Source organism: Medicago truncatula, chromosome 6 (genome assembly GCF_003473485.1).
Source record: "Medicago truncatula cultivar Jemalong A17 chromosome 6, MtrunA17r5.0-ANR, whole genome shotgun sequence".
NCBI classification, from domain to species: Eukaryota; Viridiplantae; Streptophyta; class Magnoliopsida; order Fabales; family Fabaceae; genus Medicago; species Medicago truncatula.
In genome coordinates this window covers 16,813,228-16,864,777 of record NC_053047.1, presented here as the reverse complement: position 1 = coordinate 16,864,777, position 51,550 = coordinate 16,813,228, and the positions used below count along the sequence as shown (strand labels likewise).

The following is a 51,550-nucleotide window of genomic DNA, read 5'->3' as shown; positions in this document are numbered from 1 at the left end:
AATGCAACTATCATCATTCAGGTCATGTGCAAATTTTTTACCTCTGACAAAGGAAACTTCTAATGTGACATATAACAATCTTTTACCAATATGATTTGTTCTCAATACTACATTTGATTATTACGAAAAGAAGTAGAAGTGACAATCTCATAATGGAATGAGCATATGAAAGTAAACAATGAATTATTAAACTAACCATATAATTAAATTTTTGAACTAACCATATACACACTTATTGGTGATGCAGTTTACCACATGAATGCCCTAAATCTTCTGCTCTAATCAATTCAATAACAGTAGATACTAAAATTAAGGGCAACAACCCATATATATGTATCCCACAAGATTGGTTTAGAATATCATTTTTTGTATTATAACAATGACGGTATATTATCATGCATATTAATGCTTAATCAATGAAGGTCTAGTTCTTCATTAACCGTATTGAATAACATTTGGTTGAGCATTGAATGTAGTTTTTTTAACTTGTGCATGCACCATTTGATATATACTTAAATAAAAATGATTATGGGTAATCATTTTTTAATAGTTTTCTAATGTTAGGAAAGCCATAACACGCAAACACAAAGGCAATGCTTCAATTTTAGGACAGACCATTGAAAGTTGCCAAAAGACTTCATCATTAATAAGGATTTCAAAGGAATATGATGAAAGTACCATTCATTAATTTGTTTAACCTTTGCATGTACCACTTCAAATGCAGTGAAGGAAAAATGATTTCTTATTATCATTTTTTAATGTTTTCCCAATGCTTAGAAAGCCATATCTTGCAAAATAAAAAGGACATTGATTCAATTTTAGGAAAGACAGTTTAAAGTTGGCACAACAATTCTACATTAATAAGGACTTGACAAGACTTTCATGAAATTAGTTGACATTTGCATCAGCAAAATTACACATTAGAAACTAACATGACATAACCATTACACATAGGTAACATATTACCACTGATATGATATCATTCTTAAAAATAATAATATAACATAGCATCTAGAAGTCATGACAAAAAGTTGAAACAAAATGCACATGAATCACCTTCTTAAAATAATATTCATATCATAATAATATAAAACAACTACAACGACACCAAAACATAACACATGCAACTGAAGAAAAGTCATCAGGAGGACCAATCACTTTTTTCAGAACAACTCTAAAAGACGGTAAGCAACACCAGCTTCATCTACAGCTGGTCAAGGTTGAACAGTTGTCTTTAGAACCAACATTGGAGGAGCGCAAAGGTAAATAACCCTGTTGTTAGCTTCTCTGGTAACACCCAACTTGATAACCTGCCCTGAAGTAAATTTGCGTGGCTCAGCCAGAGCTTTCCACTGGCCAGTAAAAATGCAAGACAGACCATCGTCATGGCAGAAATCTATGAGTAACTTCCATGTGTATCCAAGGTAGTCAACCACGGTCACCTCATTGCGTTCAGCTGGTAACAGAACTTGACAAAATCCTAGCCAGTCCAAATTATGTGAACATTGAAGAAACATAAGTAAATGTAAACAACACCGCATTAATACCAAATACTAAAAAAACTATATCTAAAGTTACCAATCTTCCAGAAGTGACATCAACTTAAGTCAACTCTTTCGCAAGTAGATGAGTGAACTTTGTGGGAAGATAATCTGCATTTGATCCATACCGAAAGAATGAATTTCGGTAGTCTTGTGCATTATGTTCTTGTAGTAAAATTCGCTGAGGAGTGATGAATTGAGGATACATCAGTTCTTGTCCATGCATGTTGCGAACCTCAAATAGGAAAATGTGACTATTGACATACACCAAGGTCATTTATGCATCTTCCAATATCTTGTAAAAACTCCCAAGAACTTCCCATACTTTTGCAAAATAGACTTTTCCATTTTTCTTTTCTACAACCATCTCAATCTCATTCATATTTGGAACACGAATCATGACGAAAGGTGACACTTCTAATCCAAACAAACTTGAAAAGTAAGCAGGAAGTCTCCCCTTTTTCTACAATATATTTTGATGAGACAAAAGGAACAAAAATTAATTACATCTCATAGCAGAAAACTAATAGCATGCACTTCAAAGAAATAACAACTCACACTGCATGCATCAAATTCCATGTGAAACGTCCTCAAGTTAACCAAATCCCTTTTCACAACAGCATCAATTGCATGACCAACATTTCCTTGGACTGTGTTCACAACAGAAACAACTACTAGATGAGATGCACATCCTAAATAATTAACACAATAATTTTTCTTTTTCAAAACAAAACATTGACAGAAACTTGTTGATTAACATACCTTTAACTGAAACGAATCTAGAAGCATAAGAATTGTCATTGGAATACATGTTGAATTTCTCCACTTGCGCCATTAATACCTCACTTGAAGGTGTGATGGTTCTACTAAGAGCTTTTGATCTGAGTAAATGAAATGGTGTAGTTGAGTCGTCTTTCCTATGACAACCTATATAGAAGAAATGGATTCACATGGGAAGGTCATCATGATCCTTAATATTAATTAACGTGCCACACCAAACTTCTAATTTCATTTGTCCAACATGGTGCTAATTGAATGGAACATGCAACATTTCAAAATAGAGGGAAATATGGTAAATGCTGCATAAAATTTCATAATGCAGATTTTTCCTGCCGCTGAATTTGCAGTACAAATTGAAAGAGTTACAAAGGATTGTATTAGGGAAAACCTGCAGGTTTGCTATTGCTTTAATAATATATAGATGTCCTTCAATTCGACCACATTTGTATTAGTTAAACGATTAAGCTAAAATCCTAAAGTTCTACTCTTTAGATCATCAAAGTTCTACTCTTTAATTCATTTTTTTAATTGTTGTTTTTTAATCTTTTTATAAAAGTAAGAGCACCAATAAATTTTAAAATTATAATCGATTTTTTATATAATATCTTTAATCATTTATCATTTCAATTGTATGAGTAAAATTTTCCTACAAAGACGATAATTAAAAAGGAACATAAGAGTGTTAATTTTTACCATCCTAGTAGTTTGTTTGGTTTTGTCCTTATACACACACATAGGTGTACCAGTATGATGGTCATGCTAAAACATGATATGATAACTCTATATCATATTCATATATTTCGTTTGATACACTTGACAAGATACTTTCAACCTATTATTAATTCTATCCTGATTTGTCTTTGTATTCATGAGTATAAGTTGGGTTAGAAATATCTTATCATGATTAGAAACTCATTTCTTATCTTTTCATCTCTCTCTCACACACACACACACACTCACACACATTCATCTTCTACCTACAACATCTTCGCCTCTCTCTCCCTCTCTTTCTCTCTCTCTCTCTCTCCCTCCCTCCCTCTCTCTTTCATCTTTGTCATTTGCATGCAATCTCTTGGCCTTAATTTTTGTTTTAGAAATAAATTGTTCTTCTCTCTAAAAAAAACTGACAATCAATGTCAATATGTGTGGTCCTCGTATGAAAGGCTGGATTTAAGGCAATATGCAACACGACTTGATTTCACATATAAGTGCACTGGTCGTGCTTCTTCAAAATGAAGTTTCTTGAGTGACTACTTCAACTAAAATGAGATCACATGTTACTAGTCTCATGGGCCTATGTTATTCCTTAACGCTTGATCTTGCAACTACTTTTTCTTTTTTACTATCAATTGAGTTAAAAACACAATAAAGAAGGGCATGAATATTTCTTCAAGAGAAAATTTCAGTGAACACTACAATGGTGATGATTCTATACCGTAAGACGAAGAAAAAGTATATTTACAGATAAGAGGAATTTTGGATGTAATTGAATATAAAAATAGTTGTCATTTAATTATTTATCTTATTCGTTATCATATGTGCATCAAACACTTGATATGTTAAGTGTTTATCTTATCCGTATCATATTTTAGGCTAAATTACATCGGAGGTCCTTTAAGCTATTTAATTGTAACAAATTGGTCCTTTATGGTTTTTCCGTATCACTTAGATCCTATAAGCTAATTAATTGTAACAAGCTAGTCCTTTAAGTATTTGTCGTAACACTTAGGTCTTTTAAGTTATTTAATTGAAACTTTTAGGCCCCAAATAACTTACATTTCTAAGATCTAAAATCCCTCAAATTGTTACGGTTAAATAACTTAAAGGATCAAATTGGTACGAAAAAACTTAAATGACCAACTTGTTACAATTAATTAACTTAAATGATCTAATTGGTACAAAAGAAAATACTTCAATGATCAATTTGTTACAATTAAATAACTTAAAGGACTTCTTATATAATTTAGTTCGTATTTTATCTCTATCTAATTTCCTATCATATCATGTCTCAGTCATATTCCGGTCATTAAACAAATATTTTATTTAAGTTTCGCCACTATTCTCTTTGATACTTTTTTTTTTGACAAAAATAAAATGATATTCATTTATTCAAATTGAGAGATTACATCATTCAACACCGCTAAAAACGTAAAAGATGAATCTGCGAACAAACTCACAACAATCAAGTTAATAGCATATGACGGCATAATGCCTACAAAAATATATGATAAAATTAAAGTCACCGGAATATCCATTGCCTCCGGATCTGCAACGTTGACGTCCAAATCTTTGATTGAATAATCGATTTTTCAATATGAATAAAATGAACACCGCAAGAAGACGGGAAAGCAAACAACGCCGCACAAGACGACGAACAACAAACCACCACACTTAGATGATGAAATCACAAAGAAAAAAACAAAGATCTATGTGAAAGTCACTTATTTAGATTGAAATAGAGAGAAAAAGATGAAGATGGGTGATTTTAGGTTAAGAATTGACTCAAAACCACCCCAAATGAAGAAACGGGATGAGAAAACCTAGAGAGAGAAAATTAAGGCCGGCTTGTTGGAGAGGGAGAGGAAGAGTATTCTCTTTGATACTTAAAATGAAGTTTATGCTATTTTCAAGCAATATTACAAGAGTTTAAATTCTATGAATAATACTTCTTTTTCGAAACTATGAATAATACTTCTTATACCTATTTAGTTATTTTACAAAACACAAAATTCATGTAATTCGTATAAGTGTCCAAACATGCATTTAGTAATGTTGGTGTCAAATAAGAAATTAATTGATGTTTTTTGTTGTTAAAACGTTGTCCAAGCAAAAGAGATCATTTTAAAAAGATGAATACAACGGTATTCATTTAGTCATGTAGTTTGATTGACTATGTATCATTTATCCAATGATTTAATGTCACACCATATTTTGAAATTAAGTTCTTCTAAAATAAAATTGAAATGTTAAACTAATTTTACCTAAAGGATACTAAACTCTAAAGTATCATATAATTTACTTTTTGAAAATGATAAGGACAATAGTTTTTTTCCCCCTCAAATATAACAAAGGCTACAACATTTTACCATAAAAATAAACTATATGTTGATATGCTCCGTTCTGATTGTGAACATAAATTTGTTGGATAAGATAATATAGTCCCTTCGATCATTTATATAAGAAACAATTAATCTTTTGTGTATAACTAACCAATTGATGAATTTGATCTATATAGTAAATCAAATATATCAATTATTCAATTAATCTTTTTTTTTTTTGACAAGTCAAAATGGAATATAATATAAACACTAAAAGATGTCTACCTAGCACAAGACATGTTAAAAAGAGACACTCAGAGATAATACAAACTCATCAGCACCAAAAGCCAATAACCAACAAAACTGAAAAGAGAGATTTGCACAAATAAACTCATACAGCAAAGAGGGTGACACCATCAGTCATTATAGCCAAAAGCAACGGTAAACAAGTTTGCCTTCAATCGCATAAAAGATTGGATTTTTACTTTGTCTAACAACTTGTGCACCTCCAATGTCGTATTTTTAAAAACTCGATTATTCATTTCCTTCTAGATAGTCCAGACACACGCTAGCCAAATTAGCTTTAAGAAAGAATGAGATGACCGCGGTAACCCAACACACTAGCCAAACTGAAGAAAGTGATCACGTAAGACAATAGTATCAACCGTCGAAATGTCGAACCACCTCCAAACAAGAGGCAATAAAGCGTCGAAGACGCCACAACCCAAAAAAAAGATGATTCAGCATCTGCCCCGAACCACACCGTCCAACACAAGTATTGTCTCCTTCATGAAGCACTCTTCTCCGCACAAGATTATCTTTTGTTGGTAACCTATTGCGAAGAAGACGCCAAACAGATACGAAAACCTTTAACAAAACCTGTATGTGCCATACATTGTTGACTAAGCCCCTATCAATTGGTTCTTCAGAAGTTGTAAAGAAATGGTAAGCCCCGCTGTGGGAGCCTTGGAGAAAAAAAGAAAGTAAATCAAAAGAGAGGGCACGGCAGATTTCAGAAGATTCAGGCTGATGAAAAAAAAATGCTTTTCCACTATAATAAAAACTAGATATGGAGAATCTCAGATCGAAAATAGATCAATGGAAGCAAATGCTTTGATGATGGAGGCTTTAGCCGGAATCCATAGAGGTTGGGTTGTTTGACAATGGGATATCTAATAAAACACTAACAACTAACGTCATGTCAATTTTGTTTGAGGATGGTGAAATGTTTAAAACGAAGCAATTTTTTTTAGGGGTAAAATGAAGCAAACATTGATTGGATGTAGTGTGAACCTTATATCCAACGAAAGTCTATATCGAAACATAATCCTTTTTTTTCTTTTTTGAGGGAGAAAACATAATCCATGTAAAATACGTTTAGTCAAGTTTAATTATACAAACTTTTTAAATCTAAATTTAGTCACTCATTTAGCAATTTTAAGTAAAAGTGGCCACCTATGCTTAATCCTTAAATCATCAAATTATAACTATTTATACCTTCACAATTTTCTTTAAAAAAAAAAAACTTGTAGAAAACATAATAAAATGTGTGTGGGCCCCTCCCTAGAAAAAAGCTGTGTGGGCCCAATATCGTTTCAAGTGACGTGGAAATAGTTTGGCGCAAAAATGGAGGTAAGCGGAAGACAGAGAATGCAAGTGAACCGAACCATCAAACATACATAAAAAGAGAGACGATGAATGATGCATTGCTACTATTTTTTTCTTTCAACTTCGTATTTTTTATTTTTATAAAAAAAATGTTTGTAACATTTCATTAATAATAAGAGGTTCAATACAATTGGGTATATGAAAATAAATAATGAGACTAGCTAGTAATGTGACATCTCCTGCAAGAATACGAGCAACCTCATTTACTTGTCGCCTAACAAACTACACCCTAGAGTTGGTAAAGAAAGAATTGAATAGAGACCAACATGATGAGATAATGTATCGAAATTCAAATGTGTCGTCTCGATTAACATGCAAGACATCAGAAGTAAGCTTGGAATCCGTTTCAAAACCGACGTTGTCAAATTGCTCATCACTTAGCCACTACAAGGCGGAATGAAGACCCAACGCTTCACCAACGTCAACAAAATAAATTTGGAAGAAAAAGTGGGGCTTAAATCAAGATTGAATATATGAGTTTTTTTTTTATTAGAATATGATGTCTTTTTGCTTGTAAAATATAATGAAAATTCATTTGAATATTTTTTTGTTAGGGGCCTAAAACAAGAGTTTTGGTGGCCTTACCCTTAGGCCGACCCTGGCTATGATATAGACTTCAAGACTCATTGAACATTTACAAATGTACTTCCTTATTGACCAACAACGAACTCTTACAGCTCATAAGAGAGTTGAATCGACGTCATTGTGGAATATGAATCAACCAACTTCTTATCAACATCATGTGAATTTCACTTTTTTTAAAAACTACTCCATTCATCTCATAATAATTGCAACTCTCTCTTTCTCTCTCTCTCAAAGTAATCATCATTTTAAAATAAGAATACAACGTTTATTATTCATTTTCACCATTATACTATTATTTATTAAATTTATTTTTCATTTTAACTATTCATCCGACTATAATTAATAAGGGTATTTTGATAAACAACATTAACATTAATTTAACTAATCATTTTCTTTCGGGTAATGTTAACCTGTGGCCATGAGCACCAGTTAACATAACCCTTTTATTTAATAACTATGCAAAATTTAGAAACATAATTAAACTGTCATGATGAGCTTAGATCATATGTAAAAATATTGCATAATATATGTAGATGTCGAGATTCGAATCCGATACACTTCACTTATTTACGTTAAAAACAATTTGTGACATAAATTAATTTTTTTAAGAAAATATTAGGCTAAAGTGCACTTTTCACCCCTTAAATTTTAAAAAGTTGCGATTTTGACCCCTTATGATTTTTTTTTACAAAAGTGACCCCTATGTTTAGGGAAATATATTCTTTTGACCGCCTAACATAAGGGAAATATGATATTTTGACCGCTTATCTTCTAAAAAAGTTGCGATTATAACCCATTTTTTAGAACATGTCGTCTTCTCAGCAATTTTGGGACGAAAGGGACCAAAATTATCATTTTTTAAATAGGAGACCAAAATAGCAACTTTTTAAAATTTAGGAGTCGAAAATTGCAGTTTAGCAAAAATATTATAAAACATAAAACATTTACTTAATAAATAAAATGGAAAGGATTAAAAAAGTACTATTCATTGTCGATTTCCATTTCCATGTTGAGTAATCAATCACACAAACAAAACCACACCACATGAGTCATGACACACACAAAAAACAACACACTCCTCTCTCTCTCTCTCTAATATTCATTCATACATACTTTCCATTCTCTCTCTCTCTCTCTCTCCATGATTGCATCTCACCGTAAAACCACTCCACCACCATCAACCCCCTAACTCCGGTCACCGGAAAAACCATCTCCATCATGGGTAGCCTCAACAACAACAGCATCGATACTGTTAACGCTGCTGCCACCGCCATCGTTTCCGCTGAATCACGTGTCCAACCCACTTCCTCTCCGGTTCGTCTCTCTCTCTCTCTAGAAATATTCGTTTTTTTATTTCCTTGTACGTGTTACACAGTTTCCTCGTTTTCGTTTCGATTTTCGATACTCTTTTTGGTTTTCGAGGATAACAACGTGCCAAAAAGAGAAAATCATGGGATCTTGTGTTTTGTGTAATATGTTTTTTTTTTAATATTTTTTTTTCATTTTCAGTTTTTTTATTATTTTTTATTTTATTTTTAACCCTCCGATTCTGAGAGAATGGTCGGGTTGAACAAAGTAAAGTCTGATAAAGAATTGTTGATCTCGAACTCGAAGTCAGTTCATGAGTTGAAAATTATGAAAGTTTGTTTCTTTGTTGACTTGCGTTGAAAGATTGAATCACTTTTTTCTTTTTATGTTTTTTAGTTATTTTTTTAATATTTCTTAAACTGTTTTGATTTGGTTTACATAAAGTGTGAAAAGAAGGAAAATTATGAATTTGGATCTTGAGTGTACTTTTTTTCTATAATTAGTGAAAGACTATGATTGCAATTTGCAAATGAAAAAGATAGAGAAGCAACCATGAATTATTATAATTATTAATTTTTTAAAAAGTGATGTTTTTTTTTTTGTGCATTCCATGAAGTTTGATTTTTTCACTTATGTATGATGAGTTTAATTCTATTATTAGTAAATACTAATTTTAGTGTTGAATTCAATTTTTTTTTTTAATGTGAAGTTTTTTTTTTTTGTGTGATGCAATTCAAAGTCATGTTATTTTCATGATAATACATAGTTTAATTGAGAGAGGATTTATTTTGGAGAAGATTTTGAGTTGAAATTTTGATGCATAATGATTTTATGAATTTTGTTTCATTGCTTTGATGATAATTTGGATGTAATTTTAAGCATAGTACACAGTTCTAATGAAGATTAAAAATTGTGATTATAATGACTTTGGACTCTCTTTAATTATATCTTCACATGTCTCTTAGAGTTAGTCCAATAAACTGCAATCTTTCCATGATTGGGATCTATGTTCTGTGTTTATTATGCGTGTTTTTTGCCGGGAAACGATAAACAGTATGCAACCCTTTTGCGAAAAACGACAATTGGATTTCAACAGTATTATGTTCTTATTTTAATTGAATTTGTTTCTTTTAAATTTAAACCGTTGTCGCCATGTTTTCATGCAAATTCATACTGCAAAGCTTCCGTAAGCATTAGTGAATCTCTTTTGTCGGGTCTGAAAACAGATCATTTCGTAAGTTTACGAGAATTAATGTCTGAAATATGAAGCTTAGTTTTCATCTCATCATTATATAATATGATATCTTCGATGTAAGTAGCTAAAATATCAAATCAAACATTTGAGAGACTTGGCAAACTTCAGTGTTGTCAATCATGGATCGCAGAAAATAGCAGTTTATTCAAATTGTGCTATGCCACATTGTTATAGCCACTATTTCGTAGCACTTTGTACTAAATCCATATCGTAGAATCATAGCGGTTTGTTAAAATTCCGCTACACTATAGCGCTGCTATTGCAAACTTAAGCCTTTCTTCTACTTTCCTATAAAATGGATAGGTCGATGAATCTAATTTTCTAAAACACCCTTTCCTCATTACATACTATAGGAAATCTCAGAAGGTTACAAGTACACGAGGAGCTTTCGAGTAACTCACTGTGTGCTTATTCTGGAAGATAAAATTCTAACGAGTATTCCTTTTCTGTAATATTTTTTGTATCCTGAAATGATCGACTCACTTTAGATATGTGTGATAAAATTACCAAATTGATAATGGAGTAATATGTCAAATTATTTGATGCTTCATTTAGAGAGATTTTGTAATATTTGGCTGTTTTCATTTAATTATTACCAATACATGAACTTCACTCTTAAGTATATCATTCTTCTTTCTCTGTAATTACGTTGTAGAATTTCGATTCTGTTTCATCTTTTTCTTACAATTGCTTCTTTGCTAACTGCAGAAAAAACGCTGGGGAAGCTGCTTTAGCTTGCCATCTTGCTTTGGATCTCATAATAAAACTAGCAAGCGAATTGGCCATGCTGTCCTTGTTCCTGAACCTGTTGCACCGACAGTTCCAGTCGCTAATGCCGCACCAAATCCTTCAACTGCCATTGTAATTCCTTTCATCGCTCCTCCGTCTTCTCCTGCATCTTTTCTCCAATCGGATCCGCCATCATCTACTCATTCACCGGCGGCTGGATTACTTTCGCTCAGCTCTCTCTCTGCCAATGCTTACTCTACCAGTGGTCCTGCATCAATGTTTACCATTGGCCCATATGCCTATGAGACGCAGTTGGTTTCACCGCCGGTATTTTCAAATTTCACGACCGAACCATCAACTGCTAATTTTACTCCTCCGCCTGAATCTGTACTGATGACAACACCGTCGTCTCCTGAGGTTCCATTTGCTCAATTGTTGGCATCTTCCCTGGACCGAGCTCGTAAAAGTAACCACAAGTTTGCATTATACAATTATGAGTATCAGCCTTATCAACAATATCCCGGAAGCCCTGGTGCTCAACTTGTATCACCTGGATCTGTTATTTCAACTTCTGGCACCTCTACTCCTTTCCCCGATAGACGATCGTCACTTGAATTGCGCAAAGGGGAAGCACCAAAGATCTTGGGTTTCGAACACTTCTCTACTCGAAAATGGATGTCACGGATAGGATCCGGATCCTTGACACCAGATGGTACAGGACAAGGTTCGAGACTTGGTTCAGGATCTTTGACACCTGATGGTGTTTCACATACTTCGCGATTAGGTTCCGGGTGTGCTACACCTGATGGTTTAGGGCAGGACTCGAGGTTAGGTTCAGGCTCTTTGACTCCTGATGGTGTTGGCCCAACCACTCGAGACAGCATCGACGTGCAAAACCAGATTCCTGTGGGTGTATCTGTTGCAAACTCAGATCATGGATCTCAAACTAATGCTACACTAGTTGATCACAGAGTTTCGTTTGAATTAACCGGTGAAGATGTTGCACGATGTCTTGCAAATAAAACAGGAGCATTACTTCGAAACATGTCGAGTTCTTCACAGGGTATACTAGCAAAAGACCCTATTGACAGAGAAAAGATACTAAAAGAAACCAATAGTTGTTGTGATGTGTGTTCAGGAAAGGCAATAGGAGGAGAACATTGCTGTCCGAAGCGTAACTCTGTTAGTTCTTCCAAAGAATTCAATTTCGACAACAGAAAAGGCGACGTTTCTGGTACATCTGCGAATGGTTCCTCATGGTGGACTAACAAGAAAGTTGATGGAAAGGAAAGTAAATCGGTGAATAGTTGGGCGTTCTTCCCGATGTTACAACCGGATATCAGCTAAGGATTTAGTTTCATGCAACATGACTTAACCTCTGATGGTTTAAAGGAAAAGATTTTTTTTCATTTTACTGCAGAATATTTTGCATATAATGCATAACTTAAGACATTATTTTGAATGGTATATGGATATATAGTCTCTTAGGGGAGCATAGTTTGTAGGTAGGGACATATATAAATGGATTTAAAATTCTATGGAAACAATTACTCCTTGCATTTCATTTCATATTTTTAAGTATATAGAAATAGGAAAGTACAGGTATTTGTTGTTGTGTATTTTTGTATCATTTCATGTGCAATAATGACAAAAAAAATGTATCTTTTTTGTTTGAGCAGTTGGATTATACAGAACCTGCATATTTGATGGGGTCACTAGTTACAAATAGTGCTTCTATGTGGGTTCCTTATACAGCTCTATTGCTACATGCTTACCTGTTTTTAAGCCTTTTAATTAATAGTCTCAAAGGAGGAGTGCTAGCATCTCATCTGCCACTGACTGATGTATGGTCCCTTTTAGATCTGGGTTGTGTGCGGTCACAAGCAGTCAGTCTCGTGACTGCACGCAGTAAGCCACATCTGGATCAATTGGAAAGTCCAGATATCAAGCTTGATATTTTAGGATTTAAAAAATATGATCAAAATCAGCTTTGAAATTTGGATTGCGTACAGTTTAGTACGCAACCCGAATATGTTCTTTTTATACCAATGTGCAATTAAAAAGGCAGCAAAGAAGTTTTCCTGGTTCAATTCGGCATTTTTAAGTGAATCATAGATTTAGTCCTTTCATCGTTGGCGTCATACAACTTGATTTATGATTTTTTTTTTTAAATGGTATATGTAATTAAAAAATTTGTCCATACCGTCAAATTTGTCTCTAACATTGTCTCAAATCGACTAAGTGCTTGTTTGGTCTTGCGACTTACAACCAAATGTAAGGTGAAAAACTACATCAACGTAAAAGCTGAATTTTGTTGCTTCTGATTATCACAGTCGAACATACATTGGGACGTGAGAAAGGGGTGCTAAACGTGCATCCAAACACATGCTAATATGATTGGAACTCTTTCAATGTTGGAAATAATTTCAAATTTTTGTTAATTTTAGGGGCTAAGTCTTTCTAACCCTACAATTATAGGAGAGACTAGATTGGATATCAAGTAATTTAATTTTTCATATCTTATGAAAGGATTGTATGATTGACACAAGGGAGAGGTGTGAGGGGGGACCAAAATATAGTAGTGGCTATATGCACTATGTTAGGGGTTTGTCTGAGTTGTTTCTTCTTGTCTTGTCTCTCAAGTTAACCAATAAGTTCCCTATTGGACAAAATGTTTCACTTTCATTTCAATGCCTTTAATGATAGGTAGGTACATACATGTTTCATTCAACAACCTGCAGGATTAAACTTTTCCATTGACATTGTCTTTTAATAGTTCTGTGTATGTTCACAAACATTGATAAAACTGTATGGTTGCAGTTAAAATTTGAGAAGGTTTTATGACCCTTTTCCTAGGTTCAAAAATTACCCTTTTACATCTTTTTCAATGGCTTTTTGAGAGTATTATTTTAATAAGTTTGAGTATTATGAAGTGTGTAAAAAAATAGTTATCCTATAACATGAACCTACTACTTTTTTTTCAGCATACGTAGAACATGTGTGTGAGTAATATTTTTCTTTTTGGGCTCTTCCCTATCCGCATATTGAACATGAGGTTAGTTGCCTTCATAAAGGGTCCATGAAAGGTATACTTCATACCTATTTTTTTTTTCTTGACAAAAATAAAAAATAAAAATTCTATCTCCACAAAATTTTAATGTTTCCAAAATACTATAATTCATTTTTATCTTCTTATCCCTCTCTCACGTCTCACTCTTTAAGGATCACATTGATTATAATACTTGTTCCGTTATACTAACAAATGTATTAGTGTGTCAACAAGTAGCCATATTTATAAAAGAGTTCATCTCTACAATGATTGTTTAGTTTCAACTTTACTACTACAATTATGATTGGATTATTTATTATAAAGTTGGGAGTTTACTCTTGGCAAAGTGTTTGTTTTAATTTCAAGAGAGAGAAAGAAATGATCACGTCATGTCAGATTTTCTTCAATGAACTCTTTGGATAATTACAATCTATGATTACTTTTATTTATTATTTAATTTTAATACTTTTGAACAAAATAGGGCCAAGAGTTAATGCTCCCTAATGTCTTAGATGAGCCCATAATCCTTAATTGTTTAAGAACATCAAAGTAAGTAACAATTATCATTAGCCTATGTCTAAATCTAATCAATAACTGAACGCCTAAAATAGGCTAAGCCAACAAAGTTAGAGTTGATAATCATTGTGACCTAAATCGATTTATGGACATTCGTAAATGCATAAAAATTATTAAGAGCAATATTAATGAAATAAAATAACAAAGTAATCAATTGAAATTCATTGAATCATTTAAAGTTGGTTTAAATGTGTCATTGATTCCTGCACTTTCATCAGATTTTGACATTGGTCCCTGCACTTTTTTTTGTTTGGCATTGGTCCCTGCACTTTGTAAAAATATTGGTATTGGTTCCTCTGTTAACTTTCTGTTAAAAAAAAAACACAAAACCAACGGAGTGCCACGTGGCCCCCCAATCATTTCACGCCACGTGGCAGCAATATCAATATTTTTACAAAGTGCAGGGACCAATACCAATATTTTTACAAGGTGCAGGGACCAATACCAATAGTTTTGTGTTTTTTTTTAACAGAAAGTTAATAGAGGGACCAATACCAATATTTTTACAAAGTGCAGGGACCAATTCCAAACAAAAAAAAGTGTAGGGACCAATGCCAAAATCTGATGAAAGTGCAAAGACTAAATGCATATTTAAACCTTTAAAGTTACATAATCAAACAATTTCATGGTAGTTCCTCTTTCATGACCTAACCTAGAGAGGATTAGTTACTCATAAGATCTAAACATACCTAATTAGATATGAATAAGTAAGCATGAGAAAAGGATCACCGATTGATGATTCCTTGGCTTCCAATGGCTCCGGTCACTCGATTCCTTTTAAAATGGCGTTTATTCCTTCACCTGCTTGTTAAGAGGTGTTTTTTTTTTTTTCCTCTAACCTAGGGGTCCAATAATTATAAGTGCTTGTGTTCCCTAAGTTTTAGGAAAAGTTGACTCACAATGCAAGCCACATACTCAGAACATGAGAGCTAGATAGATAGAGGCGAATACTTTACTTAAATACTCTTATGATGCATGGCTCAAATACTGCGATGCGAGATAGATAGAGGCGAATACCTTACTCAATGGTCCTCCTCTCGCAATTTGGGGCTCATAGTCCACGAGGCAAGATAGATAGAGGCGAATACCTTACTTAATGATCCTCCTCTCACGATGTGGGGCTCATAGTCCACAATGCGAGATTCATAACAGCTGACTCCTTAATCCATTTCATCTCATCAGAACGTCTGTAACGACAATGCCAACCATCTTCAATGATATACTTGTAAAAAGCACAAAATGATCACATAATTGTCTGGTTCATGTGGATTTATGTGTTTCTGAAGGGTTTTTCCCTTCTATTTCCCTTTATGACTTTTTGAACGATTTCTTTACAAAACTCGATTATAACAAACATAAAATACCTACTTTTATTCTAAACTGCCACTAAAAGATGAGTAAAAATTATATATGATTTCTTGTTATCAAGTCGACAACCTTTGAGGGCCCTGATTGATCGTCGTTCTGAGTCTGCCTACACCAACCCCCGCTTAAGAGGAGGATTAGCTGAATCACGCTCTTTGCTTACACAACAATGCTAGGTCGGCATGCCGAGTCTCAGCATACTAACATCCTAAGCCAAATCTACTCAACAACCAACATATAAACAATGATTAATTGAACATTCTTTGAAGCATTTAATTGAACACCTGGAACACAAATTAACCATACAATTTCCTTTGTTGTGTTTCAATTCATAAACAAGCAGATTGCACTAATACTTAATTTAAACTAAATTCACATTAGAAATAATCTTCTAATTAATCAACAATTACCCAAATAACTAAGGATGTTTTACAATTATATTAACTGAATATTCAAAAACCCTATAATATAAAAGGCAAAGGAACGTGGCTTTGAGATTTTAAACACTTTCTTGTTGCTTGAGTTTGAAGAATTTTGATGGATTTTAATTTGTTGGAGTAGAGAGGAAAAATGTAGGTTTGAAAGAAAATGATGGTTTTAGTTTCTATATGTATTCACAATGGAACTAATTTTTGTTCTACTTATGATACTTTTTTTTTGTTTTTTTTAAGGAAGTTTTTTGTACTTTGAAAAACAATTTTGGATGGTAAATTTTTTTTCACTCGAAAATATAATTTTGAAAGGTAAAAAAATGATATTTATAATTCAAAAATTTGAAACACAAATGTCTTTCAGGAACTAATTTTTGTTCTACTTATGATACTAGTTCTACGACCATGATTAAAGCCACATGAGATTTATGCTAATACATCTAAAAGTTTCACAATACTTTACAATCGAGGTTAAAAACAATAACTACAATGCTCAACCAAATGAAATGACTTTTACAAATGAAAAAACTGCGATGACTTACTTACCATCCAAAAAAGAAAATATATAAAAAATATAGTACTGTGGACTTAAGGTATGAAAATGATTAGTCCATCACTTTAAAATACTATTGCAGTATTTATTATTCTTTTATTATTGAATTTCATTCAATTTATTTATAATTAATAATAATTTTTTTTTTAAAATAATACTAATTTTATCATTGAAATCAACACAATTAATTGTTTTTTAAAAATTGTGCACGCCGTAAACGATTAGAGACATGGCGAGTAAGAGATGGTCTTCAAAAAATGAGAACATGCACAACATGTTTTGTTTATTTTGTTTGGTCAAGTAGTTTAGTGGCTGGAACTCACACATTTAAATATAGAGAAGTAAGGTGTCTGGGGTTCAAACCCCAGCCCCTGCATAAATTATACAATATCTCTACCAATTGAACTAAGCTCACGGGGACAACATGCGCAACATATTAACTTGCAAAAAAAGAAAAGGATATTCATTATTAATCAATGCATTCAATCAACTTTACTACGATGATGGTTGTCTTATGATCCTACCAAGACGTGTAGTCGCAAGAGCCAAATATTCTTAGTTCATTCACGTGGCCTATCGAACTATAATAAATGAACAAATTCGTGTCTTTGTTAATTTTTAGTACGTAATTCTCATATATATTTTTGTGTTCGATTATGAATGATTATAATACTTATCAATCAAAAGATTAAAATATTCAATAATTAAGATATAGTCAAAGTAAAACTAAAAATATTCTATTAACATTTCATCATCAGCCTAATATCAATTATCGGTGGCTATGCAACTCTTATTTTAATGGACAAAGTCTAATGCGACGTTGTTTTGGAATCTATAGAGATATAAAAAAAATGCATGACGCTGTTTTATTTAGCTTGGCCGTTTCCTCCCACTAATCTCTCTTCCATTATACATAATCAATAATTAGGGTTAATATATGTTTATCCATGTAATATTAACAAATTTTGGGTTATCTCACTAATCACTTGTTTTTACATACTGAGCATGCCACATAAGCTAGTAGGCATGGCAATGGGGCTGAGTAGACATGGGTTTTACCTTTTCGTCCCCATGCACGACTTTCATATACTTACTTGTTACCTCACCCATATACTCAACGAGGACGAGAAATTGAATCTCATTCCCATCTCTGACAAGTTCAGGTATCTCCGCCCCAACTCAGTAACGAATCATTTTTTAATAAAAAAAAAGAAGTTTTTCATGTCCCTAAGGAAATGTTGTAAATCATTATCCAACAATATACCCACTTTAACGTTTCAAGCAATATGCCCACTTTAACATTTAATTGACTGAGGGTGTGAGATGATGGAGATCGAGGGCTATAGTGAAGGAGAAGAGAGAAAACTCGAGTGAGTGTCGTTTGACAGATACACTATGATTTCGTGAGTGAAATGATTTAAGGTTTGAATTTCTATTTTTATAGAATGAGCAATAAAGTGGCAATAAAGTAATTTTCTAATTTCGGGACGGGTTTGAGTATGAGTTCAGGGTGTGTACATATATCTCTGGTACTTGTTCCGTATCCGTGTTTTGAAATTCGGAAAAACTCAAACCCATATACTAGTCAAAGTGTGGAAACCCTTCAAATTGAGGTTAGTTCGGGTGGATAACCATGGCTAAGAGTTTTACTGCCATGCTTATAAGGTAGTTAGTTTGCACACTCAAATGAACTTAGGATCCAAAACTAATGAATCTTCATGTTACAAGGTTGAAATCTAAAAAGAAACTTTTAATGTAATAAACACGAATTTGTTAATTTTTTTTTTCAAGAAGCTAAATTAGTCACCTAAATTGACACAGGTGAGAATCGAAACTGAGACCTCGAGGAGAAGCACACTCCCAGGTCCCAAACCAATATCAATGAATTTGTTAATATTACATGAGATAGACATATATTAACCCCAATAATTATGCAGATGATTGAGTTTAGTGGTATGGGCTAAACTCCCACAATATGCTAAACCAATTGAGTTTGAATCCTAAAAAAAAAATGTGTGACACATATGCGAAAACAAAAAGGAATGGTCTTAAATTAACATAGCTGGTGATATGGACAACTTGATATTAAACAGTGACCAAGTTCTGTCCTTAAAATATACCAAACTAGATGCCAAACTTGGAGTACAAGAAGTCAAAAACAAATTTGATTTGGGTTTTAAAGATTCTCACAGTTACACTATACCATTTTTCTATTAAATACCTCTTAGATCCAAAAATAATTGTCTTGGTAAATCTCGAGTTTGATCTTTGATTAAAATAATCTTTTTTAGATTTTACCTATATTTTTGAACAAGCTCTAAATTATCAAAGAATAGTTGAAAATTTATGATTAACTCCAAAAACTGTTTACTCACAAAAATAATAATTTGTGTCTCTATTTGTCAATTTTTTTTTTTATCTCTAAGAGGGACTATGTGATTCCAACTAAGATCAAAATTATTCCCATCTTTATGAAGGTATTTTGATGTGAAACAACTTACTATTATATCTCACTTGTTTTCCTCTATTACAAGACACATCCTAAGTGGTCCTCGTAAATTTAACTCAGTTAGTATAGATAATATATAAAATATGTAAGGTTTGAAGTTTGAACCCCGACAAAAAAAAGACACATCCAAAGTGAATGTTACTTTTATTGTGTAAAAGATGTTTTAAAATTGCTAGAATCTTAACTCTTAAATCAATATTCTTAAACACTGGCCTTCCTCACTTGCGTCTATCACCTTAATGAAAGCCGTTTGTCATGTATGTCATGTGATTGTGTCAACTTCAAAACTAATAATTGTCACAAGTCAATACATCTCTCAACCAAATTAATAGTATGTTTTATTCAACATTTATAATTAAAAAAATTAGGAATAATCATAATCACATCATAAACAATCTCATGTTTAACTTCTATCCAGTTATAATAATTTGACGTTTATAACTAATTAATCCATCAACGTGAGCTTAACTCAGTTGGCAGAGATAATGCATAATATATGCAAGGTCGGAGACAAAAAAAAAAAGAAACTAATTAACTGCAATACAAATTATTTACACTTATGGTGTACTAAAAGAAAATGATTTGAGCATTAAGAAGATGTAGGAGCATCCCATATGTATAGTTTAGATAGTAGAAGACATTTAAAATACTGAGTCTGCAATTCACCACTTCTCTACCTTCAGTGTGTGTGTTTTATGCTAATCTCTTCTAACAAATAGACATAAGAATATAGTAGTATTAAAAACAAGGACTTACGTTTGATATTTTTTATGTTAATTCTATAGAAATATAGAAAGAAAGAAATTGTATAATGTAATTGATAAAAACAAATTTTGAATAGTAGAAGTAATGCTCAGCTATAGCAAAATCCACTAATTATTGGTGCAAATAATATAAACACACAAGACTTTTATTTATATGACTAAGTCTTGCATATTTCTTCATATTACCTGATGTGGGGCATTATTCTAATAATTATTATTGATAAATCCTCCTGTTCATAAGGAAAATATGCCGTAATAATTCAGAGTTTGGTCGGAGAGAAGTAAAGTCTGATTAAAAATTGTTTCATCTAAAAATCATATTTAAGATCTGTTTAACGATTCGTCCTTTAAAATTCATTAACCATTTCAACTTAATCATTTGATTAAAGTTTTGATTTTTGTTGCTAATAAATTTATCTTTTTTAACAAATTAGCCATTAATATTTCCTATAAAAAAAAGGAAATATTTGTCTTTACCTATGATTCCAGTCATTAAAGTCTGAAGTTGCCGTTTATGATTTTATTGATTATTATAATCCACAAGTTACATATATTTAAAAAAAAGTTACATATATATATATATATATATATATATATATATATATATATATATCATGTTACACCATGTGACTATGAGGTGTCTTAAAACCTCAATGATCCATGGATATATACTACAATTTTCTCAATCATATTCCTTAAAGAAAAAAAAAACAAGTACCCTTTCAAAAAGTTTATCTCTTTTATGCTGATGACAAAAATACAAATTTGTGGTATAGGAAAGAAATAGACATGAGCTTCCAAGTTAGACAACTCAACTAAAAATAGATTTTTCTTTTCAAGGTTTGTGGTACACGTTTTATGCTTGTTTTATTACTCTTCTATTTTCCTTAAACAAAATTTTAAGATGATATTATCTTTGCTAATATTTTCAACAACCATGTTTACTATATCCTAAAATTGAAATAAAAGATTGCATGTCTTTTTATTCTCTTAATAAACATTATTATTGATTTATTAAAAATAAGTTTGATATCTATGATCTAGCTATTTTCTATTTCTGGGTTTTGAGAATTGGTTTGATTCTCTTAGAAGAGTGTAGAGAGTAAACTTTCTGAAGAAACAAGTGGTTGAAGTTTTTTTTTTTATCTTTCAAATTTATAATCATATCATAAACATAATTACTCCATCTTCTTGATCACTAGTATTTGTTGATGTTAATGATTCACAATCACAATATTTCAATCTCATAGTAGTAGATAGAATAAGTTCATATTTGAATCATAGTGAGTTTGACAAAATCGCAGTGACATCGTGTTTTTTTTTTTTTTGTTGGAACTTTAAATTGTAGCTTTTGCTAAAATCACAGTAGCTCATCGTGATTCTGACTAAGCAATGAAGTCTCAAAAAGTTAGATTTCTTTTCATGGTTTTTTTCTAACCAAATTCTTTTCCTTGTTCAGGAAATTTTATTCAACAAAAGTAAAAAATTCAATGGTATTCTCAATGGACTAGAGGTGGAGTTTTTGATCTTTGATTAGAGTTAAGATTTGATTGTTGAATAAAAAAAATGGCACTAGCTCCAATTCCAAAAGTTGTTTTAGGTTCAATAGCCTTTGCCATTTTCTGGATATTAGCAGTTTTTCCAGCAGTTCCATTTCTACCAATAGGTAGAACAGCAGGATCTCTTTTAGGTGCAATGCTTATGGTAATATTTCGAGTTATTACTCCGGAAGAAGCGTACGCTGCAATCGATCTTCCAATTCTCGGTCTTCTTTTCGGCACAATGGTTGTTAGTGTTTATCTTGAAAGAGCAGACATGTTCAAATACATAGGAAAATTACTTTCTTGGAAAAGTAAAGGAGCAAAGGATTTACTTTGTAGAATCTGCTTGATTTCAGCTTTATCAAGTGCTCTTTTCACGAACGACACTTCTTGTGTTGTTTTGACTGAATTCATATTGAAAATTGCAAAACAACATAATTTACCACCTCACCCTTTTTTGCTTGCACTTGCTTCAAGTGCTAATATTGGTTCCTCGGCTACGCCAATCGGTAACCCTCAAAATCTTGTTATAGCTGTTGAGAGTAAAATTTCATTCGGAGAGTTTTTGTTTGGTATTGTTCCAGCTATGCTTATAGGAGTTGTAGTTAATGCTTTGATTCTTATAGCTATGTATTGGAAATTGTTATCTGTTCATAAAGATATCGAGGATCCTATTGCGGAAGTTGCAGCTGAAGAAGATGTTAATTCTCATCAATTTTCTCCAGCTACAATGTCTCATTATTCATCATCACTTAATTCTCAAGAGTTGAATGGTTACATAGTAGAATCCTCTAGTATTCAAAATTCTCCTCAAGTTCATAATCTAAGAAACCGATTGGTTTCGAGTGATAGTGAAATCGATAGGTTTCATGTTGGTAGCACAATTGATTCTGCTAGAAATTCAACTGCATCAAAGGAAGGGACTAATAATGACTTGGCTTCTCAAGAGTCGAAAACCGTTGTTGAAGTGGATAGAACAATAGAAGCACATGTTTTGATCTCTTCAGAAGGAAAGGAATATTTAAGCGCCGATTGGAAGCGTAGATTGTGGAAATCTTGTGTTTATATGATTACATTAGGAATGTTGATTGCAATGCTTCTTGGTTTAAATATGTCGTGGACTGCAATTTCGGCTGCATTAGCTTTGGTTGTTCTTGATTTCAAAGATGCTAGGCCATCTTTAGAAAAGGTACTAAAAAACTATAAACATTTCTTGTGCTAGTTGAAGATTGAACAAATATCTTAGAATTTTCTTTTTCATGTTGATACAGGTTTCATATTCACTTTTGATATTCTTTTGTGGAATGTTTATCACAGTAGATGGATTCAACAAAACTGGAATTCCAAGTGCTTTATGGGAGTTGATGGAGCCTTATTCGCGAGTTGATCGTTCTAGTGGAATAGCGATACTTGCTCTTGTTATACTTGTCCTATCAAATTTGGCTTCAAATGTACCAACCGGTAAGTGAATGATTATCAGATCCTCTATGGTTACTGGATTATTCTGGTAGGATTGTAAAGTATTCTTTTCCCATGCTGTTTCAGTGATAGTTTCCTGGACCGAAAAAATTGACCCTATAAGGCTCTAGTGATTTAGCTACGGGGGCCAATTTAAGGGAGCTGGAATCAAATTGTATGCAACTTATTATGGTAGAAAACATATCTCAAATATATTTATGTTAGTGTGGTGAAACAGAACCTGGCTGTCTGGTTCAGCCAGAAATAGGTCAGTCTGGCGGTTGGTTGAACCAAGGTCGGTTCACGGTCCTACAGAACCGTAGTTAACAGTGGTTGGTTCGGCTGTTTCTTTTTTGTTTTTTACTATTTATTTATTATTTGGTTCAACTATGGTTGAACCAATTAAATATGATTCGGAAGTCAAACCGGTTCAACCTCCGGTTCAACATTAGTTTTGACAACATAAGTTACTATGTGTGTTTTCCGTAGTTAACAAGCTGATTTCAGTAAGGATCATGGTTTTTGAAGAATTATGTTTGATAGAAAATAAATTACAATCATTGCTCCAAATATTTCCTCTTTTCTTGAAAAGTTTAGAGTTAAAACATTAAGTTACATCCATCTTTAGAGCGTTTTTTCGATCTGATGTATCATTGACCAATCTCGTGTTTACATTTTTATAGTACTATTGCTTGGAGCAAGAGTAGCAGCTTCAGCAGCTGCAATTTCCCAAGAAGACGAGAAAAGGGCATGGCTCATATTGGCTTGGGTCAGCACTATAGCAGGGAACCTGTCACTATTGGGATCAGCTGCAAACTTGATAGTTTGTGAACAAGCTCGTCGAGCTCCGAACCTATCATACACATTAACCTTCTGGAGTCATTTGAAATTTGGCCTCCCTTCAACTATTATAGTCACTGCTATTGGTTTGACACTCATAAGATGATAAAAATTTGTTGTTGAACTCCAAAAGGTTTCTGTTGTAGAAATTTACGTACAAGTAAAATCGATTTCTTGATATACAAGTTAAAGGGTATATGTGAAAATATACATATATGTAAATGAGTACCGAGTTTTCGGTGTTTTGAGTCTGTGTCAAATAAGCAAGTGATTGTGATGATTCTGAGTTGGCCAGTATTGATTTCAAATTTCAATTTAAATAGAATCTATAAGAATATGTAGAGCATGGTTCTAACAGTTTTGATCCAATACATTAAAATAATAATTTTCTTTGCATTTATAATTTTTCAATACATAGCTATAAGAATTAAGGCATTAACTACAACACCTAAGAGATATTCCACCTAGATTCAAATAGTGAGTCAGTAACATAAAGTCTCATATGATCAAATTATGGAGTATCAAACCAAAGTTTTTTTTTTTTTTATACAATATAAAATATAAAATTATAATATGAATAATAACTTCAAATAATAGTTTCATATTGTAACATTGTCATTGCAAAAACGATCATTACCCATAATCACTAAATTATCATATAGATACGTAAGAGCAGATCAATTTAATGATTAAATCTCTTAAAAAAATTAATGATTAAATCTAGCATTTAACAAATCCCAAAATTTTGAGTTAGATTCTCATAAAAAACATGTTCTAACATCAAATCTCTTACAGTAAACCTAGCATTTAAAATTTCCCAATCAAATGTTAAAAAGAATAAGATTGCTAACTTGTAGAAGACTTTTTTTGTCATTGAAATTAGAAATATCATTTTGAGCTACTATAATCTCAATGTAGTATAATTAGTCATAGAATCTTGTATTCAGAAACAATAAAAAATTACAAGCATTAAATAACTATTAACGAGAGCAAATATAAAATAGAGATCAAGTAAACTTATCGATCAGTACGATTGTCGTATGCAGAATGAACCATCAATATAGCATCTCTAACATCAATTCAGAAGACCTGCAAAATAATAATCAATTACGTAAAATACCTAAGGTGTTACATAGTCACTTTGCTTAAGAATTTATTCGCCTCATAAACACAACAAATCCCCAATGATTTATGAGGTCCCCGATATAAATCATATTCGGAGATTACAAAACAACTTGAATTTGCAATGATAATATTAATTCATAAGCTCAAGTGTACTTGGAGAGGAGAAAATAATTTTGATGTGTCTTGTGCAAATGGCTGTTACCAAAAAAGAAAAGTATAAAGATGTAAATTCTAATAATAATTCAGATAAGGAAGATCAAGATCACATTGCAATTTTCATGGAGAAAGTTGAAGAGATTGCAAGGGTTGCAAATAGGTGCACTGATCTGGGCCACCAAAAATTTGGGACCCAATTTTTTATTTTATTTTTCTGCATATCATAAACGTGGAAAAAGGAATATATACTAATAATGCTAAGATCGTTGTAAAAAATACATAGACATGACTTAGTAGTACGAAATTACCATAAGAAATCTTGAGGTCGTAAACTCAACTCCTAAAAGTTATGAAATCCTCATGTGTGTTGTTTGTTGGAGAATTCCTTAAATGCTAGGAGTTGAAACCATGACCACAAGGCTACTTGCCTCAAGTCCTGCCACTAGACTATGTCTACTTGTTTGCAACAATGCACAAAAGAGGAATATATATAATATTTTGGGCCTCAAAATTTTGGAGACCCAGCTCCGTAAAGCTGTCTGCACCCTTCAATAAACGACCATGTTAGAAAGATTCGAAATAATCTCATACTTGGTAACTCTTTTACCAAACTTGAGAGGATGACTTTACTTGCACGCAGGGCCGACCCAAACATAAGGCACACCTTTATTTCTAGGATGCTGCTTCAAATATAAGAGCTAGACAAGCACCTTAGCTCCCTATACTTGATTATAGAAATTATTGAAGGGTTTAAATTTCTTCTATTTTCAAATTCAAGTGGCAAAGGCATTGTAAATATATACAGTAGTTTCTGTCGTTTGTGATTTGCATCCTTTAATTGGTCGAAAATAGTACACGCTAAGATCATCAAGGAAAAACTAAATCTGTATAGGTGGAATAAATATGTTGATTTATTGCCCCTATGTTGATGTTATGCACAAAAGTAACATTAACGCAATGACATTATGTAAATCTGCATAAATTCAGTATTCTTTTCCCATATATGAATGCATCAACTTGTTATGGTAGGAACATGATTTGTAAAGTCTTCTTTTCCCATGTTGTTTATGTGATAGTTTCCTGGAGCCAAAAATTGACCCTATAAAGCTCTAGTTATTTTTTTTTACTATTTATTTATTATTTAATTCAACCATAAACATGATTTGAAAGTCTCACCGGTTCGACCTCCGGTTCAACATTAGTTTTGACAACATAAGTTACTATGTGTGTTTTCCTTAGTTAACAAGCTGATTTCAGCAAGGATCATGGTGCTCAAGAATTATGTTTGATAGAAAATTAATTATATATAGTTAAAACATTTAGTTATATCCATTTCAGGAGGAGTTTTTGTTTATCTGATGTATCATTGACCAATCTTGTGTTTACATTTTTCTAGTACTATTGCTTGGCGCAAGAGTTGCAGCCTCAACAACCGCAATTTCCCAAGCAGGGAACCTGTCACTATTGGGATCAGCTGCAAACTTGAGAGTTTGCGAACAAGCTCGTCGAGCTCCGAACCTATCATACACATTAACCTTCTGGAGTTATTTGAAATTTGGCCTCCCTTCAACTATTATAGTCACTGCTATTGGTTTTGACACTCATAAGATGATAAAAATTTGTTGTTGAACTCCAAAAGGGTCTTTCTGTAGAAATTTACCTACAAGTAAAATCGATTTCTTGATATACAAGTTAAAGGGTATATGAGAATTGAGAAAATATTCATATATGTGAATGAGCACCGAGTTTTCTGTGTTTTGAAAATATTACATGAAAGAACAATAGTAGAGTTTGCTTACCATGTCCATGATGTAGCAATGCTGCCACTCTTGAAATACATGTACCTAAAACAAGTGGAGATTGCTTTTCTAACATCCATTGTTTTTTAGAAATACGTGAAAATGACTAAAAACACCCCAACGGTAGTTAACTACCGCTGAGTTTTTTTTTGTCATTTCCATATATTTATAGAAAATTCTTGTTGTGTGCGAACAACAACACTCAAACAAATGTACAAAATTTGAAACAATTAAAAGGCCAAACCTCATATAACACAAAAAAAAAAAAAAAAAAAAATCACCCTGCTACCATTACATTATAGAATAGGTGAGAAATAAAGATCCTCTCTTATTACACTGAGTAACAAAAAATCAAGACTATTACTTTTCCCACCCTATGCATTTCCTCGCGCGCCCTATTTTTTTTCAATTTTATCTCTGGTCCGGATTTCGTTTTCCGGATTTGAAAATCCGGAATAATATTTTACCAGAAATTTTGCAATTTTAATCTTCAAAATTCGTAAAATAAAATGCAAATAAAATAAAAAACAGAAATAAAAAGACACAAACATAAAAAGAACTCATTTAATTAACATATGAACAATACATTACAATAATTTTCAAGTTTTTTAAGCTTATTACATAAGATCCTAAATCTATTTCTAATCTCCTATGAGCCTAATTCTAATCTCCTACGAGTCTAATTCTAATCTCCTACGAGCCTAACCACTGGTATGTGATGGGACATACCAGTAGTTTGTCTATTGGAGGAAAATCGGAGGAGGAGGGAAGAGGAGGGCGTGAAGAAGAGAACAATGCCCCTGAGGGAGATGGGGGGTGCTGAAACTTACGCTCAGACAGGCCAAGCTAAGAACCACACTGACCCACATGACCCTCAGATGAACCGCGCTTCGTTGCAGCGCGTTTCCATCCTCATTGACCGTTCATACAAACCCTGAAAGTTTTCAACGAGGCCCTTATCTATGAAAGGCCAACGATGGAAAACCATAGTTGTAGAATGAAGAAGAGGAGGAGAGGGTGGGAGAGGATGGTGTGAGAAATGGTGGCGTTTGGAAGGCTATTTATAGGGAGGGGTGGGTCAAAAACGGTTGGGAGGCCATAAATGCAGTCAAAAAACGCGTTTTACCACGTTTTTTTTTACTTGACCAACGACAAAAACGTGTGGTGCAGACCACCGGCCATGACTGATGCATTCCGGAATATATAATCCGGAAAGCACATTTGTTTTCCAGAATATATTTTTCGGATTGATGCGATAATGGTGGTGAACGAGGGAAAAGTTGGCACTTCCTATAGGGCTAAGGACATTCCGAAATGTAAAATCCGGAAATATTCAAAGCCATTAATGTGGGTTTGGATGGTTACAACAACCACTAACACGTTTTCATTGACTATATTAATGACATAGGACTTGTTTTAGGCTATAAATAGGCTTCCATCGTCAACAAATACTTTCATTCTTCACTTCACCTCTTTTCTTCCATTTTCTTCAAATGTTTTTTAGTTTTTTAGGGGTGTCGATGGTGTCATGGTCATTGTTGACCGTTCATAGGAACCCTGCAATTGCAATGCATTGCAGCTTGTGTGGGGTTCATATAGCGGTCAACAGAGACCCTTTATAGCAAAGAAAGACAGAAAATTACAAAACATCTGGTCCGAATTTCTGTTTCCAAAAACACTAACAATCTAGTCTGGATTAAGTATTCTGAACCAAAGATATTGATGGAATTTTTGCTGGGCGCGCGAGAAGGCAGTAGGATGGGAAAAATAATAATCTAAAATCAAAGGCAAGTGGTCAAACATCATACTAACTAATATTATAGTGACAGATCCAATACTATAGCGAAAGAGTTTTTGTGATCAAACATCCACACACAATATTATTTGATATCGACCAATTCCAAGAGCTTGATAATTCCCATGACAATATAATACATCTAATAATATAGTGAAAGATTTTTCAATAAAATATATTTGTGATTATTGTTTGACAATAGTTCACCAAAACAAACAAAATGTTAGTACAACTGGCATTTTCCAAATTCAATCATAATTTTGGAAATGCTAGTTGTAACAACATTTACTGGTTTATGAACTAATCCTTCCTGATTGTATGTTACAGATTCTTGCGTTGATTCTACTTCCACACAATGATCAAAAGTATATTCTACTGGAAGATATTCCACTATAGTTTTAGATACATTCTAATTGTCATGGGAATTATCAACAATTCAATTTTGGGTCAAGATAGTGTTGGAGTAACTTCTAATAGACAATCTATATTGATTGAGTTTGACTTTGTATCATGATATTAATATAAGTATATATTGTAAATATATAATAACAAGGCATTTCACATATCATGGATAAACAGTTATCAAGTCTTCACATAGATATAAATATTAGGAGTAATATTTATATTGGATTGACCCACCATGAGAATACTACGTAGTAAAAGTTATGAAAAGTGTCATAAGATATTCTTATAGTGATAGTGGTGTATTCCACCCTTTGACTTGAAACCACTATGTACCCTAGATGTTGGAATCGAGTGCTTTGTCACCATTCAAACGTTGTCTGTAACAAGATGACTATAAAGTTGGTTGATGGGTACTCCATGAATCATGCTGAGGGACATGAGTGACCTGGAATTTGCCCCTCATAACAGGAGAAATGTCTACGGACCCAATATTGAACTGGACAAAGGTGACATGCCACGTCTTGTGTTTAATATAGAAATGAGGGAAAAAGGGTAATTATACACATGAACATTGTCACAATAAGGTTTCGTCAGATTACATGACATTCTCGTCACTTGGGTAGCAGTATTGTGTTGCTAGATACCGCTTATTGCCAACGTTATGAGTACCTATAGGCTCACAAACAAATGACAGATAGATGAGAGAAATAAATAAGTAAGACTTATTTATAAAATAATAAGTGAGACTTATTTGTAATTAAATAATTATGTATGACTTATTATTTAATTGTGAAAATAGAGAAACACGGTCCACCGTAAGGTACGGTGTGTTTAAGTGGGATATGGTGCACCGTAAGGTACGGTGTATTTAAGTGATTGACTTGATGACGACACAAGTGGTTCTATAAATAGAACACTTGTGCTGAAACATTTTAGTTGTTGAGACGCTTAACCTAATTCACAAAGTAAACCTAGCCGCCGCTCTCTAAACCCAATCTCTCTGAATCTCCGTTTGAAATTGGCTAGTACTGGTCATCAGAGAAGTTATGATATGCATCGCTACTTTGCTTTGCTCGTGATCAGAAACAATTAATGCATCCGCGCACTTCAGGAGGTAAACACATAATCCTTAAAATATTTAAGAATGTGTTCTGGTTGATTTGTGATTAATGATTTAATAAAGATCCGTTTTCAATGAGATTTGTACCGCTAAGAGGATAAATTTTTGAAAAACTCCTCTCAAAATCCCTTCAGTGGTATCAGATAGTCTGTAGACTACTGGTACACAAATTTAATCTTAATTCTAAACTCAAGACTCTCAATATTTAATTATCAAGTGAGTATATATGGAACTAAGTGTGTATTTCTCGGTGAAAGAAACATAACAAACTAACACTTTTAACACAAAATATAATGGCTACAAAGTATTCCAGCTTGATTCAAATAGTAAGTCTGTAACATAAAGTCCCATATGAAATATAAAATTATTATATGAACAATAACTTAAAATAATAGTTTCATATTGTAACATTTTCATTGCAAAAACGACCAATAATAGTTTCATATTGTAACATTCTCATTGCAAAAACGACCATATCCCATAATCACTGAATTAACATATAGATATACATTTATTAAAAAAAACATATAGATATATATTTTTGTTTAATAAACCATATATTTTTATTCAAATTAAGCTTCTACAAGAACAAAAATGAATTTAAGCACTTTCAAAAAAGAAAGTTTTAGATTAATACACAAGATCAAATGACTTAAATAGGCCCCATGCCTTGTTATCTTGTAGAATTCAATCCATTTTCCTCTCAAGATAACTTTGAAATTTGCACTGGCTTACTCTGGCCTCCCTGGATGGTTAAAAAGAAACAAAAAACAATTAGCATCCATGCTGGAGAGTTTAGTAAAACAGCCTTTTCAAGCAAATCAAGAAAATTATTACAAAGGGTTTGAGAGGTGAAATATGAAACTAAATGCTAATCATAGTCACAACTGATACAAAAGGACAACAGCTATATGCTAGTGCTAGATTCCGCCCTTCCAGGACTCAGGGCATGTGGCTTTTATCCATGATTCCGTCCTTTCCCGCTTACCCGCTTGAGACTTGGTCAGGACCACGTGTTTATCCTGTGGGGACCTAGTCAAAAGCGTAATGGCCTCCGAGTCCATCTCGGATATGGGTCACTAGACTCCACTCCTTTACGGGTCATGACAAGAGAGCCTCCTCCGAGATTCTCTCCCGGTATGCTTATCTCACCCATGCGCCAAGCACGTGGTCAAAACCGTCCAAACTTAAGCTGTCACATTTCTCTCACGTGACTATGTGATGTTGGGCTATGTCAATTATGGCAGAGGGGTATTGGGCTATATTTCTTATTACAGTCCAAGAGTTAATTCTTAAGATATTGAGGTATAGATCACAACTATTTATCTTTCACTTAACTGTCTAATTAAAAGATAATGCTTGAACTAATTTATTGTTGAATGAAATATGACTTAGACAAGCAATGTCTTTCTGGAATATAAGGCTGGAATTATAATGGCAGGGTTTGAATTTCTATATAGTTTTCAAATCTCAAAAATTATTTGAGCTTGAAGCTTTTAATGTAAGAAAGAGATAAGCTTAGACTAAGAAATAAATCTCTTCAATTCATGTTTAGAATTACAGGAGAAATATACCATACAACAGAGAAACACGAAAAGTTTAAGACCCGAACTCCATAGCGGAAGCATACATTTTCTCAGCTCAATAGGAAAGAAAATGAGTGATTTCACTTGGGAACTCTATCAGAGAAAGAAATATTAAAATAGCGCAATGTTAAACTGCTTACTACTCCCTTTTGGCCGGTCAATTTTCGGATTGATGGAGCTCGTGCCATTGAGGAAGCAGCTGCAACTGCTGCAACACGTATTCTGCAAAATAAAATTATACAACATTAAAATTTAAATTTACAGCAATTTTATTTTGATACTCTCTCGTATATAGTCTCTAGTCTCTATTACCTGTTATGAACGTCAACATATTCATCCGTCTCATCCACAATTTCTTCCTGCATGCAAGAGGTAATTTCATTCAGTTTTATGTGCGGAAGAAAGATTAACTTGTAGAAGACAGAAATTTACTTGCAGAAGTTCTTCAAATACATCTTCCAAAGTGATAATACCAATCACTTCACCATCAATATTTTCGGAAGGAGCGCTGGTAAGTTTTGAAGGCTTGTCAATGTCAACAACAACATTTTCTGATTTTGAATCCAGTTCTTGTAGCAATGGAGTAGTTAACTGTGAATCCCCGCCAACACTTTTTTTTGCATCAAATTTCTCTTCATCAATTAGCTGTGGAGTTTCTTTGCCTTTTCCCCTAGTCTTCACAACAGCAGCCATATGACTACTTCCCTTTTGGAACTCGTTCAGTATATCGTATAGAGGCATATCAGATGGAACCCTGCAAATATTTACCATTATAAATAAATTGGAATTTTTCACAGTTTGATTGGAAGACCGCGACGAGAATAAATTTATAAAAACACACCGTGGTATTCTCCGGATTGATACTGCACTGATAGGGGTCTCTGTTTCAGGTCTAACAGTAAGAAGATTTTTTACCTAATTATTTATAAAAAGAAAAAACAAACATGTGATGAAAAAAGAACCTAAAAGAAATAAGATAATATAAATAAATTCAAAATATAGAAAAATACACACAATTAAAAGCCCGATAATATTCCTGGGATTTCCAGAATAGACAGGAACTCGGCTGTGCCCACGGGCAAGAATCTTTCCCAATGCCTCCCTGATTTGAGATATAGGCAGGATAAAAGTTTTCAGGAAATTAAAATAGTGAAGGAAAAACACGATTCTACTACACGCATATGCTTTGAATATATCTTAGATGCAGGGGTGGATCCTACTAGTTTGAGGGAAGCAACAATAAATATTTTCCAGTGGTCTAGTAATTGGTGTTGTTGAAAAGAAATTGGCAACATAACAATAAGTCGTAAAGAGGAAGAAAATGAAATCGTGAACAAACAGAAAAGTCATTTTCATAACCAATTCAGTCTTTTTTTTTTTTTTTTTTGGTGGCCGAGGTTTGAACCCCGGACCTTACATATATTATGCATTGTCCCTACCAACTGAGGTAAGCTCACGAGGACCAATTCAGTCATTTGTTGGAAGCCTAACATACTGAAGAACAACAAGAAAGAAACTAAGAAAGCTTACCAGTCCAACTTTGAATTAACATCTAAAGAAAATGTTGATTCGATAGGAGTCATAGCCTCCTCAGCAGTCTGTTCAAAAACACAAAACAGAGAAATTACTAGATGGAAAAATAATGCATTAAATTTAAATATGCACTTTATACAAGCATTTGGTTTACAACATGATATAGTTAATAATGAACCAAAACATAGAGAGAACCCAAGTATGCATGACTAATGGAACACAAGATCACTGGAAGTGAACGGTGAGTTTTGGAATAACACGGCATGGCACATTGATAAATATTTAATAAACACCAGTTCCCTATTCCATTTCCAACATCATCGATGCTTCCCAGCGTGCCCAAATAGAAGACACTAGTTAAAAGTTTCCAGGTAAATGAAGCAACCTTCACATGTTTCCACTTTCCACCATCAACAATGTATATCAAAACTCGACACAGGTAAGAAACTTCATATTCTTCTGCATTGAATATCATACATTGAAAATTTGTATCGTATTGACATTAGTTGTGAAAGGTGAATTGCAGCACTTACCTTTTCGGTCAAATCAAGTGCTCCACTGATAATTGTTGTCTCATCATGTGTAAGTTCGCCCCCTTTCCCAGCCTAAAAAACAAGCAGGTTAAATGATTATGAATCTAACACCAAAATAACAAATTCACCGTAGTTGACAAAACTTAATTTGTTCACTAAAAAGAATATTCATTTATACCTCCATGCCATGAATGTAGACAAGAGCTTTTAACTGAGCACGCATAAATAAAGCCTCGTCGTTCCCCAATAGGTAATCCAGAACCTGAAACAAATATTCGTTAGGAAAAGAAATTCTCGGGAGCAACATGATACGAGCAAGGATATTGGCTACAATGACTTGTGATTGTTGAGTCCAATGAATTAGTGAGGGCCAAATGGATCTTACTACACCTAACAAGTGGAATGACTATGTTGCCATTTAGTAGTGACTCATTAGTTCTAGAAGATTGGTGACTCACTAGTTTGTTAGGAAGGATCTAGAATAACTTTGCCTATATAATATCTTGTATTTCCTCTGATACAATCATCAATGAAATTAATCAAATCTCTTCTTTATCTCTAAACTCTAAGGAGTGTGATCCCTACTCGAATTGGGTCGTATCACAACATGACTAAAACAAAAGCCATCGTCTATATATCACAATAACCAGAGCTTGATGCCATGGAACAACATCTGTAGTATATAGTAAAATATACCTTTCCAACCGGATACGAAAGAGGGTAGCATATAATCATTAAAATACGCACAAGCCATGAAAAGTTGGCACCTACAGCAAGACCATATCTACTACAAATTGCTTGTGGAATAACCTGCAATTAGAGAGACAAGTTATTATTATTAGTTGGAAAAAGAACTTCATAAAATTGCTTAGGTAAAAAAGTTGAGACTAAATCAGTGAAGTACAAAGATAGCAAAAAAATTACATACCTCACCGAAAAAAAGAACGAAAGTAACAGAGAGAATGATAGCAAGAACTTGATTGAAGAGTTTATCTAGGTATAGAGGAAGAGCCTGCATATTGGACATTTGAAAGCCAATGGCTGTCAAAAAGTTAGGCTGGTTTAAGGAATCAGTGAAAACAAAATCAAAATGAAGAACTCCACAGTCCCTTTTTATCAGAACATTTAACAAAAATTACAGGTATTAAGAAAAGTTGTTGGAGAAATAAATTTACTATTTAGAGAATAAGCGCTTATCAATAAGTATAAGCTATTTCTAAACATACAATAAAGACAAACTATTTTTGTATAAACTAGCTATCATGGAAAGATTATAGAATCAAGTTGAAAAAAGCTTTTAAACAAACAAAAGATCTCAAAAGTGTTAATGTCAATAGATAAACTACTCAAATAAGTCAAAATAATTATATTGAAATTGAATTACCTCCATAGAAACAGCATTACAGAGAAGCAAAGTAACAAGAAGCTGGTGTTGTTTTTTAACCACGGGAAGAATGATTGCTGCATAATATGAAGTTTATGAAGCACCGATAGAGACACGGACATCGGACACGGACACTGACACGTCGATAAGCAAATAATTTGAAAAAATCACATAATTCAGTGTAATTATAATTCAGTGTAATTACAAGTGTCGGTGTCGGACACGGCACGACACTGGGACACGCCTAATCCGAGGACTGTCTGTGAATATTAACTAAATAATTAAAGAAACTAATAATTTGAAAAAAAAAATCACATAATTCATATAATTTCAGTGTAATTACAAGTGTCGGTGTTAGACACGTGTCCAGACACCGGATACGCCTAATCCAAGGAGTGTAGGTGAATATTAACTAAATAACTAGAAACTATTGGGTTAAACAAGAGGATCAAGTAACTACCAGCTTGTTTTTTCTGAGAAGGAGAACCACTACGTTCAAGAATTTCGAGGTCTACAAGACTGAGAGACATGAGACCAAGTGTGAGACCGGACATGACTCCGGCAAAGAGAACAAGAAAACAGCATATTCCGGCGTAAGCAATCCATGTTGCAGAACCAAAAGGTATGCCTTCGTTGGCGAGAGCAAGGTAGTCACTACTAATAGTCAACGCTTTAAAAATGGTTCCATACGTCATACGTGTATGTCTGTTCCTTCACTTTTGTATCTATCTGTCTATCTGGTTCGGGTTAGGATCCAAGGTGATGATTAATAATTCTCTTTTGTGATAAAGATAAACCTTTCTTTCCCACTTTTCAACTTTGATTGATTTAATCTATTTTATACTTCTTTTGGTCTTTGACTAATCTATTTTATTTTTTATTTTTTATCTATTTATAAGAAAATGTCACAATTTTTAAAGTGGAGTTATTTTGCTAAAAAAAAAATGCTTAGTTATTGTTTAAAAGATTTTTTACACCCCTTAAACACTCTCTTAATGAATAGTTGATGATCGAGTATCATATGATATCTTAAGATATGTTTTTAGTAGTTTTCTTTGTGTTTGAAGACGAATAAGATGTAATTTAGATGAGTTGTCAATGGTTTGAGGAATTTATTGTATTGTTTTTATTCGAGCCGTTGTAATTCACCGTTATCTTAAATCTCATGCAACTCTATAAATGTTTTATAGTAAGAAATCATGTAAATCGGCAAATCAAGACATTAGGTGAGGGATCAAGGATATGAAGTTTAAAGACCAATGGTCCTTAAAAGGATTTTTAAGAAAATATAGGATGAAGAAAATTCGTTTCAAGTTTCAAGGTATTTCAAGACAGAAGAACGCTAGAAAACAGAACGAAAACGCAAGAATTCGCACAGGAGGGGCTGCATTTTTTGCAACACTGCAGGGAGTGAGTGTTTTGTGTTGGGGGGAGAGAAGAATTCTAAGGGTTAAGCTCAATAGTGAGGAGCCTATTTAAACTCTAGTTGTGAGGAAAATTAGTTCACCTAGTATTATTTGTTCATTCTCAGAAAACATTTTGAGAGAGGTAGAGAGAGAAAGAGCTAGAGAGAAGAAACTTGAGAGCAAGAAGAGGGTGGAGATTCAAGGAATTGGAGCTAAAGTGAAGCACTAACTTAGAATTGTGAAGATTTGAGGTAAGGGGGCTAGTTTTCATTCATAATCCTTTGTATAATCTATTTTTCTTCTCAAGTTCAAAAGTGTTTATTTGGGAAAAGTGATTATTGTGATTTAATTGCTGAAATTCGTGCTTATATGTTGATGCAATGTTTGGGTATATGAATTTGATGATAATTAAGTTGTTAATGTTGAATACATGCTCATGATGTATAAACATGTATACTTGTGTTTCGCTCAAAATTGATGAAGAATAATATTGTTGTTGATGGATTGTTGATGATTTCATGAATAATTGTTGTTGTTCTTGTTATGAGATGTTGTTGATGATTCATACCTTGGGTGTTCATGAATACAAATTTGTGGTGTGAATTGAGTTGTTGTTGAGGGTTTTTGTGAAAATGGGTTATATTGGTAAATGATGTTGGAATGATATTTGATTTCAAGTTTGATGTGTTTTTGGAAGCCTTTTTGTGTATATACACCTGTAAACAAACTTTGGGAACGAATTTTGACATTGGGGTATCAAAATTTGGGTTTTTTATGGTGAAAAATGGTTGGAACCCGACAGAAAACTGTGCAGAGCTGATGACTGGTCGCTTAAGCGAGCTCCAAGCGTGCAGTCATTGCCAGCTTCTGGAGCCTGGTCGCTTAAGCGTGCAGATGGTCGCTTTAGCGAGCAAGCCCAGTTGCAGCACCTTTTGTTTTGTGTTCCGGGTGTTTGGGGATCAATCTGAGCTTTCTAAAATGCTTCTTTTAACTTGTTTAATCACTGTTTATACTCTTAAACCTACTGGAACATCTTATGGATTGGATTTGACTTGATTTTGTGTATTGAACTTATCTTTTGAAAAATGTCCAAGAATGTCGATTTTTCCGAAACTTGTTTTTGTAACGCTCCTATTTCTATTAAAGCAATTAAACATGCGAATAATACATTTATTCAAGAAATAGAGATTACGTCTTATTCAAAATTCAAAAACCGATAGACATGTATGTAAACCTCAACAGTTACAGCGGATACAGCGGAATATAAATCAGAATGATCAAATATATACATGCCATGAGCAAATAAATCATATCCAAAAGATAAATCTCAAAACCCAAACATCGGGTAGTCATCAACAAAATAATAATCCCAACGAAAATATAAACAACCTAATCTAGACCGACACGACAAGCCTAGATCAGAGCCGACACGACACCGATATCGGAGGAAGCTCCCGATATCCCAAGCAAAGACTCACCGAGACTACTCCTGCACAACGTCTACTCACCCATACAGGCAAGTAGGCGGTTAAAACCACTGGGGGTAAGCATTACATTATCATAATCCAGATAATAATCAAATCAAATAATATCATGTACTTGAATAATAATAGTCATGCATAAATACTTATATCACAACTTGATAGTTCATATCCACAGATATCAATCACATGAATAATTATCCAATCATAAATATTCATTCACAACATCAATCACAAACAATCATTATCAACTTTCATCCTTCTCCATTCATCACCAATCACATATTTCACATAGGACTCATGCTATGATATGCACTTATTGACACATAAATGCATGTGGTACCAAATCTCAACAAGGTCGTCACCTCCGATGGACAAGTCAACATCGCATGTAAGGCTCACCTCTGCCTTACAATAATCTCGAAGTAAAAGATTCATCCCTTTTACAGCAACAACGACTATGATGCATGGACATGTGTAAGGACTCGATAATGCGACAACAAATCACAATCTCAACTCAATATATAGGACAACACCCAATTATATTGATTATCTCCACAACATTGCATTATCAAGAAAACATGCCCACACAAATAAATCATAGAATTCATCATCACACATCAACATATTATCAATAATCAACAATGTCACTCAACATCAACTATATCATATAGTTTCACCAATTCAAGCATTCTCATATTCCAAGTAAGATAGCAAAATATATCTCATGATCATTATCACATCCCAATTACATATTTACATACTCAATTATTCCCTCTAATACTTCATTAAGCCCAATATCAAGTTTGGAAAAGTTTCACGACTCATAGAAAAAGTTATGCTAAGTTTTCACAAAAATTCACATGACCCATGTGTAGTAATTTGATCATAACTCGAGTTCTAAAAATCATTTGGACCTGAAACCAACGCCATTAGAAAGCTAACAAAATTATCTAAAACTTTCATGTTTACACCAAAGGCCAATTCGAAACAGAAATAGGTGAAAAAGACGCAAGAATGCGAAACAGGAGATGCTGGAACTGGCGCTTCTTGAGAAGCTTCTGGCCTACTTCTGAAGGGTGCTCCTGAAGTACGCTTCTGAAGAGTGCTTCTGAAGTACGCTTCTGAAGTGTGCTTCTGAAGTGTGCTTCTGAAGTATGCTTCTGAAGTGTGCTTCTGGCCTGTTCGCTTACAGCTTTTCCAAAAGTGCGTTTTTCACCATTTCGCGCGTAAAATGCAAACCGTTAATCGGATTTTGATGCCGTTTTCACCTACACGATCCTGACACTTGACTCTAACATAATCTATAAAAAATTTCATGTTTCAACCATCCCAAAAGTCATTTTCCAAAACCTCACATAATCACTTATTGGCGAAAACGCTTAAACATCGACATTTCACACGAAAAACCCGTTTTCTCCCAAACGACTCAACTAACATAACCACAACGTGAAAACAGAAATTCTCATAGGTTCAATTCATCCAACAATAACAAAATTTCAGTCAACAACCATATATATATCAAAAAGTTCATTTTGGTCCTTCACATGAACACTTAACTCAACTTCACTAATTTCACAAAACCATCAACAACAATTTATTTCTCATCATCAATCCACAATTAAGTATACCCAAATCATAATTCACTTACAATAGCATCAGTTAACAATAACCACATTAATGGAATATGAATCACATCTCTTTTCAATCAAAGCATATCAAATTTCATCAATTAAGCATAATTTCATAACTTAACATTTATACATACTTTGAAACATGTAATTTCACCCATAAACATACCATAATCATCAATTCAAGCACAAGAAAATAGCATCACAGCAAGAGCACGAATTTAACAACAATTGTTCACCAACCCATTTTCATACAACATGAGAAAATGCAAAGATTGTACATGATTATGATAATAACTAACCCCCTTACCTTTGAAGTTGATTATCTCTAACCCTTGCTTCAATTCAGCTCCTAGGTCACCCAAATTGATTCCTCAAGCTTTCCCTTCAACACTCTTGTTCTTCTCTTCACCTCTTTCTCTCTCTAGGAAAATGTTTTGTGAAGTGAATGATATTTTCTATGACAACCCTAATGTTATCTCCCTTAATGGGCTTAACTCAAAATGCTAATGGGCCTAACCCATTCTAACACAATTCAAAAGTTTCTATACACTCAACGGTAATTACTAACAACGGTAAAATATAACCAACGGTCACTAACGGTAAAAACTAATCACTACACTAGTAACTTAGTAAAATAAGGGTCCTCACCAATTAATAAAATAATTCTCACCAAAATTACCATTTTACCCTTACCCGTCAAATGACCAAAATACCCTTCTAATACGGTAATCCATTTAAATGCACCCAATGACAATTAAATACACACAAGCACATTTAATCACACACAAACACAATTAAAAGTAATTAAAATAAATCTAGCTAAAAATTGGGCTGTTACAACTCTCCCCCCCCTAAAAGAATTTTCGCCCTCGAAAATTTACCTGAAGGAAACAACTCCGGATACGAAACTCTCATCCTACTCTCCGGTTCCCAAGTGGCACTCTCTCCAATTGGTCCAACCCAAAACACCTTGACCAAAGCAATCTCCTTGCCACGCAAACGCTTCAACTCGCGATCCTCAATCCTAATCGGCAAAGTCTCAACCGTCAAATTATCTCTTACTTCCAACTCATCCACTTGAATCACATGAGACGCATCATGCACATACTTCCTCAACTGAGACACATGAAACACATTATGAAGATTCGACAAAGACGGTGGCAACGCAATCCGGTACGCTACAACCCCAACCTTCTCAATGACATCAAACGGCCCAACAAAACGAGGAGTCAACTTCCTACACTTTAAAGCACGACCAGCTCCGGTCACAGGATTCACCCTCAAAAACACATGATCACCAACTTGAAACTCAATATCCTTTCTCCTCTTATCATGATAACTCTTCTGTCTACTCTGAGACGCCTTCATCTTCTCCTGAATCATCTTAACCTTTTCCGTAGTTTCTTGCACAACTTCCGGCCCAAACAAAGCACTTTCTCCGGATTCAAACCAACACAACGGTGTCCTACACCTCCGACCATACAAAGCCTCAAACGGTGCCATACCGATACTAGCATGAAAACTGTTGTTGTAAGTAAACTCAATCAACGGTAAACATTCGTCCCAACTGACACCTTGCTCCAAAACACAAGCTCTCAACAAATCCTCCAAACTCTGAATAGTCCTCTCCGTCTGCCCATCGGTCTGAGGATGGTAAGCAGAACTCAATCTCAACTTAGTTCCCAAAGCAGCTTGCAAACTCTCCCAAAACTTAGAAGTAAACCTCGGATCCCGATCCGACACAATACTAGAAGGAATACCATGCAATCTAACAATCTGCTCAATGTAGATCTCAGCCAACTTCGCTACCGACATACCAGTCTTGATAGGAACAAAATGCGCTGACTTCGTCAACCGATCAACAATCACCCAAATCGAATCGAAACCCTTACTAGTCTTAGGCAACGCTCCAACAAAATCCATAGAAATGCTATCCCACTTCCACTCTGGCACAAACAACGGTTGCATCAAACCCGACGGTCTCTGATGTTCAATCTTCGATTTCTGACAAACCAAACAAGCATAAACAAACTCAGCAATCTCCTTCTTCATTCCAGGCCACCAAAACAACCTTTTCAAATCCTGATACATCTTAGTTGCTCCTGGATGAATACTCAAACTACTTCTATGACCTTCGTCCAAAATTTGCCTCTTAAGCTCAAACACATCCGGCACACAAACTCGATCACGAAACATCAAAACACCAGTCTCACCCAATCTAAAGTCTCCACCTTTTCCTTGATTAACCAACGTCACTCGATTCACGAGTTCCAAATCTTCCTTCTGACCATTCTTGATCTCTTCCAAAATATTGCTTGTCAACTTCAACATACCCAACTGTTGCGCTAAAAACACACTTAGAGCAAGTGTACTCTATCGCAGAAGTAGTATAAAAGATTATCGTATCCACAGGGATTAATTAACAAGTACCAAACTAATTAAGATTAATTTATTATTTAGACGAACAAGTAATAGAATGGTTTCGGTAACTAGAGAAAAAGTAATGACGAAGAAGGATAAAAATGCGAAGATGTAATCAATAAAGAGAGGTCTAGGGTCGCGGTTTCACTTGCAAGTTTCGATTCCCTAATGTCTAGTTCTAATCAAATTCCTATTTTTATTCAATCACCAATCCCTTTACTAAAACTACTAATCCGTTTGGTCATTCGTGATTAATATTCTTTCTCCTACGTTAACACTTTGTTTGGTCATTCAAAGAGTTGAAACCAAGAAAAGCATGAAGCGCGAAAAGGTTGAATGATTGGAAGACTAAAATTAAGGTTTGATCATGCAATAATTCTAGTCTCAATTGTTCTATAGGTCCACCAATTAATTGCAGTACGATCGCTGATCAATTAACTGATTGTTAACATGCAAAGGTTTGATCATTCCTAATCATGTGATAAAATCAATAGATCAAACTTGATTGGAATAAAAACTGAAATTCAAATTAATAAACTAGAACATTACAAGGTCTCTAAACTTGCAAGATCCACCTAAGACCCTAGAGGAATATTCAGTTATCCATAATCAAAAACAACACTAAAATAGAGATAGAATTCATGAAATTAAGAACAAGAAATAACCTAAAAGAAAGGGGAAATTTTTGCTCCAAGACTTGAATCTTCAATTTCTATCCCCAAACCAAAGCTCTTCTCTTTGTTGCATGTAGTGTCTCTGTAATGTGTGAAGTCAGTCGTCCTCCTTTGATTTACAATACTCTATATATAGCCATGTAGCATTCCAATTTCACCGCCCAACATTCCTTAGATAGTAAGGATTTTCTTCTTTTTACACCGCCTTCCTTCAATTTGTTTCATGCGACTGCCTCTTTGTTTCAATAAGCCAAAGAACATTCCTTTTCTTCATCAGTAAGAGTTCTTTGTATCACCGCCTCTGCCATATGCTTCAGCTGCTTGCTCTCTTTGTATGCCGCCTCTGCCCTTGTATTCTCACATTTCTTTCTTTTTATTTTCTCACCTATATCTCATTCTTTTATTGTGCAACAGCTACTTGTATTTGTTTGGAGGAAGATAATAAGTCTATCTTTTCCTTTTAATTGAGATCACCGCCCCTAACCTCTTGGGTACAACACTAGTGGGCCTGTAGCATTGATTAATCCAGCTTTTCTTGTAATTGTAATACTAGAGAGTAAAGAGTATGTCTTTGATGATTTTTTCACTTCTATTATATAATATATATATTTTTTATATTCTACAAAATAAAATAAAAATAGTTAAGTATCTAAATAATAATAATACTAAATGTAATAAATTATACCCAAAATGTTAATATAAATTACACAATTAAGTGGTTTATCACCAACCTCACACCATCAGGTGTCAACTCACTAACCAAACTCAAGTCTCGAAACTGCTCAATCAATTCCAACTCTTTAACCATCAAAGCAGACATATGCAAAGTCTTTCTACTCAAAGCATCCGCAACAACATTAGCCTTTCCGGGATGATAACTCAACTGAAAATCAAAATCCTTAAGATATTCCAACCATCTTCTCTGCCTCATATTCAACTCTTTCTGATCAAACAAATACTTCAAACTCTTGTGGTCACTGAACACCTCAAACTTAGAACCATACAGATAATGTCTCCAAATCTTCAATGTATACACAACGGCTGCCAATTCCAAATCATGAGTCGGATAATTCTTCTCATGCACTTTCAATTGCCTCGAAGCATAAGCTACAACCTGACGATTCTGCATAAGCACACCACCAAGACCCATCTTAGAAGCATCACAATACACAACAAACGATTCCTTCGGATTCGGCAAAATCAACACCGGAGCTGAAGTCAACCTCTTCTTCAACTCTTGGAAACTCTTCTCACACTTGGCATCCCAAACATAAGCCTGTCCTTTCCGAGTCAACTGCGTCAATGGCAACGCCAACTTAGAGAATCCCTCAATGAACCTCCGATAATAACCGGCCAAACCAAGAAAGCTTCTAATCTCAAAAACAGACTTAGGAGACTCCCACTGCAACACTGCATCAACCTTGGAAGGATCCACAGAAATACCACCCTTAGAAATCACATGACCAAGGAAACTCACTTCCTTCAACCAAAACTCACACTTAGACAACTTGGCACACAACTGGTTCTCTTTCAAGACTTGCAACACAATCCTCAAATGCTCAGCATGCTCTTCCTCAGACTTTGAATACACCAAAATATCATCTATGAACACCACCACAAAACGGTCCAGATAAGGATGAAATATTCTATTCATGTATTCCATAAAGACACCTGGTGCATTAGATACTCCAAATGGCATCACAGAATACTCATAGTGTCCATACCTCGTTCGGAACGCAGTTTTGGATATATCTTCCGCCTTTACTCTAATCTGATGATATCCTGATCTCAAATCAATCTTACTAAACACCTCTGCACCCACTAGCTGATCCATCAAATCATCAATCCTTGGAAGTGGATACCGATTCTTAATCGTCACCTTGTTCAACTGTCGATAATCCACACACAACCTCATGCTTCCATCTTTCTTCTTAACCAACAACACTGGAGCACCCCACGGTGAAACACTCGGTCTAATAAACTGCTTCTCAAGCAACTCTTCCAACTGATTCTTCAATTCACCCAACTCCGATGCAGACATCCGATACGGCGCAATCGAAATAGGACTCGTGCCTGGTACCAAATCAATTGCAAACTCAACTTCCCTCTCCGGCGGTAACTCGGTAATATCCTCTGGAAAAACCTCAGGAAACTCTTGCACTACCGGCAAATCACTAACCCCTTTCTCACCACCAACCTTCAAAGATGCAAACATCATAAACACACAAGCCTCACCATCTAAAGACTTCTTCACTTGCTCCGCGGTCAAAAACTTCCTATCTAACTCTTCTACCGACTTAGAAAAAGTCACACTCCTAGTCAAACAATTAATGCTAACCCCAAAAGCTAACAACCAATCCATACCAAAAATCACATCCATATGCTTCAACGGAAGACAAACAAGATCCAACTCAAAATCAACATTACCAAAATTAACAGGACACTTAGCACACATAAAAGAAGTAGTCACCGAACCGCTAGCCGGGGTGTCAATAACCATTCCCCGCAACAAAGGAGTTACAACCAAATCCAAACGTTCAACACAACTAGCCGAGATAAAAGAATGAGTAGCACCAGTATCAATAATTGCAATCAAAGGAGTACTATTGATAAAACACATACCTCGGATAAGATTATCCGGCTGCTCCACCTCCTCGGCGTTCAAAGCAAACACCTTTCCCGCCGCCTTCTTTGGCTTGGTACACTTGGTACTAATATGACCCTTCTCTCCACAATTGTAACAAGTAGTCTCTCTTGCAACACCTCTGCAATCGACCGCCTTGTGACCCGCTTTCCCACACTTGTGACAAGTAAAATCATTCTTGCAATCACTAGCATAATGACCCATAGCTCCACACTTAAAGCACTTGACTTCCGCCAAACTTGGCCTAGAGCCTCCACCAGCTTCTCTCTTCTTTCCTTTGTCCTTGCTGTAAGGTTTTCCAGCCCCATGTCCTCTTCCTCTCTTTTCACCCTGAGCCTTGTAGTAATTAGACTTAGCTTTCCCAGCATCATCAAACATACGACACTTATGCACCAAAGTATCAAAGTCTCGGATCTCCTAAACACACATGTACTGATAGATGTCCGGCCTAAGCCCACTTTCAAACTTCACACACTTGGAAACCATAGCATCCTCCGCAACCAAAGATACGTTCCCTTGCTAGACTAACACAAACCACTAACCGATAGGAAAACAACACAACCAAGCAAATGCCGAAGGTACTAAACTACCATTCGCACACAACAGGGAAAAACAACAAGCAAAAGTCTAGACAAGACTGACCACGGCTCTGATACCAACTTGTAACGCTCCTATTTCTATTAAAGCAATTAAACATGCGAATAATACATTTATTCAAGAAATAGAGATTACGTCTTATTCAAAATTCAAAAACCGATAGACATGTATGTAAACCTCAACAGTTACAGCGGATACAGCGGAATATAAATCAGAATGATCAAATATATACATGCCATGAGCAAATAAATCATATCCAAAAGATAAATCTCAAAACCCAAACATCGGGTAGTCATCAACAAAATAATAATCCCAACGAAAATATAAACAACCTAATCTAGACCGACACGACAAGCCTAGATCAGAGCCGACACGACACCGATATCGGAGGAAGCTCCCGATATCCCAAGCAAAGACTCACCGAGACTACTCCTGCACAACGTCTACTCACCCATACAGGCAAGTAGGCGGTTAAAACCACTGGGGGTAAGCATTACATTATCATAATCCAGATAATAATCAAATCAAATAATATCATGTACTTGAATAATAATAGTCATGCATAAATACTTATATCACAACTTGATAGTTCATATCCACAGATATCAATCACATGAATAATTATCCAATCATAAATATTCATTCACAACATCAATCACAAACAATCATTATCAACTTTCATCCTTCTCCATTCATCACCAATCACATATTTCACATAGGACTCATGCTATGATATGCACTTATTGACACATAAATGCATGTGGTACCAAATCTCAACAAGGTCGTCACCTCCGATGGACAAGTCAACATCGCATGTAAGGCTCACCTCTGCCTTACAATAATCTCGAAGTAAAAGATTCATCCCTTTTACAGCAACAACGACTATGATGCATGGACATGTGTAAGGACTCGATAATGCGACAACAAATCACAATCTCAACTCAATATATAGGACAACACCCAATTATATTGATTATCTCCACAACATTGCATTATCAAGAAAACATGCCCACACAAATAAATCATAGAATTCATCATCACACATCAACATATTATCAATAATCAACAATGTCACTCAACATCAACTATATCATATAGTTTCACCAATTCAAGCATTCTCATATTCCAAGTAAGATAGCAAAATATATCTCATGATCATTATCACATCCCAATTACATATTTACATACTCAATTATTCCCTCTAATACTTCATTAAGCCCAATATCAAGTTTGGAAAAGTTTCACGACTCATAGAAAAAGTTATGCTAAGTTTTCACAAAAATTCACATGACCCATGTGTAGTAATTTGATCATAACTCGAGTTCTAAAAATCATTTGGACCTGAAACCAACGCCATTAGAAAGCTAACAAAATTATCTAAAACTTTCATGTTTACACCAAAGGCCAATTCGAAACAGAAATAGGTGAAAAAGACGCAAGAACGCGAAACAGGAGATGCTGGAACTGGCGCTTCTTGAGAAGCTTCTGGCCTACTTCTGAAGGGTGCTCCTGAAGTACGCTTCTGAAGAGTGCTTCTGAAGTACGCTTCTGAAGTGTGCTTCTGAAGTGTGCTTCTGAAGTATGCTTCTGAAGTGTGCTTCTGGCCTGTTCGCTTACAGCTTTTCCAAAAGTGCGTTTTTCACCATTTCGCGCGTAAAATGCAAACCGTTAATCGGATTTTGATGCCGTTTTCACCTACACGATCCTGACACTTGACTCTAACATAATCTATAAAAAATTTCATGTTTCAACCATCCCAAAAGTCATTTTCCAAAACCTCACATAATCACTTATTGGCGAAAACGCTTAAACATCGACATTTCACACGAAAAACCCGTTTTCTCCCAAACGACTCAACTAACATAACCACAACGTGAAAACAGAAATTCTCATAGGTTCAATTCATCCAACAATAACAAAATTTCAGTCAACAACCATATATATATCAAAAAGTTCATTTTGGTCCTTCACATGAACACTTAACTCAACTTCACTAATTTCACAAAACCATCAACAACAATTTATTTCTCATCATCAATCCACAATTAAGTATACCCAAATCATAATTCACTTACAATAGCATCAGTTAACAATAACCACATTAATGGAATATGAATCACATCTCTTTTCAATCAAAGCATATCAAATTTCATCAATTAAGCATAATTTCATAACTTAACATTTATACATACTTTGAAACATGTAATTTCACCCATAAACATACCATAATCATCAATTCAAGCACAAGAAAATAGCATCACAGCAAGAGCACGAATTTAACAACAATTGTTCACCAACCCATTTTCATACAACATGAGAAAATGCAAAGATTGTACATGATTATGATAATAACTAACCCCCTTACCTTTGAAGTTGATTATCTCTAACCCTTGCTTCAATTCAGCTCCTAGGTCACCCAAATTGATTCCTCAAGCTTTCCCTTCAACACTCTTGTTCTTCTCTTCACCTCTTTCTCTCTCTAGGAAAATGTTTTGTGAAGTGAATGATATTTTCTATGACAACCCTAATGTTATCTCCCTTAATGGGCTTAACTCAAAATGCTAATGGGCCTAACCCATTCTAACACAATTCAAAAGTTTCTATACACTCAACGGTAATTACTAACAACGGTAAAATATAACCAACGGTCACTAACGGTAAAAACTAATCACTACACTAGTAACTTAGTAAAATAAGGGTCCTCACCAATTAATAAAATAATTCTCACCAAAATTACCATTTTACCCTTACCCGTCAAATGACCAAAATACCCTTCTAATACGGTAATCCATTTAAATGCACCCAATGACAATTAAATACACACAAGCACATTTAATCACACACAAACACAATTAAAAGTAATTAAAATAAATCTAGCTAAAAATTGGGCTGTTACAGTTTTTCTCAAGGAAATTGAGTAGGGTTAAGGTTGTATACTGATTATATGATTTCTAAAAATGGTTGTGATTGATTTCATTGAGTTTTAACTCGTTTTGCTTTGAAAATAGAATTCTTTTGGAAAAGTGATAAAGAGAGACGAACTTTGTGATTTTCATGATTTTGTCATATTTAGCCGGTGAAACGTAGATGCATACTCAACTCCACTTATATGTGATCTAAGTGTATGCAAAGTTGAGGCATTAGAATTTCTTTGCTTGGTTTTTGGTTCAATTGCTTCAATTATTTTAAAGTTGTTAAATGATAGACGAACTTTGTCGAAAATAATCTTTAAGACCTAATACTTGAAAAATATTTTGGGGATAGTTTGATATGATTATATGAAGATGTGTGAATGATTTCTAGGTGTGGAATATGATGTTTATCATAGTGTGTTGTATTTTCTCCTTTACTTGAATTGTGAGAAATTGTATGAAGTTGTTGTGATGTTGGTTGATAGTTGTGATAATGATTATGTTAATGATAATATGGTGATGACTCTTATTTGAATTATGACTTGTTGATTATGTGGACGTAAATACTTGATAATGCAATTGTTGTTGAAGTTGCTCAATGTAAATGAAGGTGATCTCTTACATTGTTGTTGTTGAATATATATGAGGTGATTTTGCATTGTCGAGTCTTTGCTTATATGTTCATGCATCATAGTCATATTGAGTCATATGTGTTGTAAAAGGGTGGTGAACTTTTACTTCGTTGAAATGTAAGACGGGTGTGAAATCTTACATATGATGTTTTTGTTACATCATGAGGTGACGATCTTTGTTGTTGATGACAGTACCGCATGCATCTAGAAGAGTCTAGAACATTGCATGCATTTGAATGGTTGATGAGTTGTGTCATAATTGAATATGTGACTTGGTCAATTTGTGCATTGGGGAAATTTGTCGAATGTTGTGATCATGTGGATTGGTGTATATGTACATCGGTGGACTTTGTTGATGGTTGTGAGTGATTGAACTTTGCTCTAATTGCATTTCTTACTTGTTTGTGCTTATACACTTGGTGAATCAATTTGATGATAATTATTTTAGTAATAGTAATGAGGTGAGAATTGTATATGTATATATATGATTTGGTGATTCCTTTGATAACGATGATTGCTTACTTATAACTTTGAAATGATGAATTGTACTTGTTGAGTTATGTATGCTAAATGAGGAATAAGGTGAGTAATCCTTTCTTTGATTGATGTTGATAAATGATGAGCTGCTTACGTCGATGACTTGATTAGAAATTGAATATGCTTGTTATTCTATGTAAGAATTGTGATAGTATGATAAGTATGGAATGGGGGATAATATATATGTGGTGGTAGTATTCTAGGAATGTTGAGTATGTGTATTTGTCATGCATGAATCCTTGAATGTTTATGTTTCTTTATTCTTGTTATGATTGATGTGAAGCTAACCCCAGTGGTATGCGGTGGACCGCCTACCTATTTATATGAATGGGTAGATGGCATGCAGGATTGATCTTTTAGCGTGCTTGGTGAGTTGCTTGAGGATAGCGGGAGCTTCCTCTGTTTATCTGTTTAGAGTCTTAGATTAGACTCTGATTAGGATGTGAGTCTTTATGTTATCTTGGATTGAGCATGTTGTTGAGATTTTACCCATATGTTGGGATTTGGAGATTTTATTTGGTGACGTATGTATGAGTTTATGACATATATATTTTGGAGATGTATGTTTTATATCCGCTGCGACTTTTGAGGAATTTTATATATGCATGTTATTTTGGAATTTGTTGAAGACGTCACGTCTAATTCTTGAATATTTGTATTATTCGCGTGTTTTATCGCTTTAATAGAAATAAGGCGTTACAGTGCACCCCTTCGAACTCTTTGCTCAAGTCTTCGATGCTACGTCCGACAAACGAATCTCCTTCGACTTCAAGAACGGTTAGAAAGACCCCCAAGACCTTCGGAGGTGGAATGAGCTTATTCACTTCACTTCGGAGCCTTGATTAAGCCCAATCAATCTCCTTGAAAGAACCAACTTACAATTCCTACTAGCACTATAGCACATCAATGTAATTCAATGTTCAAAGTGATTCTAAGAAAAAGTGTTTAATCTTAAAGAATTTATGGAAAAAAGAGTTTCTGAGACCTAGGAGAGAATAGACAAACAAAAAAAAATTGTCATGAAGCCGAAATGTTGCACCAGCCGACATTAGTTACTACTCTTTGTTTCCTACTCTTTTCCTTAATATTTGTCTTGGTCCAAGTGTTGTACCTCCTCTAACTCTTTGGAATATCACTCGTTCTACCTACAAAACCAAATGTGATTAATTTCATTGTCGTTGTTGTA

General features: G+C 34.2%; 3 protein-coding genes across 6 annotated transcripts; 2 read left to right on the top strand and 1 right to left on the bottom strand.

Moving 5' to 3' along the window:
- The first annotated feature begins 8,656 nt into the window (after positions 1–8,656).
- Positions 8,657–12,641, top strand: LOC25496369 (uncharacterized). Its single transcript, XM_013596685.3, has 2 exons — positions 8,657–8,926; positions 10,884–12,641. The coding sequence occupies exons 1-2, from the start codon at positions 8,831–8,833 to the stop codon at positions 12,249–12,251; spliced, it is 1,464 nt and encodes a 487-aa protein (XP_013452139.1). The 5' UTR covers positions 8,657–8,830; the 3' UTR covers positions 12,252–12,641.
- An 8,161-nt stretch (positions 12,642–20,802) lies between these two features.
- On the top strand, positions 20,803–24,315 carry LOC25496368 (silicon efflux transporter LSI2). 3 transcript variants are annotated; one of them, XM_039826635.1, is made up of 4 exons: positions 20,803–20,991; positions 21,611–22,881; positions 22,964–23,153; positions 23,238–23,799. In XM_039826635.1, the coding sequence occupies exons 2-4, from the start codon at positions 21,718–21,720 to the stop codon at positions 23,279–23,281; spliced, it is 1,398 nt and encodes a 465-aa protein (XP_039682569.1). In that variant the 5' UTR covers positions 20,803–20,991; positions 21,611–21,717; the 3' UTR covers positions 23,282–23,799. The 3 variants fall into 3 exon arrangements, with proteins under 3 accessions (XP_039682569.1, XP_013452135.1, XP_024641821.1); XM_013596681.3 differs by lacking the exon at positions 23,238–23,799 and adding an exon at positions 23,834–24,096 and having other exon boundaries at positions 20,808–20,991; XM_024786053.2 differs by lacking the exons at positions 20,803–20,991; positions 23,238–23,799 and adding an exon at positions 23,834–24,315 and having other exon boundaries at positions 21,718–22,881.
- A 6,613-nt stretch (positions 24,316–30,928) lies between these two features.
- LOC25496366 (DUF21 domain-containing protein At4g14240) lies at positions 30,929–36,240 on the bottom strand. 2 transcript variants are annotated; one of them, XM_013596675.3, is made up of 13 exons: positions 35,887–36,240; positions 35,427–35,503; positions 34,971–35,054; positions 34,739–34,852; positions 34,221–34,304; positions 34,043–34,114; positions 33,507–33,574; positions 32,991–33,078; positions 32,818–32,891; positions 32,409–32,730; positions 32,289–32,335; positions 32,117–32,198; positions 30,929–31,135 (listed from the first exon to the last, which is right to left on the bottom strand). In XM_013596675.3, the coding sequence occupies exons 1-13, from the start codon at positions 36,119–36,121 to the stop codon at positions 31,094–31,096; spliced, it is 1,389 nt and encodes a 462-aa protein (XP_013452129.1). In that variant the 5' UTR covers positions 36,122–36,240; the 3' UTR covers positions 30,929–31,093. The 2 variants fall into 2 exon arrangements, with proteins under 2 accessions (XP_013452129.1, XP_039682690.1); XM_039826756.1 differs by having other exon boundaries at positions 34,971–35,083; positions 35,887–35,945.
- Between the last annotated feature and the right edge of the window lie 15,310 nt (positions 36,241–51,550).

Excerpts from the sequence above, each read along its gene's own strand:
- LOC25496368 (XM_024786053.2), top strand. The coding sequence starts at position 21,718 with ATGGCACTAGCTCCAATTCCAAAAGTTGTTTTAGGTTCAATAGCCTTT. Across the intron at positions 22,882-22,963 it reads CTAGGCCATCTTTAGAAAAG|GTTTCATATTCACTTTTGAT; the intron begins GTACTAAAAAAC and ends ATGTTGATACAG. Across the intron at positions 23,154-23,833 it reads GGCTTCAAATGTACCAACCG|TACTATTGCTTGGAGCAAGA; the intron begins GTAAGTGAATGA and ends ACATTTTTATAG.
- LOC25496369 (XM_013596685.3), top strand. The coding sequence starts at position 8,831 with ATGGGTAGCCTCAACAACAACAGCATCGATACTGTTAACGCTGCTGCC. Across the intron at positions 8,927-10,883 it reads TCCAACCCACTTCCTCTCCG|AAAAAACGCTGGGGAAGCTG; the intron begins GTTCGTCTCTCT and ends TGCTAACTGCAG.
- LOC25496366 (XM_013596675.3), bottom strand. The coding sequence starts at position 36,121 with ATGACGTATGGAACCATTTTTAAAGCGTTGACTATTAGTAGTGACTAC. Across the intron at positions 35,504-35,886 it reads TTCTCAGAAAAAACAAGCTG|CAATCATTCTTCCCGTGGTT; the intron begins GTAGTTACTTGA and ends CATATTATGCAG. Across the intron at positions 34,305-34,738 it reads TTTCGTATCCGGTTGGAAAG|GTTCTGGATTACCTATTGGG; the intron begins GTATATTTTACT and ends TATTTGTTTCAG.